This window comes from Pristiophorus japonicus, chromosome 27, assembly GCF_044704955.1.
Source record: "Pristiophorus japonicus isolate sPriJap1 chromosome 27, sPriJap1.hap1, whole genome shotgun sequence".
NCBI lineage: Eukaryota > Metazoa > Chordata > Chondrichthyes > Pristiophoridae > Pristiophorus > Pristiophorus japonicus.
This window is the reverse complement of record NC_092003.1, coordinates 3,876,468-3,947,512: the sequence shown is the minus strand read 5'-3', so window position 1 is coordinate 3,947,512 and position 71,045 is coordinate 3,876,468. Positions and strand designations below refer to the sequence as shown.

At 51.7% G+C, this 71,045-nt stretch overlaps 1 protein-coding gene and 1 pseudogene across 4 annotated transcripts; both read left to right on the top strand.

Moving 5' to 3' along the window:
- Positions 1-20,270: 20,270 nt before the first annotated feature.
- Positions 20,271-62,488, top strand: LOC139239423 (histone H3.3A). Of its 4 annotated transcripts, none has more exons than XM_070868148.1 (4): positions 20,271-20,436; positions 54,419-54,575; positions 55,685-55,838; positions 58,174-62,488. In XM_070868148.1, the coding sequence occupies exons 2-4, from the start codon at positions 54,448-54,450 to the stop codon at positions 58,300-58,302; spliced, it is 411 nt and encodes a 136-aa protein (XP_070724249.1). In that variant the 5' UTR covers positions 20,271-20,436; positions 54,419-54,447; the 3' UTR covers positions 58,303-62,488. The 4 variants fall into 4 exon arrangements, with proteins under 4 accessions (XP_070724249.1, XP_070724247.1, XP_070724248.1 ...); XM_070868147.1 differs by lacking the exon at positions 20,271-20,436 and adding an exon at positions 44,216-44,320; XM_070868149.1 differs by lacking the exon at positions 20,271-20,436 and adding an exon at positions 44,814-45,089.
- On the top strand, positions 31,983-32,093 carry LOC139239549 (U2 spliceosomal RNA; annotated as a pseudogene).
- Positions 62,489-71,045: the final 8,557 nt, after the last annotated feature.

The following is a 71,045-nucleotide window of genomic DNA, read 5'->3' as shown; positions in this document are numbered from 1 at the left end:
GAACTCCTTCACAGCAAACGAGCCAAAGGTGGGCAGAGGGACACCCTCAAAGCCTCCCTGATAAAGTGCAACATCCCCACTGACACCTGGGAGACCCTGGCCCAAGATTGCCCTAAGTGGAGGAAGTGCATCCGAGAGGGCACTGAGCACCTTGAGGCTCAACGCCGAGAGCGTGCAGAAATCAAGCGCACACAGCGGAAAGAGCGTGCGGCAAACCAGTCCCACCCACCCCTTCCCTCACCGACTATCTGTCCCATCTGTGACAGGGTCTGTGGCTCTTACATTGGACCACCAAAGAACTCTCTTCATGAGTGGAAGCAAGTCTTCCTCGATTCCGAGGGACTGCCTATGATGATGTGAGTGACAGTGTGTGAGTGTGTGTGATGACCTCCCTACAACTGCAACAGGGCAGGAAGCTAGCGGATCCCAATGTAATGTATTTGCTTCATGGGCTCTTTGCTTGAGAATACATAGCAACACATTGCTATTAAGAACTAGTCGTTTTATTAGCAAAAGATTTAACGGTCACACTACGTGTTACAAGTTCATCCACCAGGCTCACAGCCACCTGCCTCGTCGTGGATCCCCCGAACCCAACTGGCCGGGGTTTTACTGAGTCTTGTGAACATCACGTGACTGGCTAAGCTATTCCCAGCTCAACTGCTCACAGCTGAATATATTACACCCGGAGTGAAAGACAGACTTGGATTTATATAGTGCCTTTCACGACCACCGGACGTCTCAAAGTGCTATACAGCCAATGAAGTACTTTTGGAGTGTAGTCACTGTTGTAATGTGGGAAACGCGGCAGCTAATTTGCGCACAGCAAGCTCCCACAAACAGCAATGTGATAATGACCCAGATCGTCTGTTTTTGTTATTTTGATTGAGGGATAAATATTGGCCCCAGGACACTGGGGATAACTCCCCTGCTCTTTTTCGAAATAGTGACCATGGGAACGTTTATGTCCACCTGAGAGAGCAGATGGCACCTCAGTTTAATGTCTCATCCGAAAAACGGCACCTCCAACAGTGCGGCACTCCCTCAGCACTGCACTGACAAGTCAGCTTAGATTTATGTGCTCAAGTTCCTGGAGTGGGACTTGAACCCACAACCTTCTGACTCTGAGGCGAGTGTTCGGCCCACTGAGCTGACAGACTGAGTGACTCGGAGCTGCAAAGACCATTGACTTGCAACGGGGCCACCCTGTCCTCGATTAACTGACAACTTATCGTGAGAAGACAACTTTTCCACTAAAAAAGGAAAAAAAAAACATTTGGAAAGAATATTTCACTGGATAGATTTTTTCTGTATTTTTTCCCCAGTGTCTGACTCGCCCAGAAAGCCATTCCCACACTTCAGGGTCTCCAGACTGCTGAAAATTCCACATCAGTGGAGTCAGAACCACATCACACTTACCAGAGAACATATGTGCAGGTTGGTTAGTGCTGAGGTTTAAGGCTCCCCGCCACCAGCCAATCAGTGTGTGATTCTGGATCCAGTAGAGCTCAAAAAGTGTGTATGATTGACCAGTCCTGACGCTTTTCTAATGTGAGCGACATTGTAATATATGCCTGTCTCCGCCCCCTGCCTCAGCTCATCCGCTGCTGAAACTCTCACCCATGCATTTGTTGCCTCAAGACTTGATTATTCCAACGCGCTCCTGGCCGGCCTTCCACATTCTACCCTACGTAAACTAGAGGTGATACAAAACTCGGCTGCCCCGTGTCCTAAATCGCACCGAGTCCCGCTCACCCATCACCCTCTGTGCTCACTGCCCCGTGTCCTAACTCGCACCGAGTCCCGCTCACCCATCACCCCCTGTGCTCGCTGCCCCGTGTCCTAACTCGCACCGAGTCCTACTCACCCATCACCCTCTGTGCTCGCTGCCCCGTGTCCTAACTCGCACCGAGTCCCGCTCACCCATCATCCTCTGTGCTCACTGCCCCGTGTCCTAACTCGCACCGAGTCCTACTCACCCATCACCCTCTGTGCTCGCTGCCCCGTGTCCTAACTCGCACCGAGTCCCGCTCACCCATCACCCCCTGTGCTCCCTGCCCCGTGTCCTAACTCGCACCCAGTCCTACTCACCCATCACCCCCTGTGCTCGCTGCCCCGTGTCCTAACTCGCACCGAGTCCCACTCACCCATCACCCCCTGTGCTCGCTGCCCCGTGTCCTAACTCTCACCGAATCCCGCTCACCCATCACCCCCTGTGCTCGCTGCCCCGTGTCCTAACTCTCACCGAGTCCCGCTCACCCATCACCCCCTGTGCTCACTGCCCCGTGTCCTTACTCTCACCGAGTCCTGCTCACCCATCACTCCCTATGCTCACTGACCTACATTGGCTCCCGGTTAAGCAACGCCTCGATTTCAAAATTCTCATCCTTGTTTTCAAATTCCTCCATGGCCCTCGCCCCTCCCTATCTCTGTAATCTCCTCCAGCCCCACAAACCCCCCGAGATGTCTGCGCTCCTCTAATTCTGCCCACTTGAGAATTCCTGATTATAATCACTCCACCATTGGTGGCCGTGCCTTCTGTTGCCTCGGCCCCAAGCTCTGGAACTCGCTCCCTAAACCTCTCCGCCTCTCTACCTCTTTTTCCTTCTTCAAGGCGCTCCTTAAAACCTCCCTCTTTGACCAAGCTTTTGGTCACCTGTGTTAATTTGTACTTATGCGGCTCGGTGCCAAATTGTTTTATCTCATAATACTCCTGTGAAGCGCCCTGGGACATTTCACTACGTTAAAGCCACTTTATAAAGTTGTTGTTGCTGTTGTTTATAGAGTTGTTGAGTTGAGAGCATGTGGCAAACCAGACTCCCCACCCACCCTTTCCTTCAACGACTGTCTGCCCCATCTGTGACAGAGACTGTAAATCTCGTATTGGACTGTCATCTGAGAACTTCCTTTTAGAGTGGAAGCAAGCTTCCTCGATTTCGAGGAACTGCCTATGATGATGATGAGTTGGGAATGGCTTAGCCAGTCATGTGATGTTCACAAGATTCAATGAAACCCCAGCAAAGTGGGTTCAAGGGATCCACGATGAGGCAGGTGGTTGTGAGCCTGGTGGATGAACTGGTAATGTGTCGTGTGATTGTTAAACCTTTGCATGGCGCAGCTCTCGACAACGTGGACCACTTCCCATACCTCGGGAGCCTCTTGTCAACAAAGGCAGACATTGATGCGGAGATTCAACATCGTCTCCAGTGCGCCAGTGCAGCCTTCGGCCGCCTGAGAAAAAGAGTGTTCGAAGACCAAGCCCTCAAACCTACCACCAAGCTCAGGTCTACAGGGCTGTAGTAATTCCCGCCCTCCTGTATGGATCAGAGGAATGGACAACTTACAGAAGACACATCAAGTCGCTGCAGCTCTATCACCAACGATGTCTCCGCAAGATCCTGCAAATCCCCTGGCAGGACAGACACACCAACATCAGTGTCCTCGCCCAGGCTAACATCCCCAGCATTGAAGCACTAACCACACTTGATCAGCCACTTAGTTCGCATGCCAGACACGAGACTCCCTAAGCAACTGCTATATGCGGAGCTCCTTCATGGCAAACAAGCCAAAGGTGGGCAGCAGAAACGTTACAAGGACACCCTCAAAGCCTCCCTGGTGAAGTGTGACATCCCCACTGACGCCTGGGAGACCCTGGCCGAAGACCACCCTAGGTGGAGAAAGTCCATCCAGGAGGGCGTTGAGCTCTTCGAATCTCAACGCTGCAAGCGTGAAGAGGTCAGGCACAGGCAGTGGAAGGAGCGTGCGGCAAATCAGTCCCATCGATCTCTTCTCCCGATGGATATCTGTCCCACCTGTGACAGGGTCTGTGGCTCTCGTGTTGGACTATTCAGCCACCAAAGGACTCACTTTAGGAGTGGAAGCAAGTGTTCCTCGATTCCGAGGGACTGCCTATGATGATGAAACCTTTGCTAATAAACCAACTAGTTCTTAATAGCAATGTGTTGCTATGAATTCTTAAGCAAAGAACCCACAAAGCAAATACATTACAGCCATTGACTGAGTTATCAGGAGCTGTGCTGGAGGATCTCAACCCCCAGGCTCAGCTCTACCCTTCCTGGTCCCAGGTCCTGCCTGTTTCAGATCCACCCCTCCAGCCGCTTGGTTGCCAGTGATATAATGCAGTGGAATTCCAATAAACATACGAGTTTGCCAAGAAATGTTAAGTTGAGATAAGGACTCTGCAAACACGAGCGAACCCAGGCAGCTTGTATCCGAGCCAGTGCAAGCAACTAATTATACAATTCAGCTTCAATCCAAACAGAAAACACTGCATGAAAGAGTCTGCTAAATAAATAGCATTACATCTCCAAATGTGTCAAAATCCTGACTAAAATAAATAGAGTGCATATATTTAATGTGCCAAGTCTGTCAAATCCGTTAACGGGGAAGTTACACACATGAGTTAGTCTATAAGGACCATGAATTGTGAACAATGGGAGTGAATGGGAAGGGGTTTGGGCCTATTGGGATTGTGTACAATGGGAGTGAATGGGAAGGGGTTTGGGTCCATTGGGATTGTGAACGGTGGGAGTGAATGGGAAGGGGTTTGGGTCCATTGGGATTTTGTACAATGGGAATGAATGGGAAGGGGTTTGGGTCCATTGGAATTGTGTACAGTGGAAGTGAATGGGAAGGGGTTTGTCCCATTGGGATTCTATGCTCAGATGAGTTACACGCTTACCTGGGGTCACCTGTAACAGCTAAAACTGCTTTGTATACAGTGGATTTTTAAAAACATATATCCCGATAGAGTTTAGAAGAGGGTACCTGGACAGCAATCAGTAGAGTCATCCCACGTTGATTTTTCCTTTTCCCTATAATAAGGACATTAGACCAATTTTAGCACCATTCCCGCAAGCAAACTTGGGTCCAGCTCACCCAGCACAGACAGGGTAATCAAACGTGGCACCTGCCTATACGGGCTCGACTCCACACCCCTCCCTATCTCTGTAACCTCCTCCAGCCCCTACAACCCTCTCGATCTCTGTAACCTCCTCCAGCCCCTACACCCCTCCCTATTTCTGTAACCTCCTCCAGCCCTACAACCCCCAAAGATCTCTGCCCTCCTCCAATTCTGGCCTCTTGCCCATCCCCCGATTTCCATCGCTCCACCATTGGCGGCCGTGCCTTCAGCTGCCTGGGCCCTAAGCTCTGGAACTCCCTCCCTAAACCTCCCCGCCTCTCTCTCCTCCGTTAAGACATTCCATTAAAACCCCGACCTCTTTGACCAAGCTATTGCTCATCTGCTCTAACATCTCTTCATACGGCTCGGTGTCAATTTTTTTTACTATAACGCTCCAGTGAAGAAAGTCCCGTTACTTCTTTTTGAAGCATGGGAAGAAATTTCTAGTACCGCAACAAGCCAGCAGTTCTTTGCTGTGTTACGTTATCATGGCAACCCTCCAGCCTCCGTGTCACAAGACTGATGCAAGTTTGGAAACTACCTTCAGAGACTGGGTTGTTGAACCGTCTGATTCAGTGTTGGTGTTATTCTGCTGTTACTCGGTGTGTCAGCGCAGAGTGTGGATGTGTGGGTTTGAGTTCCTTGAATGCATGGGCCACAGATGGTCCCATGGGCTGCTGTTAATGTCTCAAAATAGTTCTGGATGTCAAAAATGTTGATTCCCTGTTACTGACATTCTCCAACCACAGTAAGCAAAAAAAGCAATCCCTCACACACACACACACTCAAAAAAGGTATTTATAGATAAAAACTCAACAAATATGTGGATATAAAAAGACTTCCATTTCTACAGTGCCTTTCAAGACCAGCAGATGTCCCAAAGCACTTGACAGCCAATAAAGTACTTTTTTATATGTAAGCACTGTTGAAATGCAGCAGCCAATTTGCACACAGCAAGCTCCCACAACAGCAATGAGATCATTATTAATAAATACTGGCCCCAGGAGACCAGGAATAACTCCCCAGCTCTTCTTCGAAATAGTGGCCATGGGATCTTTTACGCCCACCTGGGACAACAGACGGGGCCTCGGTTTAATGTCTCACCCGAAAGACGGCCCATCCAACAGTGCAGTGCTCCCTCAGTACCGCCCCTCCGACAGTGCGGCGCTCACTCAGTACTGCCCCTCCGACAATGCGGCGTTCCCTTAGTACTGCCCCTCCGACAGTGCAGCGCTCCTTCAGTACCGCCTCTCCGACAGTGCGGCACTCCCTCAGTACCGCCCCTCCGACAGTGCGGCGCTCCCTCAGTACTGCCCCTCCAACAGTGCGTCATTTCCCTCAGTACCGCCCCTCCGACAGTGTGCTGCTCCCTCAGTACCGCCCCTCCGACAGTGCGGTGCTCCCTCAGTATTGCCCCTCCGACAGTGGTGGCGCTCCCTCAGTACTGCCCCTCCGACAGTCCGGCGTTCACTCAGTACTGCCCATCCAACAGTGCAGTGCTCCCTCAGTACCGCCCCTCCGACAATGCGGCGTTCCCTCAGTACCGCCCCTCCGACAATGCGGCGTTCCCTCAGTACTGCCCCTCCTACTGTGCGGCGCTCCCTCAGTGCTGCCCCTCCGACAGTGCGCCGCTCCCTCAGTACCGCCCCTCCGACAGTGCATGCTCCCTCAGTACTGCCCCTCCGACAGTACCCATTTATCCCGACTCTCTGCTTCCTGTCTGCCAACCAGCTCTCTATCCACGTCAGTACATTACCCCAATCCCATGTGCTTTAATTTTGCACACCAATCTCTTGTGTGGAACCTTGTCAAAAGACTTTTGAAAGTCCAAATACATCACATCCACTAGTTTTCCCTTGTCCACTCTACCAGTTACATCCTCAAAAAATTCTAGAAAATTTGCCAAGCAGGATTTCCCTTTCATAAATCCATGCTGACTTGAACTGATCCCGTCACTGCTTTCCAAATCTGCTGCTATTTCATCTTTAATAATTGATTCCAACATTTTCCCCACTACTGATGTAAGGCTAACCGGTCTATAATTACCCATTTTCTCTCTCCCTCCTTTCTTAAAAAGTGGTGTTACATTAGCTACCCGCCAGTCCATAGGAACTGATCCAGAGTCGATGGACTGTTGGAAAATGATCACCAATGCATCCACTATTTCTAGGGTTACTTCCTTAAGTACTCTGGGATGCAGACTATCAGGCCCTGGGGATTTATTGCCTTCAATCCCATCAATTTCCCTAACACAATTTCCTGCCTAATAAGGATTTCCTTCAGTTCCTCCTTCTCACTAGACTCTCGGTCACCTAGTATTTCCAGAAGGTTATTTGTGTCTTCCTTCGTGAAGACAGAACCAAAGTATTTGCTTAACTGGTCTGCCGTTTCTTTGTTCCCCATTATAAATTCACCTGAATCTGACTGCAAGGGGCGTACGTTTGTTTTCACTAATCTTTTTCTCTTCACATATCTATAGAAGCTTTTGCAGTCAGTTTTTATGTTCCCAGCAAGCTTCCTCTCATACTCTAGATCCCCCCTCCTAATTAAACCCTTTGTCCTCCTCTGCTGTATTACAAAATTCTCCCAGTCCTCAGGTTTGTTGCTTTTTCTGGCCAATTTATATGCCTCTTCCTTGGATTTGATACTATCCTTAATTTCCCTTGTTAGCCACGGTTGAGCCACCTTCCCCGTTTTATTTTTACTCCAGACAGAGCTGTACAATTGTTGAAGTTCATCCATGTGATCTTTAAATGTTTGCCATTGCCTATCCACAGTCAACCCTTTAAGTATCACTCGCCAGTCTATTCTAGCCAATTCACGTCTCATACCATCGAAGTTACCTTTTCTTAGATTCAGGACTCTAGTCTCTGAACTAACTGAATTAACTTATGAAGAAAGGTTGAGTAGGTTGGGCCTCTACTCATTGGAATTCAGAAGAATGAGAGGTGATCTTATCGAAATGTATAAGATTATGAGGGGGATTGACAAGGTGGATGCAGAGAGGATGTTTCCACTGATGGGAGAGATTAGAACTAGAGGGCATGATCTTAGAATCAGGAGCCGCCCCTTTAAAACAGTGATAAGGAGAAATTTCTTCTCTCACGGGGTTGTAAATCTGTGGAATTCGCTGCCTCAGAGAGTTGTGGAAGCCGGGACATTGAATAAATTTAAGGCAGAAATAGAGTGTTTCTTAAACGATAAGGGGTTATGGGGAATGGGCAGGGAAGTGGAGCTGAGTCCATGATCAGATCAGCCATGACCTTATTGAATGGTGGAGAAGGCTCAAGGGGCCGTATGGCCCAATCCTGCTCCTATTTCTTATGTTTTTATGATGTTCTGGTCTCCATATCCCACACTTGGAGTTACTGTACACAGTTCTGGTCTCCATATCCCACACTTGGAGTTACTGTCATCATCATAGGCAGTCCCTCGAAACGAAGATGACTTGCTTCCACGCCAAAAAAGGATGAGTTCACAGGTATTTCAATGAAGGACCTAATATTCCAGGTCCTGAACTACATCCTGAATGGTGGAAGATGCCTGTGCGTGGATTTTTTTTAACGCGGGGTGGCTGTTGCACACCAGCCACTACACGGGCTTGACAGAGGCTAGGTTTAGGTCCAGTGGCAAGGGTTATCCAAGACGACTGGAGACCTGCTCTGCTACACGGACCTAGTGCGCACACATATCGCAGTGTGGGCTGGCCCTGGGCCCTCGCCACCTCTGGCCCCAAACTCATGCCTCTCCTGAGCCGCGATCTTGCCGCTCCTGCTGTATCTGCCCACGCTCCAATCACCGACCTGGACCTTAATGACGTCTCTCTTCGCTGCCGTCGCCCTCCTGCACCAGCTCACGCAGTACCTTGCAGAGGTATGCCACCACGCTGCCCATAGTCGCCGCTCGACGCTCCTTTTATAGCCCTGACCTGACACTGAAGAACTAAGGGACCTTGGAGTTCTGGTCTTCATATCCCACGCTTGGGGTTACTGTGCACAGTTCTGGTTTCCATATACCACACTGGGAGTTACTGTGCACGGTTCTGGTCTCCATATCCCACACTGGGAGTTACTGTGCACAGTTCTGGTCTCCATATCCCACACTTGGAGTTACTGTGCACGGTTCTGGTCTCCATATCCCACACTTGGAGTTACTGTGCACAGTTCTAGTCTCCATATACCACATTTGGAGTTACTGTGTACTGTTCTGATCTCCATATACCATACTTGGAGTTACTGTGCACAGTTCTAGTCTCCATTTATCACACTTGGAGTTACTGTGTACAGTTCTGATAGAGTTAAAATTATGAAGGAGTTTCAATAGGATAGACAGCAATAAGGTGTTTCCACTTGTGGGGGAGAGTAGAACTAGAGGCTATAAGTCTAAGATATCACTGATAAATCCAATAGGGAATTCAGGAGAATCTTCTAAACCCAGGGAGTGGTGAGAATGGGGAATTCGCTGCCACAGGAAGTGATTGAGGCGAATAGTATCGATGCATTTAAGGGGAGGCTTAAACATATGAGGGAGAAAGGAATAGAGGGTTGTGCTGATGGGGTGAGATGAAATAGGGGTCGGAAGCAGCAGGTGTGGAGCATAAACAATGGTACGGAGCAGCTAGGCCGAATGGTCTGTTCATGTGCTGTAACGATCGATGTCATTCTATGTCTGGAACAGGGGTCTATGTCATTGTCTCTGTCATTCTAACCCTGCACATTCTGACTCAAAGGCAGGAGGAGTGACACCACATTTACGAGATCTGGGAAAGGAATGTTACGAGTAGAAGATGGTCTTGAGCCTTGATTTTAACTGTGAGAGAGGAGGAAGACGGTGTGGTGTATGTAGCACACAAATCACTGACTTCACACGATCTGGTGTAAATCTAACTGCTGTGACCTTCATCCTTTATTGTTCAGCTCCAGAGTGCCTCTCGGTGTGGTGGTCAGCCTTTTATAGTGCCTGTTGCAGGTACTTCCAGGTTTCCCACCACAGCACCCTCTGTGGTGTAGCATTGTGCTTACATTACATTTAAGGTACTAGGACGATACACACATCAATACATAACATCACACTTCCCCCCCACCAGGACGCAGGACGACGATACACACATCAATACATAACATCATACTTGTCCAACGGAAGGCAGGTAGGCATAGACAGTGCGTTAGTATGGTACAGGTTATCTGGTACATTAACTAGTTATTGACTGGTAACGGATCCCTGATTTCCTTGTTAGCCCTTATTAATTGTACTTCATATCCATTATTTTACACAAATACAGTGGCCATTCAGCATTGAAAAACTAATTCTGATTATAAATTCGCCATCTCACATTAACATAGCTCATTTTAGACTTGCTCTGCCTTACAGAAGTCCTTTGTGGGGACCACCACATGGTAAGGCCCTTTTAAGACTCCCGGGTGCATTTCCTTTTAAGGCGCCATCTTTGATGCAGGAGGATTCCACGAGGCTTCTCCTTGGGCGCTGCCATCTTTGATGCTCTGGACTGAGGCCGCCGCCATCTTGCTCTCCGCCGCTCCGGATGCCCTCCGCCGCCACCTGACTTGCCGTCTCACCTGCGGCCGTCGTCGTCGCTTCTCCGGCGGCCACCGTAGCCGCCTCCCCTGCAGCCGTCGTGGCCTCTCCAGCGGCTGCTCTTGCCGCCTCCCCCGCGGCCTCCGTAGCGGCCTCCCCTGAGGCCGCCGTGGCCACCGACCTCCAACTGCTGCCGCCGCCCGACTCTCTCTCTGCGTGGGCCCCTCCGATCCACCGGCCATCCTGGATCCCTTGCACCCCGCCGGCTCACTACCCCCCTCCCCTCACTAGGCCCCTCTCTGCAGGGCTGCTTGCCTGTGGGGGCTGAGGCTGCAGGGTCTCTGTGTGAGGTCCGAGGCTGGGACTTGCCTGTGGGTGGATTGAGGCTGCAGCTCCAGCTCGGTCGGCGCTGCTCTCTGGGGACCCGGGGCACGGCAGCACCCCGGGGAGCAGCAGCCTGTGGGGTGATGGAGTCTTCCCAGTTCCCACGGACCGTCCCCATCCACCTCCGGCCGAGGAGTGTCGGCCCATCGCTTGCAATGACCCACAAAGGTAAACCGTGCGTCTCGTCCCCGTGGGATACCTGCACCATCGCTCTGCCAAGAACAGGTATTAGTTCCCTGGTGTAGGTACGCAGTTTCGCCGTGACCGGGACCAGCTTTGGTCGTGCAGCTGGGTTAATCCACAGTTTATCAAAAAGTTCTCCGACTCATCAACGACGGACCCGAGCCCGTGTCCACTTCCATACTCACAGGGACTACGTTGATTTTTACTTCCCTTATCACTGGGGGCGAATCATCGGTACACGTGTCCCAACACCTCATCATCTTCTGCCTGCTCCTCGCTGGATGGTGGATCATCCCCCATCTCCTCAGCTACATGGTGAGTCCGATTTCTTTTACACATACGCTGAAGGTGGCCTTTCGTGTGGCAGGTATTGCACGTGTACTCCGCAAACCTGCACTGGTGAGCCCCATGGCTTCCTCCACAACGCCAGCGTGGTGCTGCTTGATTGGCCCCCCTCGGCGGACTCTGAGCTCCAGGACCCCGAGGTCCGTGCTCTCTGCCCCGGGCAGAGCCACATCCTGCAGTTTTGTCCATGGTGGGTGCTATCCTGTGGACAGTGCCTGCCGGGTTCGAGACTGTGTGGATTATTTGCTTGGTGCTGCAAGTCGAGGTCATATGTGCCCGGCTGATGGTGATGGCCTTTGTCAGAGTGACTGTGAGTTCCGTGGCTAACAGCTTGTGAAGGAGGCCCTCGTGGCCAATCCCCATAACGAAAACATCCCGTTACGCCTCATCAAGGTGTGCGCCAAAATCACACGGCGCCGCGAGTCTCCTGAGGTCCGCAGCATATTTGGTGACTTCCTGGCCCTCAGGTCTGCAGTGATGGTAAAATTTGTATCTGGCCGTGAAGATGCTCTCCTTCGGTTTCAACTGGTCACGAATGAGTTCAGTCAGCTCCTCGTATGACTTTTCCCTGGCGCTCCCGGGTGCCAGCAAATCCCTGACGAGACAGTAAACCTCATCCCCACAACTGGAGAGCAATATCACCTTACGCTTCTCTCTCATTGCGTCCGTGTCCTCCGTCAGGTCGTTTGCTGTGAAGTAGTACCTTTCCGTAAAGGCCTCCCAATCATTGCCCACGGTAAAATCCTTTAGCGAGCCCAGAGTAGCCATGGTTGCATGGAGTTCATCCGCTTCCTCGTTGCCAATGTGGTGTATGTAGCCCACAAATCACTGACTCCACACGGTCTGATGTAAATCTAACTGCTGTGACCTTCGTCCTTTATTGTTCAGCTCCAGAGTGCCTCTCAGGTGTGGTGGTCAGCCTTTTATAGTGCCTGTTGCAGGTACTCCCAGGTTTCCCACCACAGCGCCCTCTGTGGGGTAGCATTGTGCTTACATTACATTTAAGGTACCAGGACGATACACACACCAATACATAACAGACGGTATAGAGTGTTTTCTCATTTGGTGCTTTTTTTAATGCTAACATGCGTCCAGATTTGCAATGGCTTCATTGTGAGAGGGAGGCCCCCATGTCTGATTGTCGATGCTGCCCGCCCTGTGAGCTCAGGTTCCCGACCTTCCGTTGCTGTTCCGCACACAAGCTCGTCATGCGACCCGCGTGATTGGTTCAGGGGAGTTTTATTCAGGACGGATCGGGTTAATAGAAAGGATGACTTTCGTCAGGACGTTGCTCTGCCAGGCAGTGCTTGGTACTATGGGAAGGTGGGAGCAAAGGGCAAAACATGTGGAGCATTCTTCAGCATTGTCATCCTGCACAGCCCTTGCCCAAAAAAGGTAAAATTGGAAAAAAGGAGTGTGGGACAGTGATCACACCTCTGCTGTGGAATGTCCCGGGCTGCAACTTGCTGCAGTGACTAAGGCAACAGGAAAGCGTGCTCGGCTCTAACCTTTCACCTACTTCTGTCTCAACTGATCCCCAGAGGCGCAGCTCAATTAACCCTTGTACCTACCTCACAGGAAGAGGAGGAGGCCACTCAGCCCCTCGAGCCTGTTCTACCAATTAAATCAGATGGCGGCTGATCTGTACCTTAACTCCATCTGCCCATCTTGGTTCCATAACTCTTACCCAATTCCATCTGCCCGCCTTGGTTGCATAACCCTTACCCAATAAAATCTCTCTATCTCAGTTTCAAAATTTTTAATTGACCCCCCGCCTCCGCCCCCCCCCCGCCCAGCCTCAACAGCTTTTTGCGGAGGAGAGAGTTCCCGATTCCCACGGCCCTTTGTGTGAAGAAGTGCTCCCTGACATCACCCCTAAATGGCCGGGCTCGAATGGTAAGGTGACACTCCCTTGTTCTGAACTCCCCCGCACCAGAGGAAGCAGCTTCTCTCCAATTACCCTATCGAATCCCTCTAATCATCTTCAACACCTCAATTAGATCACCTTTCAATCTTCTACACTCGAGGGAATAGGTTGGGTTTGTTTTCTTTGGAACAGAGGAGGCTGAGGGGAGACCTAAGTGAGGTGTATAAAATGATGAGGGGCCTGGATAGAGTGGATAGGACGGACCTATTTCCCCTTGGCAGAAGGGTCAACAACCAGGAGGTATAGAATTAAAATATTTGATAGGAGGTTTAGAGGGGATTTGAGGGGAAATTTCTTCACCCAGTGGCTGGTGAGGGTCTGCGGCGGAACTCACTGCCTGAAAGGGTGGTAGAGGCAGAAACCCTCACCACATTTAAACAGGACTTGGATGTGCGCTTGAAGTGCCGTAACCGACAGGGCTACGGACCTCGAGCTGGAAAGTGGGATTAGGCTGGGTTGCTCTTGGTCGGCCAGCGTGGACACAGTGGGCCGAAATGGCCTCCTTCCGTTCTGTAAATTTCTATGATTCTACAAGCATAGTTTGAGCAGAGAGTTAAGGGTAAGACCTTTAGATGCAGCTTCCTCCCGCCAGGCGGTTTGCCAACAGCAACCACTTCACAGATTAGATGATGTTTAGGTGTTCAAGCCCAGTGAGACAAGCCAGGTGACTCAAAGATCAATGGCGATATTTCCCCGGTTGCGGGCTGTGCATGTGTTTTGACTACGGCTGTTTGTTGAGTCTGTCCCACATTTGGAATGATTCGGCCCCTCCGTCTGTAGCCCAGGAAAATTCCGCAGAGAAAGACTCACTTTTGTTCCTGTTTGTTGCCACTTTATGCCCCCGTCTATCATGAAGGTGCTGACTCATGCCAGGGTAAAGCAGCCTGCTTCACCTGAACATCCATCCTTTGTGCATGAACCCACTTGGGGAGTTCTGTCAGGCTATTCCACCATGGCAGCATCGCACCCGAGCCCGACCCTGCCCTCCCCCGACAGCCAGCCGTGTTGGCTTATTTTCCCCTGGGCTCAGCACCTTTATCCAATAAACAGAGCAGTAGCACTGGCTCAGTGGGTAGCACTCTCGCCTCTGAGTCAGTAGGTCGTGGGTTCAAGTCCCACTCCAGGGACTTCAGCACAAAATCGAGCAGACACTCTCAGTGCAGTACTGAGGGAGCACAGCACTGTCAGAGGGGCAGTACTGAGGGAGCGCCGCATGGTCGGAGGGGCAGTACTGAGGGGGCGCCGCACTGTCGGAGGGGCAGTACTGAGGGGGCGCCGCACTGTCGGAGGGGCAGTACTGAGGGAGGGTCGGAGGGGCAGTACGGAGGGGGCGCCGCACTGTCGGAGGGGCAGTACTGAGGGAGCACCGCATGGTCGGAGGGGCAGTACTGAGGGAGCGCCGCACTGTCGGAGGGGCAGTACCGAGGGAGCGCTGCACTGTCGGAGGGCAGTACAGAGGGAGCGCCGCACTGTCGGAGGGGCAGTACCGAGGGAGCGCCGCACTGTGGGAGGGGCAGTACGGAGGGAGCACCGCACTGTCGGAGGGGCAGTACCGAGGGAGCGCCGCACTGTCGGAGGGCAGTACGGAGGGAACGCCGCACTGTCGGAGGGGCAGTACTGAGGGAGTGCCGCATGGTCGGAGGGGCAGTGCTGAGGGAGCGCCGCATTGTCGGAGTGGTAGTATTGAAGGAGCGCCGCACAGTCGGAGGGGAAGTGCTGAGGGAGCGCCGCATGGTCGGAGGGGCAGTACGGAGGGAGCACCGCATTGTCGGAGGGGCAATACCGAGGGAGCGCCGCACTGTCGGAGGGCAGTATGGAGGGAGCGCCGCATTGTCGGAGGGGCAGTACGGAGGGAGCACCGCATTGTCGGAGGGGCAATACCGAGGGAGCGCCGCACTGTCGGAGGGCAGTATGGAGGGAGCGCCGCATTGTCGGAGGGGCAGTACTGAGGGAGTGCCGCACGGTCGGAGGGGCAGTGCTGAGGGAGCGCCGCATTGTCGGAGGGGTAGTATTGAAGGAGCGCCGCACAGTCGGAGGGGCAGTGCTGAGGGAGCGCCGCATGGTCGGAGGGGCAGTACTGAGGGGGCGCCGCACTGTCGGAGGGGCAGTACTGAGGGGGCGCCGCACTGTCGGAGGGGCAGTACTGAGGGAGCACCGCACTGTCGGAGGGCAGTACTGAGGGAGTGCCGCACGGTCGGAGGGGCAGTTCTGAGGGAGTGCCGCACGGTCGGAGGGGCAGTGGTGAGGGAGCGCCGCATTGTCGGAGGGGCAGTACGGAGGGAGCACCGCACTGTCGGAGGGGCAGTACCGAGGGAGCGGCGCACTGTCGGAGGGCAGTACGGAGGGAGCGCCGCATTGTCGGAGGGGCAGTACTGAGGGAGCGCCGCACTGTCGGAGGGGCAGTACTGAGGGAGTGCCGCACGGTCGGAGGGGCAGTGCTGAGGGAGCGCCGCATTGTCGGAGGGGTAGTATTGAAGGAGCGCCGCACAGTCGGAGGGGCAGTGCTGAGGGAGCGCCGCGCTGTCGGAGCGTCAGTGCTGAGGGAGCGCCGCACTGTCGGAGGGGCTGTACTGAGGGAGCACCGCACTGTCGGAGGGCAGTACTGAGGGAGCACCGCACTGTCGGAGGGGCAGTACTGAGGGAGCGCCGCATTATCGGAGGGGCAGTACTGAGGGAGCGCCGCATTATCGGAGGGGCAGTACTGAGGGAGCGCCGCACTGTCAGAGGGCAGTGCTGAGGGAGCACTGCACTGTCGGAGGTGCAGCTTTGAGGGAGAGCTGCACTGTCAGAGGTGCCATCTTTGGGATGAAATGCAAAACCAAGGGCCCCACCTGCCCTCTCAGGTGAAAGATCCCACCGCTACTATTTCGAAGAAGAGCAGGAGAGTTCACTCTGGTGTCTTGGCTAATATTTCTCCTTCATACAACACCTAATACAGATTATCTGTTCTGTTTGAGGGATATTGCAGTGCCCAACCTGTCTGTTACAACATTACATCGGTAACTATACTTCAAAAGATGTCCTGAGGGGGTGAAAGACATTGTAGAAATGCAAGTTATTTCTAAACCGCCCCGGGAGATAGACGATTTAGTTTCTTCTGGCCCATTCCCAAGGGTACCTAATCCACATACCAACTGTGGCTAACAGGACAGGCAGGTCACACTGTAGCTAACGCCACTCTTGCAATGGCCACTCAGCCAAAAGCACAGCCCCGAGTCACATCCATCTGCAATGTTTATAATCATTTAACATGGGAGATTTTCAAATCCCCTATGACTGAGGGGACACAGAGAAGATAAAAGGTGCAAAAGTCGAGTGCAGTCAAGTATCCTTCTTAAAATGGCCACCAGAAATCTCTTGGCAGCCATTTTAAGGAGGAGGCTGGCCATCTTGGTTGCGCAATCTCACTTGTTACAATGCAAAAGACCACAAACATTTCTTTGGCCAGAGCTCCATGACAACCAGAGGGAGAGGCGAAACTGGATAAACATCATCTTCTGCCAGAAGATATGATACTCCGCATGAGCCAAGGAGCTTGACTGCCTTCCCACCCTCAATAACATCAGTAAGTTCAAAAATGTAGATCCCGCTGTCTGTTTAAAATCTAAGCAACGCGAGCCACTGAACAGGAACAGATGTGGTCAACAACGCGTGATTGAATCTCGGGGATTAATTGATACTTTCATTCCATCTCTTTTCCCCACATTACGAGCCATTTTCCCCAGTGACAGGGTGAGCAGGAAGACTTAACGTAAGAACATAAACAATAGGAGCAGGAGTAGGCCATACGGCCCCTCGAGCCTGCTCTGCATTTAATACGATCATGGCTGATCCGATCATGAACTCAGGTCCACTTCCCTGCCCGCTCCCCATAATCCCTTATTCCCTTATCGGTTAAGAAGCTGTCTATCTCCGTCTTAAATTTATTCAATGTCCCGGCTTCCACAGCTCCCTGGGGCAGCGAATTCCACAGATTTACAACCTGACTGTTGGCAGCCATTTTGAGAAGAACACTGGCGGCGGGACAAGAGCAGGTCACCTGGCAGGTCTTCTGAATCGTGAATCTAGTGGTAAAGGCAACGATGGGATTGGATAGAAGCCATGGGAGGGGGGGGCGGGTGGGTTCAGCGGCCCATCCCCCACAGACACCCCCCACCCCCCCCCACCCCCCGATCAAGACAAATTAAAATCAGCAACGACCGATCGGGTGGGGTACCAGAGGGCAGTCAATTCCATGGACTCTGTTCTTCTATTGACACATGACCTGTGGCTCATGAGTAACATGACCTGTTACTCATAAAATAATGAGAGGGCTGGACAGCCTGCCGATTGATAGATCATTCCCGTATTGACTGATGGGGGAGGACCAGGGGACACACGTTTAAACTCCGCGAGAGTAGGAACAGACTGGACGTTGGGAGGTTTTCCTGCTCAGAGAGAGTAGCGAGCCTCTGGAACGAGTTGCTGGCTGGCGTGGTGGTGTCTCCGCAAGATCCTACAAATCCTCTGGGCGGACAGACGCACCAACATTAGCGTCCTCGACCAGGCCAACATCCCCAGCATCGAAGCACTGATCACACTCGACCAACTCCGCTGGGCGGGCCACATCGTCTGCATGCCAGACACGAGGCTCCCAAAGCAAGCGCTCTACACGGAACTCCTTCACGGCAAACGAGCCAAAGGTGGGCAGAGGAAACGTTACAGGGACACCCTCAAAGCCTCCCTGATAAAGTGCAACATCCCCACCGACACCTGGGAGTCCCTGGGCCCAAAGACCAGTCCGCCCTAAGTGGAGGAAGTGCATCTGGGAGGGCGCTGAGCACCTCGAGTCTCGTCGCCGAGAGCGTGCAGAAACCAAGCGCAGGCAGCGGAAGGAGCGTGCGGCAAACCTGTCCCACCCTCCCCTTCCCTCAACCACTGTCTGTCCCACCTGTGACAGGGACTGTGGCTCTCATATTGGACTGTTCAGCCACCTAAGGACTCGTGTTAAGAGTGGAAGCAAGTCTTCCTTGATTCCGAGGGACTGCCAATGATGATGATGATGATGGTGTGGTGGGTGGCGACTCTCTGCACACCTTCAAGAGGGAGCTGGATTGGTTCCCGACAGGAGTGGAGATTGCATCATAAAGAAGGCAAGTGGATCAACAGATAACGCACGGCCTCCTAGGTTTCGATCGCCTGAGGCTTTTTCCAGAGGGTTTTTTTTAATCAGCCCCAGGCTTTTCTCTGGTTCTTTGCCTGTCCCAGGAGATTACGTGGCAGTGGGGAGTGTACAGTCATGATACTCCGGCCATCATGAGAACATAAGAACATAAGAAATAGGAGCAAGAGTGGGCCATTTGGCCCCTCGAGCCTGCTCCGCCATTTAATAAGATCATGGCTGATCCGATCATGGACTCAGCTCCACTTCCCTTGACCCTTGACTCCCTTATCGCTCAAGAATCTGTCTATCTCCGCCTCAAATATATTCAATGACTCAGCCTGCACAGCTCTATGGGGCAGAGAATTCCAAAGATTCACGACCCTCTGACTGAAGAAATTCCTCCTCATCTCTGTCTTAAATGTGCGACCCCTTATTCTGAAACACTGTCCCCTAATTCTAGATTTCCCCCACGAGGGGAAACATCCTCTCTGCATCTACCCTGTCAAGCTCCCTCAGAATCTTATACGTTTCAATAAGATCACTTCTCCTTCTAAACTCCAATGAGTACAGGCCCAACCTGCTCAACCTTTCCTCATACGACAACCCCTTCATTCCAGGAATCAACCTTGTGAACCTTCTCTGAACTGCCTCCAATGTAAGTATATCCTTCGATAAGGAGAGCAAAATTGTGCACAGTACTCCAGGTGTGGTCTCACCAAGGCCTTGTACAATTGGACCTCCTCTGAACTGCCTCCAATGCAAAGTATATCCCTCCTTCAATTAAGAGACCAAAAATTGCACTCTAGGTGTGGTCTTACCAATGCCCTGTACAGTTGTAGCAGGATTGCTCTGCTTTTATACGCCATCCCCTTTGCAATAAAGGCCAACATTCTGTTATGTATGCAATAAAGGTGCAAACTGAATCCTGTTTAACTGAACAAGGTACAACCTTGCTTCTGCTTTATTACGGCCCAAAGTGCCTGACTCACAAAATGGCTGGCCTTTTATACCAGAGCAGCACCATGTGCGTGCTGCTCAGTGGCCTCCAACAATGACACCATCTGGTGGCTACAAACAGCATCGATATACATGACACATTCCATTTGCCTTCCTGATCACTTGCTGTACCTGCATGCTCACATTTTGTGCTTCATGCACAAAGACCCCCAGTTCCCTCTGTACTGCAGCATTCTGTAGTCTCTCTCCGTTTAAATAATATTCTGCTTCTCTATTCGTCCGACCAAAGTGGATAACCTCACATTTTTCCATGGGCGGGGCCAGCTTGATGGGTCCTTTCCTGCCAACGTTCCCCTTAAGCGGCCTAGCAGCGCGGCCTGTGCAGCAGTCTGGAGGTCCCCCGCTCAAACAGGATGGTCACCAACTTTTTGAATGTAACAATCGTGCACACGCGCGTAAATCTGAAGGGGCCATACCCCCAAAAAGCGGGAACGTTGCCTGTCATTTTCCCCTGTTCGTACGTACCCCAGCGCAAGTCAGAAGGTGGGGTAGGGGATGGGAAGGGGAGAAACTGGACAGGAAGAGAGAAAAAACAGCTCGATACATTCCTTATTTTTAATTCGCTCCAGGCACTCCTGGTTTTTTGTTTCAGTATTTTTTTTCTAAGATCCTGTGGCAACAAAGGAGCACATGTTCTGCACGGCTGAAGCACTCCAGTGATTTCCATTCACAAGCTGGCTGCCTAAAGCCTCCGCAGTCTGAGCCCCGATTAAGAAATTCCTTCAGCCTTGGCCAGGAAGCTGAGGGGGGGGGGGCTGGGAGGGGGGTTACGTCACCCGGTTTGTGCTCTACATAAACTAGACAGAGGCACATTGGTGAGCAGCTCGGATGAGGAGAGAGAGAGAGAGAGACGCACACACACACAGCCTCCAGGAACCAAACTGGGAGAGTGCACAGATTGCATTGGGACTGTGCATAGACAGCAGGCAGTCAAATAAAGCAGAGGCGAAAGCAGTGAATTGTCGGAACGACAGGCAGGTAAGCCATTTGGTTTTTAACTCTTTAATGTTCTGAATTAAAAGCAGTAATTATATACGTTTATACAGCACCATTCCCCATCATCATAGGCAGTCCCTCGGAATCGAGGAAGACTTGCTTCCACTACTGAAGTGAGCTCTTAGGTGACGGAACAGTCCAATACGAGAGCCACAGACTCTGTCACAGGTGGGATAGATAGTCGTTGAGGGAAGGGGAGGGTGGGACTGGTTTGCCGCACGCTCCTTCCGCTGCCTGCGCTTGGTTTCTGCACGCTTTCGGCGACGAGACTCAAGGTGCTCAGCGCCCTCCCGGATGCACTTCCTCCACTTAGGGCGGACTGGTCTTTGGCCAGGGACTCCCAGGTGTCGGTAGGAATGTTGCACTTTATCCGGGAAGCTTTGAGGGTGTCCTTGTAGCGTGTCCGTTGGCTACCTTTGGCTCGTTTGCCGTGAAGGAGTTCCGAGTAGAGCGCTTGCTTTGGGAGTTTCGTGTCTGGGGGGCATGTGGACAATGTGGCCCCCTGCCCAGCGGAGCTGGTCGAGTGTGGTCAGTGCTTCGATGCTGGGGATGTTCAGGATGTCCCAAAGTGCTTTACAGTCCATTCAGTACTTTTTGAAGTGTAGTCACTGTTGTAATCTTAGAACATTGCAGCACAGAAGGAGGCCATTCGGCCCATCGAGTCTGCGCAGGTTCTTTCGAAGAGCAATCTAGTTAGTCCCACTCCCCCGCTCTTTCCCCGTATCCCTGCAATTTTTTTTCTCCGACAAGTATTTATCCAATTCCCTTTCGAAGGCTACTACTGAATCTGTATCCACTGCCCTATCAGGCAGCGTATTCCAAATCCCAACCACTCGTTGTGTAAAAAATGTTTTTCCTCATGTCGCCTCGGGTTCTTTTGCCAATCGCCTTAAATCTGTGCCCCCTGGTTCCTGACTCTTCAGCCATCAGAAGCAGTTTCTCTTCATTGACACGATCCAAACCCTTCATACTGTAGCCGATTTGTGCACAGCAAGCTCCCACAAAACTGCAGTGTGAGGATGACCAGTTTTAGTGATGTTGGTGGAGGGATAAATATTGGCCAAGACACCCGATGTGGCCGTGCAAGCGTCAAATCCTTGCCCTCCGCTGAGATCGTTGATCACAGGCGGTCCACATTTAGCCTCAGCATCCCTGAGAAGGAGCGGGGGGGGGGGGGGTGGAAATCAGCCTGGGATTGCTGCTGCTTATCGCCGTTGCTGCTCAAAATGCAGTTGCTGGGCAAGGCCTGGACACTTGCAACTGCTCTCATGGCGAAATAACCTACAGACACTGGGTATGTCATGAAACATTGAGTCAGGCACTGGAGGGCAGCCAGCACCTTTGGAAAAAAAAAGAAAGATTTGCATTTATATAGCGCCATTCACGACTTCAGGGTGTTCCAAAGGGCATAACAGCTGTGAAGCTTTACTCTGTATCTAACCCCCTGTACCTGCACTGGGAGTGTTTGATGGGACAGTGTAGAGGGAGCTTTACTCTGTATCTAACCCCCTGTACCTGCCCTGGGAGTGTTTGATGGGACAGTGTAGAGGGAGCTTTACTCTGTATCTAACCCCCTGTACCTGCCCTGGGAGTGTTTGATGGGGCAGTGTAGAGGGAGCTTTACTCTGTATCTAATTCCATGCTGTACCTGCCCTGGGAGTGTTTGATGGGACAGTGTAGAGGGAGCTTTACTCTGTATCTAACCCCCTGTACCTGCCCTGGGAGTGTTTGATGGGACAGTGTAGAGGGAGCTTTACTCTGTATCTAACCCCGTGCTGTACCTGCCCTGGGAGTGTTTGATGGGACAGTGTAATGGGAGCTTTACTCTGTATCTAACCCCGTGCTGCACCTGCCCTGGGAGTGTTTGATGGGACAGTGTAGAGGGAGCTTTACTCTGTATCTAACCCCGTGCTGTACCTGCCCTGGGAGTGTTTGATGGGACAGTGTAGAGGGAGCTTTACTCTGTATCTAACCCCTGTACCTGCCCTGGGAGTGTTTGATGGGACAGTGTAGAGGGAGCTTTACTCTGTATCTAACCCCCTGTACCTGCCCTGGGAGTGTTTGATGGGACAGTGTAGAGGGAGCTTTACTCTGTATCTAACCCCCTGTACCTGCCCTGGGAGTGTTTGATGGGACAGTGTAGAGGGAGCTTTACTCTGTATCTAACCCCATGCTGTACCTGCCCTGGGAGTGTTTGATGGGACAGTGTAGAGGGAGCTTTACTCTGTATCTAACCCGTGCTGTACCTGCTCTGTGTAAAGTATGCACCTGTGAGAATGCTCACAAGTTTTGTAGAGCTGTTGCCTGCTCCTGGGCCTGGCCAAGGTGGCCATTAACAGATCCAGGCAGCGGGCAGTCGAGGCGGTCATTCAGCCCGACTGCCTGCCTCTCTTCCGCGGCTACGTTCGAGTCAGGGTGTCCCTGGAGATGGAGCACGCGGTGTCCACCGGTACGCTCGCGGCCTTCCGCAAGAGGTGGGCGCCGGAGGGACTGGAGGGCATCATCACCCCCGGGAACAGGATTTTAATTTAATTTGGCAAGGTTCCCAGTTGATTTGTAAATGTGTGGGTTCTAGTGCCCTTATCAAAAGGGAGCATTTGGCGGCAAGATATTTTAAAATAGTTGTAGAGCTGTTGCATTGTGAGTGGCTTAGCCAGTCATGTGATGGTCACAAGACTCAATAAAACACAAGCCAGTTGGGTCTAGGTCATCCAACAATGGAATATGCAGTTGTGAGGCTAGTGAATGTTAGTGAATGTTAGTGTGATTGTTAAACCTTTGTTAACAAACCAGCTAGTTCTTAATAGCAATGTGTTGCTATGAATTCTTAAGCAAAGAACCCATGAAGCAAATACATTACAGCAGCCAATGAAGTACATTTTGAAGTATAGTCACTGTGGTAATGTAGGAAAAGCGGCAGCTAATTTGCTCACAGCAAGCTCCCACAAAACATCATCATCATAGACAGTCCCTCGGAATTGGGGAAGACTTGCTTCCACTCTTAAAATGAGTCCTCAGGTGGCTGAACAGTCCAATACAAGAGCCACAGTCCCTGTCACAGGTGGGATAGATAGTGGTTGAGGGAAGGGGAGGGTGGGACAGGTTTGCCGCACGCTCCTTCCGCTGCCTGCGCTTGGTTTCTGCATGCTCTCGGCGACGAGACTCGAGGTGCTCAGCACCCTCCCAGATGCACTTCCTCCACTTCGGGCAGACTGGTCTTTGGCCAGGGACTCCCAGGTGTCGGTGGGGATGTTGCACTTTATCAAGAACACCCACAAAACAGTAATGTGATAAACGACCAAATCGTCTGTTTAGGTGATGGTTGAGGGATAAATATTGGCCCGGGAACACCGGGGAGGAACTATTAACTGCCGGCTCGGAGTGTGACTGATGGTGCTGATATGCTGCTCTGTTCTTATCCAGACACCATGGCGATCCAGTTGTCCGCTGTCCGGGTTTTACTTGCGGCCGTTAGCATCGTTGCCTGGGCGGAAACGGCCCCCACCACCCCCAGCCCCAGCACCAACTCCACGGATTGGCCAGCGACTGCGGAGGAGGGTCCCAACCCCGCCCTGATCTCGGAGCAGCCCGACACGGTGACCAAACCCAACATGCGGACCACGCGGAAAGGCTACATCCACGTGGTGTTCGGCGCCGCCGACGATTACGAGGACGACGAGGATTACGAGGAAGAGCCAACACACAGGCCGGAGCCGCTGGGGCCCATGGACAGGTGTGCCTACGACCCTTGTGCCCACATGCAGGTCCCGTGCGCGGAGCTGCAGCGCGCGGGCTCGTGCCTGTGCCCCGGCGTCTCCGGCGAGGGCGTGGCCCCGGAGCAGCCCAGGGTGCGGGAGGTCACCGGGGTGTCGGGCTCGGCGGCCAGTGTGCACTGGTGCGAGCCACTGTCCACGGTGGATGGCTACTGGCTGGTGCTCTGGCCGCTGGGGGCCGCCGGGGCCGCTGCCCGCAATGTGACGACCCAGCTCATCCAGAGCCGTGCCCGGGTCTTCACATTCCAAGGGCTGGAGCCGGGCACCGGCTACGTGGTCTGTGCCGTGGCCTCCAACCGCGCCGGCTCCAGCCGGGTGGGCGAGCGGGACCTGGCGGCCGAGCCTGGGTTGGGGGCTTGCATCACCTTCGAGACCACCTCCACCCGCACGCTGATACTCTACATCGCCGGCGGCATCGCCCTCCTGCTGCTCCTCATCATCGTCTGCGTCCTGCTGAGGTGCTTCTGCACCAGGCGACAGAAGGCGGCGTCGCACGATTCCTCGGCCCCTCCCTCGCTCGGCATCGGGCTTCAGAACCCGATCTACGAGCACGACAAGGCCAGCCCGACCAATCAGTGAGCGAATCCTCCGCATGCCCCCCCCCCGACACGAGACTCCCAAAGCCAGCGCTCTACTCGGAATTCCTTCACGGCAAGCGAGCCAAAAGTGGGCAGAGGAAACGTTACAAGGGACCACCCTCAAAGCCCTCCCTGATAAAGTGCAACATCCCCACCGACACCTGGGAGTCCCTGGGCCCAAAGACCAGTCTGCCCTAAGTGGAGGGAGCGCATCCGGGAGGGCGCTGAGCACCTCGAGTCTCGTCGCCGAGAGCGTGCAGAGACCAAGCGCAGGCAGCGGAAGGAGCGTGCGGCAAACCAGTCCCACCCTCCCCTTCCCTCAACCAGTGTCTGTCGCCCCTGTGACAGGGACTGTGGCTCTCGTATTGGACTGTTCAGCCACCTAAGGACTCATTTTAAGAGTGGAAGTCTTCCTTGAATTTGGGGGACTGCCTATGATGATGATCCTGCCTTCAGGGCAGTTTTAAGCACTGAATGCACATGCCCCTAGCCTCTCGTTGATTGCAGTTATTTTTCTACGGTGAATGTTGGCGTGAGATGATGAGCACTGTGGGGGCACTGGTGCGAAAGTTAACTCTTGTGGTGTGACCACCAGGCCAATGCAATCATCAACTCCGAGCAATGTCAGAAGAAACCTGCTGAATGACTGTAATGAGAAGGTGACTGCAGATGAGGATGTCCATCTTAGCTGATCCACCCGGAGAGGTCCTATCCGAACAGGGGCCTGTCCACCCATTTGTTTTCTGCCAGAACCCGTAAGGATTGGCTTATCTCATCACCTGGTTTGCATAAGGAAGATGCCTAAGGCGAGCAAGTGGGATGGAGACTGGGAGAAAAAAAACGGTCAGGGAAAAGAGGCTGTCACCGTTGGGTTTTTGCCAGAACCACCTCCGCAACCTCCCCCCCCCCCACTCCCGAAACCCCCCATAGACACATTCCTCCTTCCAAATCTCCATTGTATTCTTTGCGTTGGCGACAGCAGCGGTCATTTCTGTCAGGATCTCGCCAGGTGGTTGCAGACGAGCTAATGGGCGAATGTATTGTGCGTCTAGATCTCAGAGATTGGTACAGAGCGGGTGTCACTGCGGGAGGAACTGAGGAGGAACGCAGTAGTCAAGGCCTCCCTCGCAGGGACGGTAGTGCAGGACGGCGAGACGGGTGGTGCCCACCCACTCAATGCCCAGCTCCACTTAAGAGGCTATAATGACAAGAGGAGACCTTCACCTCACTGAAGCTGGTCCCTTTTGGTATCCCTAACTGCGCCTCGATCATCCTTCATGTCTTCTTCTGTACCACTGGGCCTCATAGAGTCATAAAAATTTACGGCATCGTGTCTGCGCTGGCCGACAAAGAGCTACCCAGCCTAATCCCACTTTGCAGCTCTGGGTCTGTAGCCCTGTAGGTTACGGCACTTCAGGTGCACATCCAAGTATTTTTTAAATGTGGTGAGGGTTTCTGCCTCTACCACCCTTTCAGGCAGTGAGTTCCACCCCAGACCCCCACCACCCTCTGGGTGAAGACATTTCCCCTCAAGTCCCCCCTAAACCTCCTATCACTTACTTTAACTCTATGCCCCCTGTTTGTTGACCCTCTGCTAAGGGAAATAGGTCCTTTCTATCCACCCTATCCAGGCCCCTCATAATTTTATACACCTCAATCAGGTCTCCCCTCAGCCTCCGCTGTTCCAAAGAACACAAACCCCAGCCTATCCAATATTTCCGCATAGCTAAAATTCTTCAGTTCCGGCAACATCCATACTCATTTAACTCATGTTCAGCCGTCACACCCAGCCTCTGCAGGCTGGAAGCTGAGTTGGATTGATCTCTTCGCTGCCTGGCTGAAGTTTCCGGTTACTAATGTTAATTTGCCCTCGGGTTAGATAAATCCATTCCTCCCCTCGCCCTTCTCTTACAGAGAGGTAGCAGAGCAGATTAGTATGTTACATTCCTATCTGATGATTCAGTCTGTGTGCAATGTATTCATGTCTGTTGTCCTTTTAAAATTCTCGGCCGGTAGGGTGACTCAAAGGTTCACTGAGTTCCTCGGATGTCAGAAAGCTACAGGTGTTGTGATCTACTCCCAACCCCAGGACGTGCTGTAATATCTTCCATCATTATGATGACATCATAAAGACACAAGATGGCTCCATTACACAGGAACTTATCACCTGATGCATTGATTGCATTTACAGCAGCAGTTACATTGCCACAGTAGTCCACTAGGTGGAGCAGCAGACCACTAGGTGGAGCTATATTACACGTGTGTTTACGATTTCCTGCAAGGCCGTGTGTCATTTTGTACATAATTTCTCAACACGTTAAATCCTCTTTTATTCTTTCACTGTTGGGCCTGCTTGTAAAGGAGCGGGGGGCGGGGGAGCGGCGGGGTGGGGGGGTGGGGGGGTTGGGGGAGTGGTCGGTGATGGACTCCAGGGTCCTCCAATCAAGTGTGGTTTATTGAGCACTGATCTCAGGAATTATTTTATTGGCTGACCCTTGTACAGATTATGGTTTGCCTGCTATTGTACGATTGGCAAACAGCGACGGTTTTAAACAGATCTTTTTGCACATTTCCGATGTTAATAAAAAGTATTTTTTGTAAATCTCGCTCTCTCCTGTGGATTGTTTGCGTTTTATTTTCGTGTGCGCACACAGACAGCGAGAACTGCATTTTCGGCTTTCAGGATTTCGGGGCGTTAATGACGGTGGGGTGGTCCTGATACCGCCTGGAAAAAGTTTGGGCCTCAGTCGCCAAAATTGGGCGGCTGGACCCTGAGTGTGGGGCGGAGTGCTAAGGGAGGCGTTACACACCTGCCTTCGGGCGCCAGGGCCTGCTGAGCAAGCGAAAATCCCGAGCTAAACAGCCGGCCTCGGAGCGCTCGAAGAGAGGCCTGGGGGAGAAAAAAAACCCTGAAATAAACCCACCAAAAACATTCCCAATACACAGCCCGCGCTACCACAACATAAATCGCAAGAAAAAAATAAAAGAAGAAGCAGTCGCACTTACCTGAGGTCGACGTCACTTATCTCACTGCAGCCGCTACAGCTCGGAACGCCCGCCTTCACAGGCGGTCCCACTAGGGTGTGCTACAGGGGTGGGCAGGAGTCAAAAATCGAGCCGGTGTCGCAACCGGCTCACCTCTTCCAGGCGGTGATGCTCCGTGCCCCGCCGAAGCCAGCCCCTGAAAACCCCGGCGGGGCCGCCGGAAGCTGGTCGCCTGCCCGGGGGAGCTCACCGCCGCCATTGCTGCCCCTCCGGGGCGAAAACAGAGGCAGGCGATTCTGTGATTCGGCAAAAAGAAAGAACTTGCCCTCCAATGCTGCCTTTCACCACCTCAGGTCGCCCCAAAGCGCTTCGCACCCAATGAACTACTTTTGTAGTTTAGTCATTGTTGTAATGTGGGAAACGCAGCAGCCAATTTGTGCACAGCAGTCTGCTTTTTAGCAATGTTGGTTGAGGAATAATTATTGGCCCCAGGACACCGGGGGAGAACGCTTCAAAGTAATGGCCTTGGGATCTTTTGCGTCCACCTGAGAGGGCAGATGGGGCCCTCGGGTTTAATGTCTCATCCGAAAGACGGGACCTCCGACGGTGTGGCACTCCCTCAGTATCTTCACCGGGATTGGATTATGTGTCACTGGAGCGAGACTCGAACCCACAACCTTCTGATACAGAGGTGAGAGAGAGTTCTGCCCCTTGAGCAATGGCTGACACATCATGATATCTGACTGTAGAAGCTGTCACAGTCAAGCCACATCCTGCTCTCACCCTGTATCCAAACACGTCCCAGACGGACTCGCCAAGTCGGAATGTTGGGCAGGAATCCTGGCCAATTTTCACTCTCCCGCGCCCAGGCCGCTCAGGCTAACTTGTAGCACTCCGACAGTCAGCCTGTCTGAGATCAGCCAGAACTCGCATTTATTCACATTCTCAGCACGTCCCAAAGCCAATCAAGTATTTTTGAAGTGTAGTCACTAGTTGTAGTGTAGGCAAACACAGCAGACAATTTACGCACAGCAAGCTCCCACAGGCAGCAGTGAGATAAATAAGTAGTTAATCTGTTGTTTGGTCCCATTGGTTGAGAGAGGAATGGGGCGGAGATCATTCCATACAAAAGGTAGGTATCCTGTAACATCAATTGGGGCTGTAAGAATCTATCCTGCAGATGGCGCCACGGTCCAGGAATCTGTTGATAAAATGTCAAGGGGCACAGGTGTGCGAGGGTGCCGTTTATAGTTCTGTTTGTATCGGAAGCATGTCAGTATGAAAGGAAGAAGACTTGCATTTGTATAGCACCTTTCATGACTACCGGATGTCTCAAAGAGCTTTAGAGCCAATGAAGTACTTTTGGAGTGTAGTCACTGTTGTAATGTGGAAAACGCAGCAGCCAATTTGTTATGCTGATCAAGGCATCAATATTGGTCCCAGGACACCAAGGAGAACTCCCCTGTTCTTCTTCCAATAGTGGCCGTGGGATCTTTTACATCCACCTGAGAGAGCAGACGGGGCCTCGGTTTAATGTCTCATCCGAAAGACGGCACCTCCGACAGTGCGGCGCTCCCTCAGTACTGCCCTTCGACAGTGCGGCGCTCCCTCAGTACTGCCCTCCGACAGTGCAGCGCTCCCTCAGTACTGCCCCTCCGACAGTGCGGCGCTCCCTCAGTACTGCCCCTCCGACAGTGCGGCACTCCCTCAGTACTGCCCTCCGAAAGTGCAGCGCTCCCTCAGTACTGCCCCTCCGACAGTGCCGCATTCCCTCAGTACCGCCCCTCCGACACTCCCTCAGTACTGCCCTTCGACAGTGCGGCGCTCCCTCAGTAACCCGTCCGACAGTGGGGCGCTCCCTCAGTACTGCCCCTCCGACAGTGCGGCGCTCCCTCAGCACTGCACTGGGAATGTCAGCCTAGATTTATGTGCTCAAGTCCCTGCAATGGGACTTGAACCCACAACCTTCTGACTCCGAGGTGAGTGTGCTGCCCACTGAGCCACGGCTGACACTTGCTGTACTGTACAGGCCCGCTGCACCAACCCATACACCGGACAAGAGTCAGCCAGCACAATGGAATGGCAACCATCGGTGTCCCAGCTTCCCTGGGTTGGCACTGAGCCACACAGAGGCCAGGAGGATCCTGGGTCTTGGCGCCCACCGGTGTCGAGCTAGCTCATCTCAGACAGGCTGGAAGGTAGGGGGACCACAACTGGCCTCAGCGACCCCCTCTGGGGAGGGGGGAGTATGGCCTACTTCTGCTCCTACTTCTTATGTTCTTTTCAAATTGCATCGATGAGCAGGTTGGCTTATCATTCTCTCTCTCGCCCCTCTGAGTTAGAAGGTCGTGGCTTCGAGTCCCTACTCCAGAGACTTGTGCTCCCCCACTCAACCCAGTCCAACACTCCCAGTACCAGTACGGAGGGAACGCTGCACCATTGGAGGTGCCGTCGTTTGGATGAGACGTTAAACCGAGAACCCCATCTGTCTGTTCAGGTGGACGTAAAAGATTCCATTGGGAAAAGTGTTGAGAGTGTGTCTGCTTCAGCATGAGTGTGAGTTATGCTAGATGCTTTGCTAGGTTTAGGTGATCTTATTGAAACGTATAAGTTTCTGAGGGGGCTGGACAGCGTAGATGCAGAGAGGATGTTTCCCCTCGTGGGGGAATCTAGAACTAGGGGGCATAGTTTCAGAATAAGGGGTCGCCCATTTAAAACAGCAATGAGGAGAAATGTCTTCTCTGAGGGTCATGAATCTTTGGAATTCTCTTCCCCAGAGAGCTGTGGAGGCTGGGTCATTGAATATATTTAAGGTGGAGGTAGACAGACCTTTGAACGATAAGGGAGCCAAGGGTTGTGGGGAGCGGGCCGGGAAGTGGAGTTGAGGCCAAGATCAGATCAGCCATGATCATCATCATCATAGGCAGTCCCTTGGAATCGAGGGAGACTTGCTTCCACTCCTAAAGTGAGTCCTTTGGTGGCTGAACAGTCCAATACAAGAGCCACAGACCCTGTCAGAGGTGGGACAGATATCCGTTGGGGGGGGGGGGGTGGCACTGATTTACCAGATGCTCCTTCCTCTGCCTGCGCCTGACCTCTTCACGCTGGCAGCGTTGAGATTCGAAGAGCTCAACGCCCTCCCGGATGCACTTTCTCCATCTCGGGCGGGTCTTTGGCCAGAGTCTCCCAGACGTCAGTGGTGATGTCGCACTTCACCAGGGAGGCTTTGAGGGTGTCCTTGTAACGTTTCCGCTGCCCACCTTTGGCTCGGTTGCCATGAAGGAGCTCCACATAGAGCAGTTGTTTAGGGAGTCTCGTGTCTGGCATGCGAACTAAGTGGCCTGCCCAGCGGAGCTGATCTAGTGTGGTCAGTGCTTCAATGCTGGGGATGTTAGCCTGGGCGAGGACACTGGTGCTGGTGCGTCTGTCCTCCCAGGGGATTTGCAGGATCTTGCGGAGACATCGTTGGTGATAGAGCTGCAGCGACTTGATCAGTTCAGATCAGCCATGATCTTACTGAATGGTGGAGCAGGCTCGAGGGGCCAGATGGCTTGCTCCTGCTGCTATTTCTCATGTGCACACACACACACACCTGCAGACTTTCTGCAGTGAGGATTCTATCAGAGTGGGAAACTCCTGTGGTTTATTTTTGTTACAAATTAATGGCCCGCTAACAAAATCACATGCACAGGCCTGTATGCTTGCAGCCATACACTCCGACAAAGTCACAGCAGGTTAGTAATTTCAGCGAAAGCAAGGAGAACCCGTGAGGAGAGATCCTCACCCTCTCTGTGTTCCTGCTGCATTTACCTGCTGGCACCACCCTGTGGTAATGGTGCAGAGCTGCAAGCGAGGTATTTAGGAAAAACATATTCGAGCAAGACTGAATTAAACACCACTGATTCCTGCTTGAAAGACACATGCTCTCTGCAACCTCTACTGCTTATTCAGACAAGATTAAAAGAAAAACCCTCGATGTCCATATTCTTGAATCTAATGTGCGTCCATTGCACTTAGAAGCGTATCTAAAGAAAGAAAGACTTGCATTTATATAGCACCTTTCACAACCACCAGATGTCCCAAAGCGCTTTACAGCCAATTAAGTACTTTTTTTTTAAAGATGGAACAGGGGCTTGCTCCGTCCACTCCATGCATCGACCTGCTATTGCAGTGTTTCCAGGAACGGTGCAGCTTCTCCTCTCGGCCTTTTGGCTAAGATCAAGTGTAGTAGCGCAAAGTGATCTATGCGCTAGAGTTGATCTGACAAGAATGAACATAAAAAAAAAATTAAAAAGTACTTTTTTTGGAGTTGTAATGTGGGAAACGCGGCAGCTAATTTATGCACAGCAAGCTCCCACACACAGCACTGTGATAATGACCAGATAATCTGTGTTTGTTATGTTGATTAAGGGATAAATATTGGCCCAGGACACGGGGGAGAACTCCCCTGCTCTTCTAATAGTGACATGGGATCGTTTATGTCCATCTGAGAGGGCAGGCGGGGTATCAGTTTAACATCTCATCTGAAATACAGCACCTCCCACAGTGTAGCACTGCCCCTCCGACAGTGCGCCGCTCCCTCAGTACTGCACTGGAGTGTCAGCCTAGATTTATGTGCTCAAGTCCCTGGAGTGGGACCTAAACCCACAACCTTCTGACTCAGAGACGAGAGTGCTACCCACTGAGCCATGGCTAACACAGAATAAAGAAAGCTAGTCACTTCCTGCTGGTTTCTTCCAACTTTGATTACCTGAAATAGAAAGGTTGGGGGTGAGGGATTTGCAAGCATCTGCCAATCTAGAGAAACCTCCCTGTGCAATTAGCCTCTACATGACCTCAGAGTTGTGCCTACTTCCCCGTAGAAAGTACCTGAGCAGCTGAACTTAAAGGGACAGGCCAGGCTCGCAGGTAAACATCACAACCTGTGCTACACATCTCAGATTACCCATGAGCAACACCACGAGAGATCGGACAAGAGTATCTGTTTATTCAGTTGTCATCTGCAAGGAGATAAAAGGTGAAAGAATTGTTTAGCAAACGCTAACGTCACAATTTAAAATGGAGGTAGGGACATTACTTGAATCGGAAATGGATGGATAAATAATGTTTATGGGGCAATGGAGTGTTCCTGGAATCTCCGAGACCAATAGGTGACCCCTAACTGGCTCAAATAAGGTAACTCAATACCATAACGTTTCCCCGGGCTGGGGAGTCTAGAACCAGGGGTCACAGTCTCAGGATAAGGGGTCGGCCATTTAGGACTGAGATGAGGAGGAATTTCTTCACTCAGAGGGTGGTGAATCTTTGGAATTCTCTACCTCAGAGGGCTGTGGAGGCTCAGTCGTTGATTATATTCAAGGCTGAGATCGATAGATTTTTGGGTACTAAGGGAATCAAGGACTATGGGATCAGGCGGGAAAGTGGAGTTGAGGTAGAAGAGCAGCCGTGATCTTATTGAATGGCGGAGCAAGCTCAAGGGGCCAAATGGCCGACTCCTGCTCCTATTTCTTATGATTTTATTCTTATTCGTGGGGGAATCTGGAACTAGGGTGCATAGTTTCAGAATAAGGGGTCACCCATTTAAAACGGAAATGCGGAGGAATTTCTTCTCTCTGAGGGTTGTGAATCTGTAGAATTCTCTGCCCCAGAGAGCTGTGGAGGCTGGATCATTGAATATATTTAAGGTGGAGATAGACAGATTTTTGAGCAATAAGGGAGTGAAGGGTTATGGGGAGCGGGCAGGGAAGTGGAGTTCAGGCCAAGATCAGATCAGCCATGATCTTATTGAATGGCGGAACAGGCTCGAGGGGCTGAATGGCCGACTCCTGCTCCTATTTCTTATGTTCTTATTACAACAGTGACTACACTTCAAAAAGTACTTCATTGGCTGTAGAGCCAATGGGGTTTTTGGTGGCCGTGAAAGGGGTTATATATTCTTTCTATGTTCAAACCTGGGGCTCACAGGGTCTGTGAGGCTATGTCCCATTTCAGAGGTGCACCTTCACACTGAGACATTAAGAGGAAGCAGAATTCTATACCTTGCTAATTATTGGAATGTATGTAGCTGTGTGTGAGAGAGAGATAGAGAGAGAGACAGAGTGAGGAGATTGACGCAGCAAAGATTGAATGTGACAGCCAAGCTGTAATGAGGCTCAGCGCTGTGCATTGAGGCCACCTCTGCTCCTGTTACCTAATCGCTGACCCCTGCCCACTGACTGAAGTAAACAAAAATTAGCTCGGAGCCAGTGTGTAGGTTGCATAGGGGGTCATTCAGCCCCTCGAGCCTGCTCCGCTATTCAATTACATCACGGCTGATCCGTATCTGAGTTGATGTCGAAGATCGTCCATGAGAATATGTCATTGAATGGCTCGAAGGCCCATAAGGCCTACTCCTGCTCCTCATTCTTATGTTCTTATCTTCGTTCCATCTAGCCACCTTGGTTCCCGTAAGCCTTAATCCCCTTGCCTGACAAGAATCAAAAGTTGTACCTCCGCATGGACTACATTCCACAAATCAGTGGACATATTGGGGTGACTGGGAGATTTCTTGAGGTGGTCAGGATGAGAACCCTGGGTAGTACATTCACACCAGTGTGATTAAATCCTGATATCTCGTCCCAGCTGTCTATTCTCGACAAACTCCGATGGGGGTCAGTTTGGGGACAGGAATGCTGGTGTTTGTGACAATTCTCGTGGCTGATGTCTCTTATTGTGACCCAGAAGGTTACTGCCAATACAACAGCAGCAACTTGCATTTATATAACGTATTTAACGCAGTAAAATGTCCCAAGGTACTTCACAGGAGCGTTATGAGATAAAATTTGACATCGAGCCACATAAGGAGAAATTAGGGCAGGGTGAGGCAGAGAGGTTTAGGCAGGGAGTTCCAGAGCTTGGGGTCTAGGCAACAAAAGGCATGGCCACCGATGGTCGAGCGATTAAAATCAGGGATGCTCAAAGAGCCAGAATTAGAGGAGCGCACAGATCTCAGGGGGGTTGTGGGGCTGGAGGAGGTTACAGAGATAGGGAGGAGATTTGAAAACAAGGATGAGAATTTTGAAATCGAGGCATTATCGAACCAATGTAGGTCAATGAGCACGGGAGGGTGATGGATGAACAGGACTTGGCGTGAGCTCGGATACGGGCAACCGAGTTTAGGATTACCTCAAGTTTACGCAGGGTTTCGTGAGTTGTGGATAAGTAAGGGTTGTACTAGTGGCTCATAGAAACATAGAAACATAGAAAATAGGTGCAGGAGCAGGCCATTCAGCCCTTCTAGCCTGCACCGCCATTCAATGAGTTCATGGCTGAACATGAAACTTCAGTATCCACTTCCTGCTTTCACGCCATACCCCTTGATCCCCCGAGTAGTAAGGACTTCATCTAACTCCCTTTTGAATATATTTAGTGAATTGGCCTCAACTACTTTCTGTGGTAGAGAATTCCACAGGTTCACCACTCTCTGGGTGAAGAAGTTTCTCCTTATCTCGGTCCTAAATGGCTTACCCCTTATCCTTAGACTGTGACCCCTGGTTCTGGACTTCCCCAACATTGGGAACATTCTTCCTGCATCCAACCTGTCCAAACCCGTCAGAATTTTAAACGTTTCTATGAGGTCCCCTCTCACTCTTCTGAACTCCAGTGAATACAAGCCCAGTTGATCCAGTCTTTCTTGATAGGTCAGTCCCACCATCCCGGGAATCAGTCTGGTGAATCTTCGCTGCACTCCCTCAATAGCAAGAATGTCCTTCCTCAAGTTAGGAGACCAAAACTGTACACAATACTCCAGGTGTGGCCTCACCAAGGCCCTGTACAACTGTAGCAACACCTCCCTGCCCCTGTACTCAAATCCCCTCGCTATGAAGGCCAACATGCCATTTGCTTTCTTAACCGCCTGCTGTACCTGCATGCCGACCTTCAATGACTGATGTACCATGACACCCAGGTCTCGTTGCACCTTCCCTTTTCCTAATCTGTCACCATTCAGATAATAGTCTGTCTCTCTGTTTTTACCACCAAAGTGGATAACCTCACATTTATCCGCATTATACTTCATCTGCCACGCATTTGCCCACTCACCTAACCTATCCAAGTCACTCTGTAGCCTCATAGCATCCTCCTCGCAGCTCACACTGCCACCCAACTTAGTGTCATCCGCAAATTTGGAGATAGTACATTTAATCCCCTCGTCTAAATCATTAATGTACAATGTAAACAGCTGGGGCCCCAGCACAGAACCCTGCGGTACCCCACTAGTCACTGCCTGCCATTCCGAAAAGTACCCATTTACTCCTACTCTTTGCTTCCTGTCTGACAACCAGTTCTCAATCCACGTCAGCACACTACCCCCAATCCCATGTGCTTTAACTTTGCACATTAATCTCCTGTGTGGGACCTTGTCGAAAGCCTTCTGAAAGTCCAAATATACCACATCAACTGGTACTCCTTTGTCCACTTTATTGGAAACATCCTCAAAAAATTCCAGAAGATTTGTCAAGCATGATCTCCCTTTCACAAATCCATGCTGACTTGGACCTATCATGTCACCATTTTCCAAATGCGCTGCTATGACATCCTTAATAATTGATTCCATCATTTTACCCACTACTGAGGTCAGGCTGACCGGTCTATAATTCCCTGCTTTCTCTCTCCCTCCTTTTTTAAAAAGTGGGGTTACATTGGCTACCCTCCACTCGATAGGAACTGATCCAGAGTCAATGGAATGTTGGAAAATGACTGTCAATGCATCCGCTATTTCCAAGGCCACCTCCTTAAGTACTCTGGGATGCAGTCCATCAGGCCCTGGGGATTTATCGGCCTTCAATCCCATCAATTTCCCCAACACAATTTCCCGACTAATAAAGATTTCCCTCAGTTCCTCCTCCTTAATAGACCCTCTGACCACTTTTATATCCGGAAGGTTGTTTGTGTCCTCCTTAGTGAATACTGAACCAAAGTACTTGTTCAATTGGTCTGCCATTTCTTTGTTCCCCGTTATGACTTCCCCTGATTCTGACTGCAGGGGACCTACGTTTGTCTTTACTAACCTTTTTCTCTTTACATACCTATAGAAACTTTTGCAATCCGCCTTAATGTTCCCTGCAAGCTTCTTCTCGTACTCCATTTTCCCTGCCCTAATCAAACCCTTTGTCCTCCTCTGCTGAGTTCTAAATTTCTCCCAGTCCCCAGGTTCGCTGCTATTTCTGGCCAATTTGTATGCCATTTCCTTGGCTTTAATACTATCCCTGATTTCCCTTGATAGCCACGGTTGAGCCACCTTCCCTTTTTTATTTTTACGCCAGACAGGAATGTACAATTGTTGTAATTCATCCATGCGGTCTCTAAATGTCTGCCATTGCCCATCCACAGTCAACCCCTTAAGTATCATTAGCCAATCTATCTTAGCCAATTCATGCCTCATACCTTCAAAGTTACCCTTCTTTAAGTTCTGGACCATGGTCTCTGAATTAACTGTTTCATTCTCCATCCTAATGCAGAATTCCACCATATTATGGTCACTCTTCCCCAAGGGGCCTCGCACAATGAGATTGCTAATTAATCCTCTCTCATTACACAACACCCAGTCTAAGATGGCCTCCCCCCTAGTTGGTTCCTCGACATATTGGTCTAGAAAACCATCCCTTATGCATTCCAGGAAATCCTCCTCCACCGTATTGCTTCCAGTTTGGCTAGCCCAATCTATGTGCATATTAAAGTCACCCATTATAACTGCTGCACCTTTATTGCATGCACTCCTAATTTCCTGTTTGATGCCCTCCCCAACATCACTACTACTGTTTGGAGGTCTGTACACAACTCCCACTAACGATTTTTGCCCTTTAGTGTTCTGCAGCTCTACCCATATAGATTCCACATCATCCAAGCTAATGTCTTTCCTAACTATTGCATTAATCTCCTCTTTAACCAGCAATGCTACCCCACCTCCTTTTCCTTTTATTCTATCCTTCCTGAATGTTGAATACCCCTGGATGTTGAGTTCCCAGCCCTGATCATCCTGGAGCCACGTCTCCGTAATCCCAATCACATCATATTTGTTAACATCTATTTGCACAGTTAATTCATCCACCTTATTGCGGATACTCCTTGCATTAAGACACAAAGCCTTCAGGCTTGCTTTTTTAACACCCTTTGTCCTTCTAGAATTTTGCTGTACAGTGGCCCTTTTTGTTCTTTGCCTTGGGTTTCTCTGCCCTCCACTTTTCCTCATCTCCTTTCTGTCTTTTGCTTTTGCCTCATTTTTGTCTCCCTCTGTCTCCCTGTATAGGTTCCCATCCCCCTGCAATATTAGTTTAACTCCTCCCCAACAGCACTAGCAAACACTCCCCCTAGGACATTGGTTCCGGACCTGCCCAGGTGCAGACCGTCCGGTTTGTACTGGTCCCACCTCCCCCAGAACCGGTTCCAATGCCCCAAGAATTTGAATCCCTCCCTGCTGCACCACTGCTCAAGCCATGTATTCATCTGCGCTATCCTGCGATTCCTACTCTGACTAGCACGTGGCACTCGTAGCAATCCCGAGATTACTACTTTTGAGGTCCTACTTTTTAATTTAGCTCCTAGCTCCTTAAATTCTTTTCGTAGGACCTCATCCCTTTTTTTACCTATGTCGTTGGTACCAATGTGCACCACGACAACTGGCTGTTCTCCCTCCCATTTCAGAATGTCCTGCACCCGCTCCGAGACATCCTTGACCCTTGCACCAGGGAGGCAACATACCATCCTGGAGTCTCGGTTGTGTCCGCAGAAACGCCTATCTATTCCCCTCACCATCGAATCCCCTATCACTATCGCGCTCCCACTCTTTTTCCTGCCCTCCTTTGCAGCAGAGCCACCTACGGTGCCATGAACTTGGCTGCTGCTGCCCTCCCCTGATGAGTCATCCTCCCCAACAGTACTCAAAGCAGTGTATCTGTTTTGCAGGGGGATGACCACAGGGGACCCCTGCACTATCTTTCTTGCACTGCTCTTCCTGCTGGTCTTCCATTCCCTATCTGGCTGTGGACCCTTCTCCTGCGGTAAGACCAACTCACTACACGTGATACTCACGTCATTCTCAGCATCGTGGATGCTCCAGAGTGAATCCACCCTCAGCTCCAATTCCGCAACGCGGATCGTCAAGAGCTCGAGGCGGATACACTTCCCACACACGTAGCGCCCAGGGACACCGGAAGTGTCCCCGAGTTCCCACATGGTACAGGAGGAGCATATCACATGGCCGAGCTCTCCTGCCATGTCTTAACCTTAGATACCCTTAAATTGGTAATAACAATAAAAAGAAAAGAAAAGCTACTCACCAATCACCAGCCAATCACTTACCACATTGGCTGTGACGTCACTTTTTGATTACTTTCTACTTCTATTTTGCTTTCTCTCCCGCTGTAGCTGCACCGGTATGCTTTTGACAGGTCGCTGCTGCAGGAGGGCGTTGGCTGACTGCAGTGCGGGCAGGTACAGCAGGAGCAGCAAGGTCGGGGCGAAGGAACAGCAAGAGTTCGTAGAGGGATGTGATCGTGGCCCAGGAGAGGTGAAAGTTCAGGGCCCAGAAGAGGTGAGGGCCCAGGGGCAGCACGGGCCCAGCCCACACTGCGATATATGTGCGCACTAGGTCCGTGCAGCAGAGCTGGTCTCCAGTCGTCTTGGTTAACCCTTGCCACTGGACCAAGACCTAGCTCTGTCAAGCCCGTGTGGTGGTTGGTGTGCAACGGTCACCATACGTTAAAAAAATCCACGCACAGGCACCTTCCACCCTTCAACATGTAGTTCGGGACCTGGAATATTAGGTCCTTCATTGAAACACCTGTGAACCCATCCCTTTTCGGCGTGGAAGCAAGTCATCCTCGCTTCGAGGGACCGCCTATGATAATGATGATGATGACTAGTGGTGAGTGTGAGGAGTTGTAGTGAGCTGTGGTGCAGTGTTTGTAGGGGCAGGAAGAGAAGTGGGGGAGGGGGGGGGGTCTTGTGATTGGTGAAGCTGGAAGTGGTGGAAGTTTCAGCAGCAAGTAAGAGAACAGAGGTCTTACCTTGACAACCCAAGTGAGGTCATTGATTTTTGCAGCCATGTCCTGGGTAGTAATGCTATAGTTATGCTAAACCTGTATTGAACCTGGTTTAGACCGCACTTGGAGTGCTGTGTACAGTTCTGGTCGTCAGTTTTAAAATGGATATAGAGGCACTGGAGAGGGTGCAGAGAAGATTTACAAGGATGGTACCAGAAATGCGAGGGTATATATATCAGGAAAGGATGAATAGGCTGGGTCTCTTTTCTCTTGAAAAAAGAAGGCTGAGGGGTGGCCTAATAGAGGTCTTTAAAATGATGAAAGGATACAGAGAGAATGTTTCCACTTGTGGGGATGAGCATAACTAGAGGCCATCAATATAAGATAGTCACCCAGAAATCCAATGGGGAATTCAGGAGAAACCTCTTTACCCAGAGAGCGGTGAGAATGTGGAACTCGCTGCCACAGGGAGTGGTTAAAGTGAATAGTACAGATGCATTTAAGGGGAGGCTGGACGAGCATATGAGGGAGAGGGTTATGCAGATAAGAACATAAGAACATAAGAAATAGGAGCAGGAGTAGGCCATACGGCCCCTCGAGCCTGCTCCGCCACTTAATACGATCATGGCTGATCTGATCATGGACTCAGGTCCACTTCCCTGCCCGCTCCCCATAACCCCTTATTCCCTTATCATTTAAATGAGGAAAGACAGGAGGAGGCTCGAGTGGAGCATAAACGCCGGCATGGATTGATTGGGCCGAATGACCTGTTTCTGTGCCGTATATCTGATGTAATCCTGTGTAAACCCCCGGCATTGACGTACTCTGTAACCTCTTCCCACGGTGGGGTTGTTTCCTGTGTGGCGGGGGGGGAGGGGGAGAATATGTCTCTTCCCTTGTCCAAAACCTGCAGAAGAGCCTTCAAGGAAGCATCAGAGACCCCTCTCTCAGCGCTCGTTGCAGCCATTTTAGAATTGTTGAGTGTTCGCTTCACTCTGCAGCCAGAGCGCTCCTCCGCTTTAAGAGGTGCTGGCTTCCTTTAAATGGCGTCAGAGATGCCCGACACGCACCCAATGAGTAGCGTGGGTACTGCTGGCTGTACGCCAGCTTGATTGAAATACTCGTGCGGCCCGAGTCCATGTTAGCAGGCGGGGGCAGTACACTCACTGCCCACCAGGCACCCGTTTCCGGCTGAGTTCGGACTTATAGGTCAGGAGAGGAGAGGAGGAAAGTGGCATTATAATCCCCTGTAAAGAGAGGGAATTCTAGACAGATTGCAGGGGCATGGCACACAGGCTCCAGTGGGTGGAAGTGTAGAGAGGTTCGTTGCTCGCTTCACACACTCTTGACACCATTCTCTCTCACTTCAGTCCACACTGATGGTATTCTCGCTCACTCTCCAGTTCATGTTGGCGCGATTGCGACACTGAGAGCTGCTGAGCTCCAGCCTGTAGCTAGCACACACTGCAACCACGATGTGCCGAGTGGATCTTTCGACTGGTGGAAGAGGTGCTGATCAAGTGGACTGCTTTGTCCTGCATGGTGTCGAGCTACTTGAGTGTTGTTGCAGCTGCACTCATCCAGGCAAATGGGGAGCGTTCCCCTGTTGTGGCTCAGTGGGTAGCACACTTGCCTATGAATCAGAAGGTTGTGGGTTCAAGTCCCACTTAATCACAATAAATTTAGGTTACCAGTGCAGTGGTGAGGGAGCGCCGCACTGTCGGAGGGGCAGTACTGAGGGAGCGCCGCACTGTCGGAGGGGCAGTACTGAGGGAGTGCCGCACTGTCGGAGGGGCAGTACTGAGGGAGCCCCGCACTGTCGGAGGGGCAGTACTGAGGGAGCGCCGCACTGTCGGAGGGGCAGTACTGAGGGAGCGCCGCACTGTCGGAGGGGCAGTACTGAGGGAACGTCGCACTGTCGGAGGGGCAGTACTGAGGGAGCGCCACACTGTCGGAGGGGCAGTACTGAGGGAACGTCGCACTGTCGGAGGGGCAGTACTGAGGGAGCGCCGCACTGTCGGAGGGGCAGTACTGAGGAAGCGCTACACTGTCGGATGGTGCGTCTTTCAAATGAGACGTTAAACCGAGGCCCGGTCTGCCCTCTGAGGAGAATGTAAAAGAATCCATGACACTATTTCGAAGAAGAGCAGGGGAGTTATCCCCGGTGTCCTGGGGCCAATATGTATCCCTCAATCAACATAACAAAAACAGATTATCTGGTCATTATTACATTGCTGTGTGTGGGAGCTTGCTGTGAGAAAATTGGTTGCCACATTGCCCACATTACAACTGTGACTGCACGCCAAAAGTGATTCATTGGCTGTAAAACGCTTTGAGACTTCCGGTGGTCGTGAAAGGCGCTATATAAATGCAAGTCTTTCTTTTTCTTTAGTTCTAGCTTCCTTCAGCCTTACATTGTTCCTCTCCCCCCAACCCCACCCCCCAACTCCTCGGAGTTCCTCTGACTTTGGCCTTTTGTGCATCCTCACCCTTTGTCCTAACGTCAATACTCCCAGCATCCGAGTCCCACGCTCTGCATGTTGCTCCCTAAACACCCTCCGCCTCTCCATCCTCTCTTCCTTTAAGGTCCTTAAAACCCATCTCTTTGACCAAGCCTTTGTTCACCCCATCCAACATCCCCTGCTTTGGCTCGGTGTCCATTTATTTCTGATTATGCCTCAGTGTAAAGCCTTGGCCGTTGGTCTACGCGAAAGGCACTGTGCAAATGCACGTTATTAATTGTTGCTTGATCAGAGCATGAGACAGTTTCAGTATGACTTTCTCTGCCTTTGTACAGGGCTGTTCTGGCTCTATAATTGGGCATGACAATCTCATTGTTCCTGTCGCCTAGATTCATGGAAACTGGCAGAATTCAGAAGGAGGCCATTCAGCCCATCGTACCTGTGCTGGCCCTTTCAAAGAGCAGTCGGACATTCCTTGTTTTTTGTCCGTAACCCTGTCAGTTCTTCATCCTCAAGTACCTGTCCGATACTGTTTTAAAATTATTTATGGAATCAGCTTCTGCCACTGTTTCAGGCGGAGCGTTCCAAATCCCCACAACTCTCAGTGAAAGCAATTCTCCTTGTCTCCCAGCGAGATCTTTTTTGCAATGATTCTGAAACTAGTTCAGAAAATAGTTGGTTTGAGAGCAGCACACAAGGAAGGGCACGAGAGAGAGAGATAGAGGGGGAAGGAGAGAAAGGGAGGGGGAGGAGAGGGAGAGGGGGGAGAGAGAGAAGGGAGGGAGGAGAGAGGGAAGGAGAGGGAGGAGAAAGGGAAGGAGAGGGGGTGGGGAGAGGGGAGGGAAGAGAGGGAGGAGAAAGTGGGAAGGAGAGAGAGAGAGGGAAGGAGAGAGATGGGAGAAAGGGAAGGAGAGGGGAGAGAGAGAGGGAGAGAGGGAAGGAGAAAGGGAAGGAGAGACAGAGAGAGAGAGAAGGGAGGGAAGAGAAAGGGGGAAGGAGAGAGAGGGATGAGATAGGGAGGGAGAGGGTTTGACAGGGTAGATGCAGGGAGGATGTTTCCCCTCGTGGGGGAGTCTAGAACCAGGGGTCACAGTCTCAGAATAAGGGATCGGCCATTTAGGACTGAGATGAGGAGGAATTTCTTTACTCAGAGGGTGGTGATTCTTTGGCATTCTCTGCCCAAGAGGGCTGTGGAGGCTCAGTCCTTGAGTGTATTCAAGGCAGAGATCGATAGATTTTTTGATATTAAGGGAATCAAGGGATATGGGGATAATGCAGGCAAGTGGAGTTGAGGCAGAAGATCAGCCATGATCTTCCTGAATGGCTGAATACTGCTCCTAATTCTTATGTTATTTTCAGAGAAGGAGAGAGTGAGAGTGGGAGGAGAGAGTGAGGGGAGAGAGAGGGGAAGAGAGAGATGGAAGAGAGAGAAGGGAGAAAGAGTGAGGGGGGAGAGCGAGAGAGGGGTGGAGCGAGAGAGAGGGGGAGAGCGAGAGAGAGCGGGAGAGAGGGGGGAGAGCAAGAGAGAGGGGTGAGAGCGAGAGAGAGGGGGTGAGAACGAGAGAGAGGGGGTGAGAACGAGAGAGAGGGGGGAGAGCGAGAGAGGGGGGGAGAGCGAGAGAGAGGGGGGGAGAGCGAGAGGGGGGAGAGCGAGAGAGGGGGGAGAAAGAGAGAGGGGGTAGAAAGAGAGAGGGGGGAAAAGAGAGAGAGGGGGAGAGTGAGAGAGGAAGAGAAGAAAGAGAGAGGAAGAAAGAGGGGGTGGGGGGGGGGGGTGAAGAGAGAGAAAGATGAGCAATGCTGAAAGCCATCCCAGGGATTTGAATATACCGCGCGCTCTCGCCAGCTTTATGAATGGAGCCGGGCCGCTGGTGGGCTTGAGCCGCACGCCATTGGCTGGCGGGGTTGGGGGAAGGCGCGCTGATTGGGCCGTGCGTGCGTGTAGCGAGTGTGTCGCTGGGAGACGCTCGGAGGTTGCCATTGTGCAGCGAGCAGCCAGCCAGCCGAGGGGGAGAGCACTGACAGCAGCGATTGAACAGCGAGAGGAGGAGGTGAGCAGGAGCCCTGGGGCCATTCAAACCCCCCCCCCGAAACACCCCCTCCCCCCCCGGATCAATGCTGAGGGCTTTGGTTGTGGGGTTTAAGCCCCTGTTGATATTTGTCCCCTCCATGCAGGAAGCACTGTGTTTTTAGCGTGTGTGTGTGTGTGGACTTGTTACATTGAGAGCTCATGTTGTGTGTGTGTTTGTTTGTGGCTAAATTGTCTCAAATATTACAGTGTTTTTTGTATTTAATGAACGCCCAGTTGGATCTGCTACCTTTTATCTGCTTTTTGTTTTTTCCTGTTTTGTTTGAGTCTTTGCAGCTCGGGATTTTTTTGTGTGTGTTATTTACAAATTGTACTGCACGGTTTTCCCTCTGCTCTGTTCAGGAGGGGGTTTTTAGATCCGATCACCATTTTGTCCTTCTTTTGTGTGTGTGTGAGAGAGAGAGAGTGTGTGTGTGTGTCACACACAATCGGCCATAAAAGAGGGGGGAAAAAGAATTATTTTTCGCTCTGGGTTGTGAGTGTGTGTGTGTTTTGATTTGCGCTTTCTGCCTCTCGACCGACACACACTTTTTCCCACTTAAGTTTTCTGTTGGCTTTGCACGCGGATTCACAGGAGAATTTGGAACCGATTTGAAATAATATAAAAAGAACAACAACGGTTTATGCCACAGGGTGTCCATGTTGGGCTCTGTTTTTTCCATGGGCTTTTTTGAAATAGGGGGAGAAGATAGGTTCAAGAACGGTTGGAGATTCGCCTGAAACCGTCCCAGGTTTGATTTTAGTTTCACACTTGGTTCGTGTGTGTGTGTTATTTTAAATCAATATCTTTTTATTTATAGAATAGAATTAGTAATTATTTTTTGGACTGCTTTAAGAGGCGGGGTGTGCTTTTTTCCGCGCTTTCTGTCTCTTTCAAGTTGAAATGTCTTGTGTTCTGGCTGTCTGGTGGATTTTTTCTTGAATGAAGATTTTTCTTGCAGTTTTTTTTAGTAATTCTCGTGTTTGTGTGTGTGTGTCTCTGTTTTTGTTACTGATTCCATCTCTGCCCCACGTGGTTAACGCAAACGGCGCGGATTTGTAAATTTCAATCCAGTTGAAATTGAATAGTTGGGGGGAGGAAATAGAAAAAAATAAACTGAATTTCTTAAAAAAAAATCAAGATTGGCGGGATAATCCAAGAGAGGGAGGATGTTTGGGATAATTTAAACCTGCAGTATTCCAATCAATCGTGAATTGATCCGAGTGGACGGAATGCATTTCAGAGAATCCTGTTTTATTTTTAATTGCAGCAATATTTTTGTCACTTATTTCAACACTTTAAAAAAAATTCGCATTTACTAAGCGCTTTTAATTATTTACAACCGTTTTTGCCGCGTTTATCGACAGATCTTTTTATTAATTCTGGGTTTAAAAAAAAATGAAAACCTGGGTAAATAACATTTATGGGGAATTTGATCAATTCGAATTAAGTCGGGATTCACTGAGCAGTTGAAGATGAGAACCCCCCCGGCCCATATTTCAAGGGGAGGAGGGCGCTAATATATTAGTTCAACATCTGGATGTGTCCAGTTGTAAGCGGGAAATGTTTCTCCACTTTCTGCTTTGTCTCAAAGCGCCCTGTTGGCTGCTAGGTGTGTGTTGTGTCGAGTGGACAGTCTGTGTGGACGGCAGCTGGGAGCCCCTCGCTTAAGAACATAAGGCGAGTGTTATTTGCAGGAGCGGGATGTCATTGTGACCCGTGCACCAGATTAAGTCTGGATCAGTCGGGTGTGAAACGGGGAGTTGGATTCCTTTTGGGTTATCGTTGCATTTTTTGTTATTGTACATTTTAACAGCCGCACAAGGGCAGGTGTGGCTTTTTATCCTCACCAGACTGAATTATGTTGGGTCTGATTACATTTTGGGCACTCCTGTATCTGTATCTACAGCACGGGTTAGATACAGAGTAAAGCTCCCTCTGCACTGTCTCATCAAACACTCCCAGGGCAGGTACAGCACGGGGTTAGATACAGAGTAAAGTTCCCTCTACACTGTCCCATCAAACACTCCCAGGGCAGGTACAGGGGGTTAGATACAGAGTAAAGCTCCCTCTACACTGTCCCCATCAAACACTCCCAGGGCAGGTACAGGGATTTAGATACAGAGTCAAGCTCCCTCTACACTACCCCATCAAACACTCCCAGGGCTGGTACAGGGGTTTAGATACAGAGTAAAGCTCCCTCTGCCCACCTGTTAATGTGCTGTAAACACTCAATAGTGCCCCCTAATCCCCCAGTGTGGTATTTCTCTTATACCAGGGAAGAACCTGATTTGTGCAAAGAGAAGGGGTTGGAGGGAATAACTGTTGGGTGAAGGATGAGCGTGCAAGTAACTTTGGCAAGTAATGATAAAGGTATGATGGGATAGCAACCCAGAGGTTGGGAGTTCAAATCCCACCGTGGCAAGTTGTGAAAATGAATTCAATAAAATCTGCTCATTCGTGGCACCAGTATGGTGACTAAAACCTGACTAGGTCACTCGTGTCCTTCAGGGAAGGGAAACTCCCGCCCCCTTGTCCAGTTGGATCGACTGGTTGCTATCATAACTAGGCATGGGCAGGACAAATCGAAGGTTCGAGAGTGCTTTGCCCCCCACAGAGAGAATCTGGTTCAATGCTGGTTTTCCACCTGGTGACTCCTGGCCAAGATCAGGATAGACTCTGGCCAGCAACGGGTTACCTTGTGTCGGTCGATTGGTTACCTGGAATCGGAGATTCTGGCGCTGGAGAGGGGGGAGCAGCTCGCACATCCCCATAGTTGTCCTGCGCTGTCGCGATGACTGTTCTGTGAAGAGAGAGGCAGGGCAACTGTTGGTCTGGTTGAGATTTTCCAGGCTCTTATTTTCCCTTCCTCCTGTGACCAGAGCCCACTTTTATTTCAACCTTCCCCCCGGGGTGCAGGCTCAATCACATCCCCCTATGTGGCCGTACTTGCCCCGTGAGCCCACCGACTGGCTGGGTATTTCGCCAGGCGGTCCAGCCCAGTTCTGTCCCTTTTACCCATTTGGTTGGGGTTGGCTATTTTGATCTGTTTCTGAAGAGCGATTTCTCTCTCTGCTCCCCTCCCATGCAAGTCTCCACCTGCCATATGCTGGGATAAGAGGATAAAGCTGGCAACCTGCTCCTAAGCCACTGCGGCTCAACAACCTGTTAGCAAGGCGATTTGCTGGGCTTGGGCAGTTGATAACCTTTTGTGTGTACGTGATATATTTTTTTCAGTTCCTGCCCATTTCCTGCTCCTGGCCCTTGCTGAGTTTTGATGCTGGGGGGGTCACCGGGCACACACTGGTGCCTCGCATCAGGTTGTGGTCGTTCGTGCACGAGCCCAGATGGTGCGCCCATCGCCGACTATTTAAAACACGTGGAGCCCCCTGTGCGAGGGTACGGGTGATTTCCCTGCCTCGCTTCAGCTAACTCCACATGGTCTGAAGGATTCGATGACAGAGTTGGACCACAATCTCGCCATCGACAGATACCCTAGAACCAAATCTGCAGAGCAGAATTGTGCGACTTACTCGGTCATCTTGCGTGCCTTTTGCATGGGGGGGGGGGTGTGGTGATTCCTCCACTTCCAGTGTTCTCATTGGGGGAGGGGGGGGGGGAATAATAATTCTGTGAGGAAGTGGCGAGGGTGTCCTCTTCAAATGGTGCCAGTGCCGTGAGCTCTTTGTATTCCAACGCAGAGCTGTTCCCCACTGACGTCTGCCTGGCTCCAGCTGCTCTGCTCTTTCTCCGATCTAGAGACCTGCTTTTGTTCTCCCGCTCAACGGCCACCTTCTCTTTCCCTCTCCTGTTTGTTTGCATTCCACAGAGGGGTGGCTTGGTTTGGCAAAGGGCATAGCATGTTGGCGCGTGAGGAATCTCGACACAAGCCCACAGTCGGCATCCAATCGTTTCTTTTTGGTTGTTATCACAAACAAGCCAACAGCCCCATTTTGAACCTCTCTGGATTAGCAGTGGCCGTCTATGGCACGGCACCAGACGTAGTTTACGGGCAAGGATAAGGGGCAGAACTCCCGCCTGTCCTTGTGGTTGCGATTGGAGTAGGTTACACAACAGTGGTACTGCATTTTCCACTGGGTGGGCCCCTAACTGATGCAAAGGGAAGAGCTTTCATGGAGTTTTTGAAAAATTACGGCACAGAAGGAGGCCATTCGGCCCATCGTGTCCGTGCTGGTATTTTCGGGTGGAGACTCTGGGAATCTGGTCTTTTTCCCTAATTATTGAGCTTCGTTGTGGTCAAGTCCGTTTAAAGCCTTATTGAGTATCCCGTCGTGGCTCAGTCGGGAAAGGCACTCCCGGATGTGATCCGGGACCAGGCAGATCAGGAGCTTCCCACGTTTGGACCCCGGTCTGTGCTGAGCTTGCTGATCACAGCCAGGATCAGTCTTGACTGTGTCCGCCACAGTCTGCCAGCACATTCGATCTGGACTTATGTTTCAGTAGCTTGGGTGAGGTACCAAGGCTGGAAGATGCTTGCAGAACCCAGATCCCAGGGTCTCCCGGGGAGAAAACAAGGGTCAAGAAGCTTACATAGGATATATGGCACAGAAACAGATCATTGGGTCCAACCAGTCCATGCTGGCGTTTATGCTCCACTCGAGCCTCCTCCCGTCTTTTCTCATCTAAATCTATCAGCATAACCCTCTATTCACTTCTCCCTCATGTGCTTGTCCAGCCTCCCCTTAAATGCATCGATACTATTCGCCTCAACTACTCCCTGTGGCAGCGAGTTACACATTCTCATCGCTCTCTGGAGAAAGAAGTTTCTTCTGAATTCCCCATTGGGTTTCTTGGTGACTATCTTATATCGATGGCCTCCAGTTATGCTCTTCCTCACAAATGGAAATACTCTCTGTATCTACTCTATCAAAACCTTTTCATAATTTTAAAGGCCTCAAGTAGATCACCCCTCAGCCTTCTTTCAAGCGAACAGAGACCCAACCTGTGCATCCTTTCTTGATGGACTGGTTGGACCCAATGACCTGTTTCTGTGCTGTATATCCTATGTAAGCTTCTTGACCCTTGTTTTCTCCCCGGGAGACCCTGGGATCTGGGTTCTGCAAGCATCTTCCAGCCTTGGTACCTCACCCAAGCCACTCGAACATAAGTCCATGCAAATCTTCCCTGCACCCTCTCCAAAGCCTCTATATCCTTTTTATAATATGGTGACCAGGATTGTACGCAATGCTCCGTGTGGTCTCACCAAAGTTCGATACAGGTTTCGCATAACTTCCCTACTTTTCAATTCTACACCTCGAGAAATAAACCCGAGTGCTTGGTTTGCTTTTATTATGGCCTTGTTAACATGTGTCACTACTTTTAGTGATTTGTGTATTTCTACTTTCAGATCCCTTTGCTCCTCCAGCCCGCCCAGACCCACACCCGCCAAATAATAAGTGACTTCCCTATTCTTCCTACCAAAATGTAATACCTCACATTTACATAAAAACATAAGAAATAGGAGCAGGAGTAGGCCATTCGGCCCTTCGAGTCTGCTCCGCCATTCAATACGATCGTGGCTGATCTGATCATGGACTCTGCTCCACTTCCCTGCCCGCCCCCTTATTCCCTTATCGGTTAAGAAACTGTCTATTTCTGTCTTAAATTTATTCAATGTTCCAGCATCTACAGCTCTCTGAGGCAGCGAATTCCACAGATTTATAACCCTCTGATAGAAGAAATTCCTCCTCATCTCAGTTTTAAATGGGTGGCCCCTTATTCCAAGATTATGCCCTCTAGTTCTAGTCTCCCCCATCAGTGGAAACATCCTCTTTGCATCCACCTTGTCAAGCCCCCTCATAATCTGATACGTTTCGATAAGATCACCTCTCATTCTTCTGAATTTCAATGAGTGGATGCCCAACCTCCTCAACCTTTCCTCATAAGTCAACCCCCTTCATCACCGGATTCAACCCAGTGAACCTTCTCTGAACTACCTCCAATGCAAGTATATCCTTTCGTAAATATGGAAACCAAAACTGCACGCAGTACTCTAGATGTGTCGACACTTATCTGTATTGAATTTTATTTGCCAATTATATGCCCATTCTGCAAATTTATTAATGTCCTCGTCATTTGTTGTGCTCTATTGATTTAATCCTTTCTCTTGTGAGACTTACGTCAGGAATGAGCTGGTACAACAACAACTTGCATTTATACCGCGCCTTTAACGTAGTAAAATGTCCCAAAGCCCTTCACAGGAGTATCATAAAACAAAATTTGTCACCGAGCCACATAAGGAGATATTGGGACAGGTAAACAAAAGATGGGTCAGAGAGGTCAGGTTTAAGGAGCGTCTGAAAGCAGGAAAGAGAGAGGCGGAGAGGTTTAGGGAGGGAATCTGAGTTTGTAGCCCAGGCAGCTGAAGGCATGGCCGCCAATGGTTGAGCGATTAAAATCAGGGCTGCTCGAGGGCAGAATTAAAGGAGCGCAGACATCTCGGATGTCTGACTTGAGGGGCGGGAAAGTCATTAATTAGTCCTGTAATTTTCTTTTTTTAATCACTACACTAAGCAAAGTTCTGCCATTTTAATACTGTCACTGCATTGTAGATTAGAGAGAAGCCTGCTGTCAGTAGTCTCATTGTGCAAATATCCTTTGTCTTGAGTGTGGGGCAGCAGGCTGGTAAGAGTTTCTGAGCCTGACTTTGCTTGGCCCACAGAGTGGTGAAAACTTGGATTTCTATAGCGCCTTTCAGGACCACCGGCCGTCTCAAAGCGCTTTATAGCCAATTAAGTACTTTTTTGGAGTGTGGTCACTGTTGTAATGTGGGAAACATGGCAGCCAATTTGTGCACAGTAAGCTCCCACAAACAGCAATGCCATAATCTGTTCTTGTTATGTGATTGAGGGATAAATATTGGCCCCAGGACACCGGGATAACTCCCCTGCTCTTTTTCCAATAGTAGTCGTGAGATCTTTTATATCAACCTGAGAGGGCAGACCTCGGTTTAACGTTTCATCTGAAAGATGGCACCTCCGACAGCACGGCGCTCCCTCAGTACTGCCCCTCCGTCAGCGCGGCGCTCCCTCAGTACTGCCCCTCCGTCAGCGCGGCGTTCCCTCAGTACTGCCCCTCCCACAGCGCGGCGCTCCCTCAGTACTGCCCCTCCCACAGCGCGGCGCTCCCTCAGTACTGCCCCTCCCACAGCGCGGCGCTCCCTCAGTACTGCCCCTCCCACAGCGCGGCGCTCCCTCAGTACTGCACTGGGAGTGTCAGCCTAGATTTTTGTGCTCCAGTCCCTGGAGTGGGACTTGAACCTACAAACCTCTGATTCAGAAGCGAGTGTGCTGCCCACCGAGCCACAGCTAATACTGGGGAGGAGAAAAGTCACCTGGGAGTTGCTGCATTGACTGTTTCTGCCCTTGCGCCCTACTCCAAATGCTTTCCTGCTGCTGCACTACAGCACCATCACCTGTTTCTTCTTCCTCGAATATCTTTTTCCCAATGACGAGATTTAATAGACTGCTCCAGGATTATCTTTTTTTTTAACCTTTGCATTAACAGCGGGGCTCCTTCCAGAGGTTGGAGACTGAATGAAAACCGAGTGCACTGCTCGTGGTTTTATCTGCACCTAACCTGTGAATATTCCAGCCGAGTTCAGCTGACGAAGGGGGTTTTGCGCCATGTATTTAATCTCAGTTGACGCTGAGGTGTTTTGCAGAGACCCGCTCTGAAATGGTAGCAGTTTAGGTGGGAGGTGCTGGTTGCGTCTCTCGCTGGCCCCCTCTGCTGCTTCATGCAGATGTTTATCTTGATCTCTTGATGCCGTCTTGTTGTCGAGCCTGATCGAGGCCAGTGGTGCCACCTGCAAGTGGCAAGATAGCATTCGACGCCAGGGCTGTGGGCTGTGATCTCGAATGGGGTGATGAGCAGCATCTGACATTTCTTGTGGTTTTATTTGCTTGCTTTTTATTAAAGTATATATATCCAACTGGTTGCACCTGGATGAGTTCTTTGAAATGTGCTTAGTTTAGAATCTTGAGGCAGGACATTTTTCTGAAGGCGATTACTGACTAGGAGGTTGCTCCTCATCGAGGTCACCATCTTTTATCGGCCTCCTCCAGATGAAATGGTCCACGGTGTTCCACAACAATGACTTGCTTTTTCTGTGTGCCGTTACTGAGTGACAGTGTGAGGGAGCTGGATTAACATCAGTACAGATACAGTCAGTGACACGGTGCTGGGGGAGAGGGGTTACTGAGTGACAGTGTGAGGGAGCTGGATTAACATCAGTAGAGATACAGTCAGTAACACAGGGCGCTGGGGGAGAGGGGTTACTGAGTGACAGTGTGAGGGAGCTGGATTAACATCAGTAGAGATACAGTCAGTGACACAGGGTGCTGGGGGAGAGGGGTTACTGAGTGACAGTGTGAGGGAGCTGGATTAACATCAGTACAGATACAGTCAGTTACACAGGGCGCTGGGGGAGAGGGGTTACTGAGTGACAGTGTGAGGGAGCTGGATTAACATCAGTAGAGATAGTCAGGATCACGGGTTTGAGGGAGCTGTATTCGAACCACAGAAATTTGCACCATGTGAGGCCATTCGACCCATGTCTGAGTTTGCTTTCCAAAGCACCTTCCAAAATTAATCTACCTGCATCTTTCTCTGCTTCAAATATTGATCAAATTCTCCCAATTTATCATTAAGTTTCGTTTGCCCCATCAAGGATGTTGCTCACTTCTTTCTACAATCCGTCTGCAACTGGATGACGAGCTCAATCGTGTACATATTTTTTTTTTAAAAAGAATTCGAAGGAGATGCCGTGCCCGAGTGTTGCCACTGGGGAGGGAGGGTTGGAAGCGAGGGCGAGGAAAACGATGCCGACTCCTCGCAGGGGCACAGTTCCTTCCAGTGCCTCGTGCAAGTGGCTATTCTTCCTGTTCATGAGCCTGGACAGTGTTGTCTTAGCCCAGTGTCTGCATCTGTATGATGCCTAGGAATGCTTGCTGTGGGAGTGGTCAGGTATGAGATCCACAGATGGTTATTCCGCGCACCCCCCTCCCTTGTCACTTGCAACTATCAGATAGGTTATCTCGGAGCAGAGTGGAGATTGATTCTGTCCCCTCCCTGATCTACGTGGATCAGTGGGCGGTTCTTTTAAGACAACAACAAAATGTTCTTGTCTGGTGGCTGAGCCCCTGGCTCTGGTCACTGGCCTATGTGTATTCGGTGTTGTTATCTTATATATTTAATTGAATATATTTAAGGTGGCGATAGACTGATTTTTGAACGATAGGGGAGTCGAGGGTTATGAGGAGCGGGCAGTGAAGTGGAGTTGAGGCCAAGATCAGATCAGCCATAATCTTATTGAATGGTGGAGCAGGCTCGAGGGGCCGAATGGCCGACTCCTGCTCCTATTTCTTATGTTCCTGGCTAGGGGGCTGGAGGCCAGACTCTGGGTTCTTGGCAGGGAGTGCGACTGTCGAGACTGCACGGAGGTCTGTTCTTGACTTGGAAAAAGTAACTGCATGATGTTATCACTGAAAGAAAGAGCTTTCATTTATATAGTGCCTTTCACCACCTCAGGACAATGAAGTACTTTTGAAGTGTAGTCACTGTTGTAATGTAGAAAAATGTGACAATCAATTTACCACAAACAGCAGAGTTAACGTTGGTTGAGTATTGGCCAAAACATGGGGGAAAACTCCCCCTGCTCTTCTTCCGTGGGATCTTTTACGTCCACCCGAGAGGGCAGGCGGGGGCCTCAGTTTAACGTCTCATCTGAATGATGAGAGCACTCCATCGGTGCTGCACTGGGAGAGTCAGGCTGGATTATGTGCCCAAGTCTCTGGAGTGGAACTTGAGCCCGCAACCTTCTGTCTCGGTGGCGAGAGAGAGTGCTAGCCACTGAGCCGGGCCGACACCTAGAGACTATTACTGAAATGTAATCTCTACTGAGACACCACGTGATGCATCCGACGATGCATACTAGTGTATATTAAATGCATTTGGAACCACTCTGTGTCTTGTCTGCCCAGTTCTTCCTGTGTCGGGGGTGCTGCAGGGGCTGGGTGATGCGGCCATTGTCTAACTGTCCCCTCTCTTTGTGTGTAGGAAGCTGTACAGTGTACTGAAGGTGGAACATGGCTCGTACCAAGCAAACGGCCCGTAAATCTACCGGTGGCAAGGCTCCCCGCAAGCAGCTGGCCACGAAAGCAGCGCGCAAGAGTGCGCCGTCCACCGGGGGTGTCAAGAAGCCTCACCGTTACAGGTGAATCCTGTGCTGAGAGTGGTTTGTTGTGGGGGGGGGGGGGGGGAGCGTGCGTGCGTGCGTGCATGCAGATGAGGGATTAAGGGGTTATGGGGAGCGGGCAGGGAAGTGGACCTGAGTCCATGATTGGATCAGCCATGATTGTATTAAATGGCAGAGCAGGCTCGAGGGGCTGTATGGCTGACTCCTGCTCCTATTTATGTTCTTACGATGCCGGGACAGTTCGCTCCGCGCCAGTGGGTAAAAGCGAGCAAAGTATCACCAGGCCCACCCGGCTCCTGATCACCGATCCTGGAATTCTCGGGTGAGGACCTTGGCCTTGGTGAGACCACACCTGGAGTACTGCGCACAGTTTTGGTCTCCTTATCTAAGGAAGGATATACTTGCCTTGGAGGTGGTACAACAAAGGTTCACTCGATTGATCCCTGGGGTGAGAGGGCTGTCTTATGATGAGAGATTGTGTAGAATGGGCCAATACTCTCTGGGGTTTAGAAGAATGAGAGGTGATCTCATTGAAACATACAAGATTCTGAGGGGGATTGACAGGGTAGATGCAGGGAGGATGTTTCCTCCGGGCTGGGGAGTCAAGAACCAGGGATCACAGTCTCGGGATAAGGGGTCAGCCATTTAGGACTGAGATGAGAAGGAATTTCTTCACTCGGAGGGTGGTGAATCTTTTAAATTCTCTGCCCCAGAGGGCTGTGGATACTGAGTCTCTGAATATATTCAAGGCTGAGATCAATAGATTTTTGGAATCTAGGGGAATCGAGAGATATGGAGATCGGGTGTGAAAGTGGAGTTGATCACTCATGACCTCATTGAATGGCGCAGCAGGCTCGAGGGGCCGTAGGGCCTACTCCTGCTCCTATTTCTTATGTTCGAGGACAACGTTGCGATGCCTTCTGCAGACAAATAGCCTCCTGACATTCTCATTTAACTCCTTGTATAACGAAAGGTCACTTTGATGAGGTGCTCCCCCCCCCCCCCCCCCCCCCCCTTTCCCTACAGGGTGATGGGGCTGGGGTCTCCTGGAGAATCGTTGCCGTGTCATGGGCGGTGGGAGTTGGGTTGCCTGCGTTTTCTAAAGCTGCCGTTGCTGTGTTTCCCAGGCCCGGGACTGTGGCCCTGCGAGAGATCCGCCGCTACCAGAAATCTACTGAGCTGCTGATCCGCAAGTTGCCCTTCCAGCGTCTAGTGCGTGAAATCGCGCAGGACTTCAAGACGGACCTTCGCTTCCAGAGCGCGGCGATCGGTGCCCTCCAGGTACGGACTGAACCACCGGTGTCGGAAGGCCAAGCGAGCCACGCTCACCCCTCTACCCGTCTTGGGTTCAACCTACATAGTGCAACTTCTTGCCATTAGATAGGAGGGGGTGGGGGTCACCTGTGGGGAGTCTTACCCTGCATCACCAAGAACCCCCCCCCCACATGGAGGTCACACTCCTCCACAGGGGTGTGGGGCAGGCCCAGGGACTGGGAGTGGGTTAAATGTGTTGTCGGTCAACCAAGGATGAGAAATATGGTTGAACTAAGATTCTTTAAATGCTAGCTGTTGCTTGTCTACCGTCATACCTTTTAATGTAGTTTCCCAATCTACCGTAGCCAACTCTCCCCTCGTACCGAGGTAGTTTGCTTTGTTTAGATTTAAGACCCCCCTAGTTTCGGATTTAACTCTCTTCCTCACTGAAACACACACAATACTTACAGGGCTTGACAGGGTAGATGCAGGGAGGATGTTTCCCCCCCGGGGCTGGGGAGTCTAGAACCAGGGGTGTCACAGTCCCAGGATAAGGGCTCGGCCATTTAGGGCTGAGATGAGGAGAAATGTCTTTACTCAGAGGGTGGTGAATCTTTGGAATTCTCTGCTCCAGAGGGCTGTGGGGGCTCAGTCTTTGAGTATGTTCAAGACCGAGATCGATAGATTTTTGGACATTAAGGGAATCGAGGGATATGTGGACAGTGCAGGAAAGTGGAGTTGAGGTCGATGATATTGAATGATGGAGCAAGCTCAAGGAGCCGTATGGCCTACTCCTACCTAATTCTTATGATATGTAACTCTTGGCATATCTTTATTTTACAAAGTCGACTGGCGATTAACTGGATTCGGAGGCTTGGGCTTAATTTCCTCCAAGTATCCTGTATTCCTTGCCCGCCTGTCTTAGTGTGACCATCTTCCTTGCCTTCCCCTTGGCTCCCACCACTGGCAGGACCGATTGGGTCTGCCTCTTCACTTTGGCCTCCTTGCGGGAGCTGTCGCAGCCCCTGCTTGCTGCCAGGCGGGTGGGAGACTGAGCTAACGGGGACCCAAACCTGTGGGCGTCCCTGCCTTGGGTGGGTGGGTGGGGGTGGGGGTGGGCCTGGGCCTGAGTGCAGATGCTTCTTTTGTGATACTGTAATGCCACTTGGAAATCCTGTTGACTGAGATGCTCAGTTGGGAATGAAGCTCATCCAGTAGCAACAGCCGGCTTGGCGATGATGTGGGGGCTTTGGGTTTGGCTGTGACTTTTCTGTATTATTTTGCGATGCTATTTAAAGCCCAGCTATTGTCATCTGAGACAGCGCGGAGGCTTCAGATACCAGGGAGTGGGTCATGGTTCAGTATTGGAATAAGATGGCCTCTTTTGGTTTATTACCTGGCTTTCTGGGATTCCCCTCGTTCTGTGGACCCCAGGGGAGACGGAAAATCGGCGGCCTTGGGTGTAATGCGGTAAGCTGCCTGACCATATCGGTAGTCTGTCCAGCGGAATGGAAAGATCCCGCGAACGTGCCTTTGCTGGTGGCCATGTTAAATCTGGAGGTCCCAATGCATGCGCACAGGCCAGACAGCAGGCACCCTGGGGAGTTAGAGATGTCTTGTGTACACAAGATGGAGGTTTACCATTGCAACAGAGTACTTTTGCGGTCCTGAGCCGCGCGGCCCGGGAAGGTCGAGAGCGGATCTCCCCGGTCTATTACTGGGTTGGCGCATCTCTGGTGTCCAGGGCGCGGCAGTTGACGTTGGTCGGTGCCCCCGGGCTCCTACGCCTGCCTGGGAAGTCTCGAACCAGGGGTCACAGTCTCGGGATACGGGGTCGGCTGAGACGAGGAGAAACTTCTTCACTCGGAGGGTGGTGAATCTTTGGAATTCTCTGTCCCAGAGGGCTGTGGCGGCTCAGTCGTTGAGTCTGTTCGAGGCTGAGGTCGAGATCTGGGGCTATTAAGGGAGTCGGGGGATACGGGGACAGTGCAGGAAAGTGGAACTGAGGTCAAAGTTCAACCATGATCCTGTTGAATGGCGGAGCAGGCTCGAAGGGCCGTGTGGCTCCGAATTCTTGTGTTCTTCTACACGGCGTGCTGGATGGGCTGGTCCCGGGACAGCTCCGAGCCGAGGCCCCCACCCGGCCAATGGCGTCACTTGGAACCGTAGACATTTAGGGGCACAGCAAGAGGCCACTCGGCCCGTGTTGTCCGTTTGACGGAAGATGTTTTTTTTTGGAGGGGTGGGATGGGGTGGGGTTTGTAAAAACGAATCGATGATCTGTTTTCCTTCCTGCCTTCCTTTTGGAAACATTTCTCTTCCTTTGTTTTTTTCCCTTCCCTTTTGTCGTCGTGTGTCGCAGGAGGCGAGCGAGGCCTACCTGGTGGGCCTCTTCGAGGACACCAACCTGTGCGCCATCCACGCCAAGCGGGTCACCATCATGCCCAAGGACATCCAGCTAGCACGCCGCATCCGCGGGGAACGGGCTTAGCGGGGGAGGTCCGCCTGCCCCACCCCGGGGGCGGAGGGTCGCGTCGTCGCCAAAGTTTGCCGTTGCGTTGTCAGTAGTGCTGTCGGCTGTTGTAGATTTTTCCGCGGCGGCCACGTTTACTCTGTGAAAACTTGTCACTGTTTTAATTCCTTCCTTTTGGGGGGGGGGGGGGGAGGTTGGGGCATTCGGGGTTCTTAAACGATATATATATATATATATATATATATAATTTTCTTTCTTTCTCTCCACAAACACGGATGAATTGTTGGGGCTCGTTGTTTTCCTCAAGTGTGGGGCGTCGTGCTTTTTTTTCCTTCCCGCCCTTCCTTCCTTCCCCTTCCCGCCAATTCCAACCGCTCCTTTGCTTGCCTGCCGTCCGCCCAAACTCGCCCCAGCGCGCCTGCGCCACTCGCGGGCCCGACCGTCCGACATCCCACCGCGCCTGCGCCGATCGCGGCACCGCCGTCCGACCTCCCCACCGCGCCTGCGCCAGCTGCCGTCCCGACTCTTTCTCCCCTCCCCCCCCCCTTTGGAGCGCGCGCGCGCGCCCGCTCCCGCCTCTCCCCAACTGCCAGCCGGTCCGCGCGCCGCTCTCCCTGGTCTGCGCCTGCGCCACTCGGGCAACCGCTTTCCGTTTCTTTTCCCTTTGTTTGCAATCGGCGCTGCGGCCATCTTGAATCGTCCGGAAAGAGCCGAAGAGGAGAGTTGTCGGCAGTTCGGAAATAGCCGAAAGGGGTGGGGCGGTCCGGGAATAGCCGAAGGGAGAGAGGAGGCGGGCCGGAAACAGCCGAAGGAGGGGGGGGGGAGAAGGCGATCCGGAAGCAGCCGAAGGGGGGAGAAGGCGATCCGGAAACAGCCGAAGGGAGGGAGGAGTCTGTCCGGAAACAGCCGAAGGGGGAGAAGTCTGTCCGGAAACAGCCGAAGGGGGAGAAGTCTGTCCGGAAACAGCCGAAGGGACTTTCTTCGGGTTAATGTCCCTTTCTCTCACAGGCTCGTCGTGTGATCCGACGTTAATCTTTAAATCTGCTCCCCTCAGGTAGGAGATACGGGGGGGGGGGGGGGGGGGGGGAGTGTGGCCCGTGACCGTGGCTTTCCGCCGCTGGATTTCTTTTCTCTTTCCCCCACCCCTTTGCGCCATTTTGCTGCAGTACCGGCCGGCCGCCGCGAGGTGGCGCTCTGGCGCCGCCGGCCGCGCTACGGACATCTGCTGGTCGGGGAGGGGAAGTGCAGGAGCCCAGCAACATGTCCCACCTGGGCACAACCATCATCTATCTCTGATTCCCCCATCTCTTCCTCCCTCTGGTGTCACCTCACGCCTGGCCCTTAACGCCCCCCCGCCCCTTCCCCGGCGGCAACGTTCCTGCGTTTCGACGTCGCCCATCTCGTGCGTTTATTTTTTCCTTTTTGCGGGGTTTCCCCGCCCCCCCCCCCCCCGAGAGAGGGGGGTGGAAACATTAAGAAATAGGAGTGGGTAAAGTTGGGGGCATCGCCCACGCGTTCCTTCACCCTGGCGATCGCGCGTTCCCCCCCCCACCCCCCGAGCCGCGTGTTTGCAATGCGGTGTGCCTGACCCGTTACTCTGGGAGGGAGGGTAGTGGAGGAGGAGCAAGAGATTGCACCCTTGCCATCGAAGCGTAGAAATTGGCGGCCCCTTTTGGCCCGTCGTGCCGGCCGGAAGATGAAGAAGGAAATAAAGACCCCAGCTATCCCCGCCTCATCCCACTCTCCAGCTCTCCGTCCGTAAGCCCTGCGGGTTACGGCACTTTTGAACACCTTTCTCTTTTCCCCCGGGGCCCAAAAAAAAAATGCCCCCCTGAGCATTAAATCGATTGTCCGCCATGTTTCAGGTTTGTCTCTCTCTCCGTGGTTGCAGCTGCCTAACATGTAGGCCAAAAACACGCCCTCTTGTAGCAATGGGTACCAGGACTTTTATAATAAATTTTATACGACAGCAAAAAAAACCTTATTTTTCCATTGCTAAATGTGTTACGCTGTTCATGATAATTTACAAGAAAAATAGCAATGAAAAAGGGTGCTTTTCATATGCCTCCATGCCGTGAGAAGACAAACCGGCCCACGCCTGTGTCCTGAGATTGCCTCGACCATCATGGCTTGAGGGAGCCCAGTTGTTTGAAGCAGAACACGTCTGATTTATTTTCATTTTTGGTGCTTGCCGTGCTGATTTTCTTTGATTTCAAACTCTTGCTCAGTTTTTAACTTTTATTTTCACTCTCCCGGTGGCCATTTTGTCACCGCCAGGATAGGTTCTGCACAAAATGGCTGCCTCCAACATCAGATTTTAACCCACTTCTCTTTTTAAGAGAATATTTGCTGACTATAAGTCACGCAAAATAAAACACTGTGACTGAGCGTGCAGCGGAGAAAGGCTGAGGGACTGGTGACTGAATTCTGCGGCAATTGGCAAATGTGTCACGGTTCCCCCCCCGCCATGACTGCTTCAGTCGCTTGTGACAGCCCGCGTCGGTACGGAACGCTCATCTGTGTGGACGGCTGGTTGGAAAAAGCCCACATGACTTCTCTTCCTTGCGGCTTGACGCCGTGGGTGGGAAGTCACTTGAATTTTCTCACCCAGAACACACATTGATCTCTTGCTGGGACAGGCAGGATGAGCCACTTTTAGGATCTCGCCCCGATCAAATCCGACCCTGCACTGACGAGATGAAAGTCTCCTCAGTCTGCTGACTGTTACGGGGTCCCGTGTGGCAGGGAGCTGGGCAGTCTCGACTGGCCCAGGTGGGCGAGAGTTCACATCACAACGCTGGCTGGGCGGTATGAAAAATGGAAATTTTCCAACCTGGTGCTTTTGGGGTGATCTTCTGAGACTCTGGGTAAGTTGTTGGGACGGTGATGGAGGAAGCGTTGCTTTCTATTTAACACGTGTTATAACTGCCCTGGGAGTGTTTGATGGGAAGTGTAGAGGGAGCATTACTCTGTATCTAACCCCGTGTACCTGCCCTGGGAGTGTTTGATGGGACAGTGTAGAGGGAGCTTTACTCTGTATCTAACCCCGTGTACCTGCCCTGGGAGTGTTTGATGGGACAGTGTAGAGGGAGCTTTACTCTGTATCTAACCCCCTGTACCTGCCCTGGGAGTGTTTGATGGGACAGTGTAGAGGGAGCTTTACTCTGTATCTAACCCCGTGTACCTGCCCTGGGAGTGTTTGATGGGACAGTGTAGAGGGAGCTTTACTCTGTATCTAACCCCGTGCTGTACCTGCCCTGGGAGTGTTTGATGGGACAGTGTAGAGGGAGCGTTACTCTGTGTCTAACCCCGTGCTGTACCTGCCCTGGGAGTGTTTGATGGGACAGTGTAGAGGGAGCTTTACTCTGTATCTAACCCCCTGTACCTGCCCTGGGAGTGTTTGATGGGACAGTGTAGAGGGAGCTTTACTCTGTATCTAACCCCCTGTACCTGCCCTGGGAGTGTTTGATGGGACAGTGTGGCAGGAGCTTTACTCTGTATCTAACCCCCTGTACCTGCCCTGGGAGTGTTTGATGGGACAGTGTGGCAGGAGCTTTACTCTGTATCTAACCCCCTGTCCCTGCCCTGGGAGTGTTTGATGGGACAGTGTAGAGGGAGCTTTACTCTGTATCTAACCCCCTGTACCTGCCCTGGGAGTGTTTGATGGGACAGTGTAGAGGGAGCTTTGCTCTGTATCTAACCCCCTGTACCTGACAAGCTTGCCTGAAATCCCCAGCATTAACGCCACTTTGAGCACAACTTGTGTTTTTTTTTTAAAAGGATTCTTTCAGTGAAATGGCTCCCATCTCGCCCTTGCTTCTGCTCCTTAATGGTTCCCTTCTTTCCCCGCGCTCATCCTGTCTGCCATTTTGTGTGTTTTTTTTTAAGTTCCTCCCACACTTGCAACCGAGCCCCTCTAATTCACAGCACAGTCCAGGGTATTTTATATAATCCAGTTTCTGAATCTTTATCAACTACACTGCAGGAAAAAAAAATGTTTGTAGAAAGGGTTTTTTTTGTGCGTTTTAAAAAAAAAGAAAAAAATTCTAAACCTGTTTGTATTTGTCTTTCTGAGGAGATTTCTTCCTCTATTCATGGTGCGTTTTCTGTCCTTTCTGTGACTGCTGTTTCTCTCTCTCTCTCTCTCTCTCTCTCCCTCTCTCTGACTATCTTGTACACATTACTATTAAAAGTGTGAAACAAAGTGGTGAATTGTGTTTTATTTATTGTGTTGCGTCTTTCTCTGGGCTGGATGGTGCCCAGCGACCAACCATCCTTGTGGCTCCCTCCTCCGGAATTCTGGTTCCCTCTCCCAGACCAAACTGGTGGGAGGCGGCCACTCAGCCCCTCGATCCGGTTCCTCCGTTCAATTAGATCACGGCTGATCTCTATGTTAACTCCATCTTGCCACACTTGCCCAGCAGAAATTTATCCATCTCCGTTTTAATATTTCCCCCCAAAAATGTATTATTCATTCCTGGGCTGTGACAGTCGCTGACAAGGCCCAGCATTTATTGCCCCTGGAGAAGGTGGTGGTGAGCCCCCTTCTTGAACCGCTGCAGTCCGTGTGGTGAAGGTGCTCCCACAGTGCTGTTAGGGAGGGAGTTCCAGGATTGTGACCCAGCGACGATGAAGGAACGGCCGATATATTTCCCAGTCGGGATGGTGTGTGACTGGGAGGGGAACGTGGAGGTGGTGGTGTTCCCATGGGCCTGCTGCCCTTATCCTTCTAGGTGGTAGAGGTCGCGGGTTTGTGAGGTGCTGCCGAAGAAGCCTTGGCGAGTTACTGCAGTGCATCCTGTAGACGGTGCACACTGCAGCCAGGGGGCGCCGGTGGTGGAGGGTAGCGTGCTGATCCAGCGGGCTGCTTTGTCCTGGGTGGTGTCGAGCTGAACTCATCCAGGCAAAGTGTGTTACTGATTCCCCCCCCCAGCCCCTGTAAGGGCCCAAGTCAGTGCCGACAAAGAAGATCTCAGCCAGGGAAGCAATTGCCGGCACTGCAATTGTCTAGTGGCAGGGGAGGGGGATGATAAATCATTCGAGGCTCCTGCTCTTTATCTGCTGAATCCCCCCTGGCACTGCGTGTGGATCTCCAACAAGGGTAGGATCAATTTTGACTGATGGCCTCTGTAGTTGAATACCTGGCAGGACTGAGGGAGCACCGCACTATCGGAGGGGCAGTACTGAGGGGGGGCGGCACTGAGGAAGCGCCACACTGTCGGAGGGGCAGTATTGAGAGAGCGCCACACTGTCGGAGAGGCAGTACTGAGGGAGCGCTATACTGTCGGAGGGGCAGTACTGAGGGAGCCCCGCACTGTCGGAGGGGCGGTACTGAGGGAGCGCCGCACTGTCGGAGGGGCGGTACTGAGGGAGCGCCACACTGGCGGAGGGGCGGTACTGAGGGAGCGCCACACTGTCGGAGGGGCGGTACTGAGGGAGCGCCGCACTGTCGGAGGGGCAGTACTGAGGGAGTGCCGCACTGTCGGAGGGGCGGTACTGAGGGAGCGCCGCACTGTCGGAGGGGCGGTACTGAGGGAGCGCCACACTGGCGGAGGGGCGGTACTGAGGGAGCGCCACACTGTCGGAGGGGCGGTACTGAGGGAGCGCCACACCAGGAACAAGTGTGTACTGTATGGGTTAGGTACAGCTCTACAAAACTTGTGAGCATTCTCACAGGTGCATACTTTACACAAAACAGGTACAGCACGGGTTAGATACAGAGTAAAGCTCACTACATTTCCCATCAAACACTCCCAGGGCAGGTACAGCACGAGGTTAGATACAGAGAAAAGCTCCCTCTACACTGTCCCATCAAACACTCCCAGGGCAGGTACAGGGGATTAGATACAGGATAAAGCTCCCTCTACACTGTCCCATCAAACACTCCCAGGACAGGTACAGGGGGTTAGATACAGAGTAAAGCTCCCTCTACACTGTCCCATCAAACACTCCTGGGGCAGGTACAGCACGGGGTTAGATACAGAGTAAAGCTCCCGCTACACTGTCCCATCAAACACTCCCAGGGCAGGTACAGCACGGGGTTAGATACAGAGTAAAGCTCCCGCTACACTGTCCCATCAAACACTCCCAGGGCAGGTACAGCACGGGGTTAGATACAGAGTAAAGCTCCCTCTACACTGTCCCATCAAACACTCCCGGGGCAGGTACAGCAAGGGTTAGATACAGAGTAAAGCTCCCTCTACACTGTCCCATCAAACACTCCCAGGGCAGGTACAGCACGGGGTTAGATACAGAGTAAAGCTCCCTCTACACTGTCCCATCAAACACTCCCAGGGCAGGTACAGCACGGGGTTAGATACAGAGTAAAGCTCCCTCTACACTGTCCCATCAAACACTCCCAGGGCAGGTACAGCAAGGGTTAGATACAGAGTAAAGCTCCCTCTACACTGTCCCATCAAACACTCCCAGGGCAGGTACAGCACGGGGTTAGATACAGAGTAAAGCTCCCTCTACACTGTCCCATCAAACACTCCCAGGGCAGGTACAGCACGGGGTTAGATACAGAGTAAAGCTCCCTCTACACTGTCCCATCAAACACTCCCAGGGCAGGTACAGGGGGTTAGATACAGAGTAAAGCTCCCTCTACACTGTCCCATCAAACACTCGCGGGGCAGCTACAGCACGGGGTTAGATACAGAGTGGAGGGAGCTCTTCACTGTTACTCGGTGGTGAAAATCAGCACGAGAAAGGCACAGGATATGTGTGGTGGGAAAGGGTTAAGGATGAGGCTGCCCTTTGTGGAGTCAGCAGCCGATGAGGGGGTCTGTTTGTCTGGGTCAGGTGATTGCAGTGTGGTATTGTGCCTCCGCACACTGGGCCTCACAATGGCTGCGGCCTGAATCCTCGATCCCGCTCTACAGGAATGTTCCACAACACAGCCTGGCACTGGTCTCTCGTCGCTCCATCCATACCCACTGCCCTGCTCTGGGCCCCGGGCCCCTTTGGTAATTCCACAGCTGACAGTGGGGATAGTCGATGATCAGGGTGTGTGCGTGGCATGTGGTGGGAGCAGGGTAGGATCAGAGCTCGTGTTCAGCTGCCTGGTCCCCAAGCTCTGGAATTCCCCCTCCCCTCCCCTAAACCTCTCCCCCTCTCTCCTTTAAAATGCACGTTAAAAGCCATGGCTCAGTTGGTAGCATCCAGTCAGAGACTTGTATATAAAAATCGCAGTTTACACTCCGGTGCAACGCTGCGCTGTCAGAGGGGCAGCACTGAGGGAGCACCGCACTGTCGGAGGGGCAGTACCAGGGAGCACTGCACTGTGGGAGTGGGGCAGTACAGAGGGAGCACCGCACTATGGGTGAGGCAATACCGAGGGAGCGCCGCACTGTCGGAGGGGCAGTACTGAGGGAGCGCCGCACTGTCGGAGGGGCAGTACTGAGGGAGCGCCGCACTGTCGGAGGGGCAGTACTGAGGGAGCGCCGCACTACGGGTGGGGCAGTACTGAGGGAGCGCCGCACTGTCGGAGGGGCAGTACTGAGGGAGTGCTGCACTGTCGGAGGGGCAGTACTGAGGGAGCGCCGCACTGTCGGAGGGGCAGTACTGAGGGAGCGCCGCACTGTCGGAGGGGCAGTACTGAGGGAGTGCTGCGCTGTCGGAGGGGCAGTACTGAGGGAGCGTCGGAGGAACCGTCTTTCAGATGAGGCGTTAAAACGAGGCCCTGTGCTCTCTCAGACGTAAAAGATCCCACAACATTATTGGAAGCAGAGCAGACCCCCGGTGTCCTGTGGCCATAATTTATCGCTCACCGAAAATATTACATTGTATTGCAACTCTGAATTCCCCAACATCATTAGATTTACAACCACAACATGTGATATCTAAAGTGTAATGCACCCAGTGTTGTTTTTTAATTCATTCTTCAGATGTGGGCATCGCTGGCAATGCCAGCATTTATTGCCCATCCCTAACTGCCCTTTGATACAACTGACTGTCTCATGAGGCCATTTCAGAGGGCAGTTAAGAGTCAACCGCATTGCTGTGGGCCTGGAGTCACATATCGGCCAGACCGGGTAAGGGCAGCAGATTAACTTCCCTCAAGGGAATTAGTGAACCAGATACATTCTTAACGACAATCCCATAGTTTCACAGTCAACGGTACTGAATCTTTCTTTGTATTCTATATTTATTTAAATAACTAACTAAGTTCCTCAGCTGCCGTGGTGGGATTTGAACTCGCCTCTCATGGATTACTAGACCAGTGACAGAACCATTATGCTACCATGCCCGATGTGACATCTGATGGATTATCATCTTAAATATTGAGATCTGGTGTGTTTGTGGGATGTGGGCGTCTAATTGCCCCTTGAGAAGGTGGTGGTGAGCCGCCTTCTTGAACCGCTGCAGTCCGTGTGGTGAAGGTGCTCCCACAGTGCTGTTAGGGAGGGAGTTCCAGGATTGTGACCCAGCGACGATGAAGGAACGGGTGGTGTATTTCCAAGTCGGGATGGTGTGTGACTTGGAGACGGAGGTGGTGGTGTTCCCATGCGCCTGCTGCCCTTGTCCTTCTAGATGGTAGAGGTCGCGGGTTTGGGAGATGCTGTCGAAGAAGCCTTGGCCAGTTGCTGCAGTGCGTCCTGTAGATGGGACACACTGCAGCCACGGTGCGCCGGTGGTGGAGGGAGTGAGTGTTGAAGGTGGTGGGTAGCGTGTCGATCAAGCCGGCTGCTTTGTCTTGGATGGTGTCGAGCTTTGAGTGTTGGAGCTGCAACTCATCCAGGCAAGCGGAGAGTGTTCCATCAGGAATATTCCTCCTAACTTGTGCCTTGTAGATGGTGGAAAGGCTTTGGAGAGTCAGGAGGTGAGACACCCACCACACAATACCCAGCCTCTGACCTGCTCTTGTAGCCACAGTGTTTATGTGGCTGGTCCAGTTCTGTTTCTGATCAATGGTGACCCCCAGGATGTTGATGGTGGGGGTTCGGCGATGGGAATGCTGCTGAATGTCAAGGGCCGGTGGTTAGACTCTCACTTGTTGGAGATGCTCATTGCCTGCCATTTCTGTGGCATGAGTGTTACTTGCCACTTTATCAGCCCAAGCCTTGCTGCATGCTCCCTCCTGCCCTCCTGTATGGCTCAGAGACATGGACCATGTGAAGTTGACACCTCAAGTCACTGGAGAAATACGATGTCTCCGCAAGATCCTACAAATCCGCTGGGAGGACAGACGCACCAACATCAGCGTCCTCAGCCAGGCCAACATCCCCAGCATCGAAGCACTGACCACACTCGATCAGCTCCGCTGGGCAGGGCCACATTGTCCGCATGCCCCCCCGACACGAGACTCCCAAAGCAAGCGCTCTACTCGGAACTCCTTCACGGCAAACGAGCCCAAGGTGGGCAGAGGAAACGTTACAAGGGACCACCCTCAAAGCCTCCCTGATAAAGTGTAGCATCCCCACCGACACCTGGGAGTCCCTGGCCCAAAGACCAGTCCACCCTAAGTGGAGGAAGTGCATCCGGGAGGGCGCTGAGCATCTCGAGTCTCGTCGCCGAGAGCGTGCAGAAACCAAGTGCAGGCAGCGGAAGGAGCGTGCGGAAAACCAGTCCCACCCACCCCTTCCCTCAACCACTGTCTGTCCCACCTGTGACAGGGACTGTGGTTCTCGTATTGGACTGTTCAGCCACCTAAGGACTCACTCCTCGGTATTCACCGAGGAGGACACAAACAACCTTCCGGATATAAAAGGGTTCGGAGGGTCTAGTAAGGAGGAGGAACTGAGGGAAATCCTTATTAGTCGGGAAATTGTGTTGGGGAAATTGATGGGATTGAAGGCCGATAAATCCCCAGGGCCTGATGGACTGCATCCCAGAGTACTTAAGGAGGTGGCCTTGGAAATAGTGGATGCATTGACAGTCATTTTCCAACATTCCATTGACTCTGGATCAGTTCCTATGGAGTGGAGGGTAGCCAATGTAACCCCACTTTTTAACAAAGGAGGGAGAGAGAAAACAGGGAATTATAGACCGGTCAGCCTGACATCGGTAGTGGGTAAAATGATGGAATCAATTATTAAGGATGTCATAGCAGTGCATTTGGAAAGAGGTAATATGATAGGTCCAAGTCAGCATGGATTTGTGAAAGGGAAATCATGCTTGACAAATCTTCTGGAATTTTTTGAGGATGTTTCCAGTAGAGTGGACAAGGGAGAACCAGTTGATGTGGTATATTTGGACTTTCAGAAGGCTTTCGACAAGGTCCCACACAAGAGATTAATGTGCAAAGTAAAAGCACATGGGATTGGGGGTAGTGTGCTGACATGGATTGAGAACTGGTTGTCAGACAGGAAGCAAAGAGTAGGAGTAAATGGGGACTTTTCAGAATGGCAGGCAGTGACTAGTGGGGTACCGCAAGGTTCTGTGCTGGGGCCCCAGCTGTTTACACTGTACATTAATGATTTAGACGAGGGGATTAAATGTAGTATCTCCAAATTTGTGGATGACACTAAGTTGGGTGGCAGTGTGAGCTGCGAGGAGGATGCTATGAGGCTGCAGAGCGACTTGGATAGGTTAGGTGAGTGGGCAAATGCATGGCAGATGAAGTATAATGTGGATAAATGTGAGGCTATCCACTTTGGTGGTAAAAACAGAGAGACAGACTATTATCTGAATGGTGACAGATTAGGAAAAGGGGAGGTGCAGCGAGACCTGGGTGTCATGGTACATCAGTCATTGAAGGTTGGCATGCAGGTACAGCAGGCGGTTAAGAAAGCAAATGGCATGTTGGCCTTCATAGCGAGGGGATTTGAGTACAGGGGCAGGGAGGTGTTGCTACAATTGTACAGGGCCTTGGTGAGGCCACACCTGGAGTATTGTGTACAGTTTTGGTCTCCTAACCTGAGGAAGGACATTCTTGCTATTGAGGGAGTGCAGCGAAGGTTCACCAGACTGATTCCCGGGATGGCGGGACTGACATATCAAGAAAGACTGGATCAACTAGGCTTGTATTCACTGGAGTTCAGAAGAATGAGAGGGGAACTCATAGAAACGTTTAAAATTCTGACGGGGTTAGACAGGTTAGATGCAGGAAGAATGTTCCCAATGTTGGGGAAGTCCAGAACCAGGGGGACACAGTCTAAGGATAAGGGGGAAGCCATTTCGGACCGAGATGAGGAGGAATTTCTTCACCCAGAGAGTGGTGAACCTGTGGAATTCTCTACCACAGAAAGTTGTTGAGGCCAATTCACTAAATATATTCAAAAAGGAGTTAGATGAAGTCCTTACTACTCGGGGGATCAAGGGGTATGGCGAGAAAGCAGGAATGGGGTACTGAAGTTTCATGTTCAGCCATGAACTCATTGAATGGCAGTGCAGGCTAGAAGGGCTGAATGGCCTACTCCTGCACCTATTTTCTATGTTTCTATGGAAGCAAGTCTTCCTCAATTCCGAGGGACTGCCTGTGATGATGATTATGTTACAGACAATATGAGCCACGAACTTTCCCCGACGGAATCAGAAAAGGGAAGCAGTGTAGGAAAAATGTAAAACCTTTTTTTATTTCAGTTTTATTTACTTAATAAACATTCAACCATCAAATACAATCAAAATAATTGCATTTGGTGTTTATGGGGGTGGGGGAGTGGCGATGAGGGAGGGCAGGAGAGGGGGGAGAGCGGCGGAGGGGAGGAGGGAGGAGAGCAGCGATGAGGGAGGGAAGGAGAGGGGGTAGAGCGGCGATGAGGGAGGGAAGGAGAGAGGAGAAGGGGGAGAGCGGCGATGAGGGAGGGAAGGAGAGGGGGGAGAGCGGGAGAGGGGAGGAGGGAGGAGAGCAGCGATGAGGGAGGGAAGGAGAGGGGGTAGAGCGGAGATGAGGGAAGGAAGGGGAGGGGAGGAGGGAGGAGAGCAGCGATGAGGGAGGGAAGGAGAGAGGAGAAGGGGGGAGAGCGGCGATGAGGGAGGGAAGGAGAGGGGGGAGAGCGGCAGAGGGGAGGAGGGAGGAGAGCAGCGATGAGGGAGGGAAGGAGAGGGGGGAGAGCAGCGATGAGGGAGGGAAGGAGAGAGGAGAAGGGGGAGAGCGGCAATGAGGGAGGGAAGGAGAGAGGAGAGCGGCGGAGGGGAGGAGGGAGGAGAGCAGCGATGAGGGAGGGAAGGAGAGGGGGTAGAGCGGAGATGAGGGAGGGAAGGGGAGGGGAGGAGGGAGGAGAGCAGCGATGAGGGAGGGAAGGAGAGAGGAGATGGGGTAGAGCGGCGATGAGGGAGGGAAGGAGAGAGGAGAGGTGGGGAGGAGAGTAGCGATGAGGGAGGGAAGGAAGAGGAGAGGGGGGAGAGGGGAGGAGAGAGGAGAGCAGCGATGAGGGAGGGAAGGAGAGAGGAGAAGGAGGAGAGCGGCAATGAGGGAGAGAAGGAGAGAGGAGAGCGGCGGAGGGGAGGAGGGAGGAGAGCAGCGATGAGGGAGGGAAGGAGAGAGGAGAGGGGATAGAGCGGCGATGAGGGAGGGAAGGAGAGGAGAGGGGGGAGAGCGGCGGAGGGGAGGAGGGAGGAGAGCAGCGATGTGGGAGAGAGGAGAGGGGGTAGAGCGGCGATGAGGGAGGGAAGGAGAGAGGAGAGGTGGGGAGGAGAGTAGCGATGAGGGAGGGAAGGAGAGAGGAGAGGTGGGGAGGAGAGTAGCGATGAGGGAGGGCAGGAGAGAGGAGAAGGGGGGAGAGCGGCAGAGGGGAGGAGGGAGGAGAGCAGCGATGAGGGAGAGAGGAGAGGGGGTAGAGCGGCGATGAGGGAGGGAAGGAGAGGAGAGGGGGGAGAGC

Excerpts from the sequence above, each read along its gene's own strand:
- LOC139239423 (XM_070868146.1), top strand. The coding sequence starts at position 23,883 with ATGGCGATCCAGTTGTCCGCTGTCCGGGTTTTACTTGCGGCCGTTAGC.